Source organism: Marmota flaviventris, chromosome 14 (assembly GCF_047511675.1).
Source record: "Marmota flaviventris isolate mMarFla1 chromosome 14, mMarFla1.hap1, whole genome shotgun sequence".
In the NCBI taxonomy this organism is placed as follows: domain Eukaryota; kingdom Metazoa; phylum Chordata; class Mammalia; order Rodentia; family Sciuridae; genus Marmota; species Marmota flaviventris.
In genome coordinates this window covers 78,299,221-78,360,957 of record NC_092511.1, presented here as the reverse complement: position 1 = coordinate 78,360,957, position 61,737 = coordinate 78,299,221, and the positions used below count along the sequence as shown (strand labels likewise).

The 61,737-nt window shown below is 38.7% G+C and overlaps 1 protein-coding gene across 1 annotated transcript; it reads right to left on the bottom strand.

Moving 5' to 3' along the window:
* Positions 1-1,892: 1,892 nt before the first annotated feature.
* On the bottom strand, positions 1,893-35,110 carry LOC139701818 (zinc finger protein 420-like). Its single transcript, XM_071601809.1, has 3 exons — positions 35,000-35,110; positions 8,286-8,412; positions 1,893-5,929 (listed from the first exon to the last, which is right to left on the bottom strand). The coding sequence occupies exons 1-3, from the start codon at positions 35,000-35,002 to the stop codon at positions 3,819-3,821; spliced, it is 2,241 nt and encodes a 746-aa protein (XP_071457910.1). The 5' UTR covers positions 35,003-35,110; the 3' UTR covers positions 1,893-3,818.
* Positions 35,111-61,737: the final 26,627 nt, after the last annotated feature.

Genomic DNA, 61,737 nt, shown 5'->3' with positions numbered 1-61,737 from the left:
GCAGTCCCAGTGGCTCTGGAGGCTGAGGCAGAAGGATCCTGAATTCAAAACAAGCCTCAGCAACTTACCAGGTCCCTGAGCAACTCAACAAAACTGTGTCTAAATAAAATAAAACATAAGAATGAGCTGGAGATGCAGCTCTGCGGTTAAGCACATCTTGGTTTAATACTCAATCCCCCCCCCAAAGAAACATTTAAATATTTAGTTGATGGTTTTACTTTGACTATAATCCATTTCATTTTGACAACAGGCAAACATGAGGTAGTTGTTAAGGGTATTAGATATATTCTAAAATTCATTGGGTTTGTGGTCACTCAGGTGTACTTAAAAAAAAAAAAAAAACTTTTCCTGAAGATTTAAGGTCTGTGTGGGTAGTTTTTTTGTTTTTTAAGGCACAGTGACACATCCAGTGACTCAGGAGGCTGAGACAGAAGAAGTGCAATTCTGAGGCCAGCCTCAGCAACTTAGCAAGACTCTTTCTCAAAAAAAAAAAAAAGAAAGAAAGAAAAGAAAAAAACCCTGAAGAGTAAATATATTGCTCAGTGGTATAATAGCACTGGATCCAATTCCCAATAGTAAAAAATAAAGTGCTTTTTATTGTAATACTGTTTCACACATAGGTCTTAAAAATTACCACTAATATTCTCTGTCACCCTAGGTAAAATAGAGATAGGTTAATCACACTTATTGCACTTGACCTCCTGTCCCACCTGTTTAGCAGTCTCCCTTTTCTATTCAAGGTGAATGATTATAAGATTCTCACAGATAACTGGGCTCAAAACTTACCATATTGAAACAGTTATTTTCTGGTTCATTTGGGAAACTGAATCTCCTTCATGAAAACAAGGAAAATTAAGGGGAGATGTAAATATAATGTGCTAGTGAGTGTGTGTGTTTTAGGAAGTTAGTGGCTCATGTTATACTACACAATTATAGTGGGGCAAGTAAATGAAACACACCACATGCATCTCAATTTTTAAAAAGGAATGTGAACTTCCCATGTCAACCATACTGTGGTGACTTGCTGATGAATGGGCACATATGCCATGGTGCCTAGGAGAGGAACACATGCCAATGGAAGAAAGAGGAAGCCATCTGCAGTGACTGATCTTTTGTATAAAATGTATGAACTTGATTCATGGGTCCCACTCTGGTTATGGGTTGAAAACAAAAGATGGGTTCATAAACAATTTCATGGAAAAAATAAGTTCTGGATTTGTATGGTCCAATTGCACAGTTGGGTGACTATATTAATGTGTAGTGCATTCAAAGATGAGAAGAAATACTCAATGTTTTCCCCATAATGATGCAAAATATTTGAGGAAAAAGTTTTGTGAATTACTAATTGTATTATATAATAATACATGTATTGAAACTTCCCTTGAACCTGTTACATTTCTTACCTGTAAATTGAAAATTATTTTAAAATGCAGTAACATGGGCTGAGTTTGTAGATCAGTGGTAGAGTGCTTGCCCAGTGAGGCACTGGGTTCAAACCTTACCACCACATAACAATAAATAAATAAAACAAAGGCATTGTGTCCAACTACATCTATAAATACTTTTTTAAAAATTCAGTATCTCCCAAGTCACTCCCAATTTCAGTTTAACTTGCCTTAGGAACCCTTTAAATGACTTGTCAGAACCAAAGCAGTCTTTTATGTGAGATGAAATAGGGTGTAGACAAGCAGAAAAGATACAGCCATAAACCTGGTATGAAGAATGGGTGGTGACTTGTGGCAGAATATGAAAACCAAGATCTCTCTCACACATACTGCTTCTGTTCCTTATGCGTAAAATTTATCATTCCCTTGAAGTACTTATAATCCCAATTAATTTAAATAAGACAAATTTTTGTGGGTGTTCCATTGACCCAAAGAGTAATACAACAATTTTTTTCCCCATTTTTGTGTTTAGCTTTTAATCGGGACTTGTATAGAACCTGCAGTGGCTCATCTGAATAGGGACTTTGTCTTTCTATATGTGGTGGCATGTGCTCCAGTCCTGTTAAACAGGGAAAATTTATGACAGATATGATTTGGAATATCTCAGAAAGACTATGTGCTAAATAAGTTTGGGGAGCCTGTGCCATTTACTATAATTCCTCTGATCCCAAAAGTATAATAACCATTGTAAATTATAGAGTAGAATAAAAGATAGCTAAAGTCAAAAGATATATCATATTATAAATTATTTTGAAGGTTTAAATGCTCCATGAGTATAGCTCTTTTTTTATCCTCATAATTGAACACTTGTTTCTGGTTAAATTTTCTACTGGTTGTCCAAAACCAAATAGGCATTTGATATTGGGCAAAAATATTTTTAAAAATTTTTTGACATGACTCAAGTCTCCTCAGTGGGTAATTATCTAGGGGCTTCATAAGGAAATGCTTGGATTCTTCAGTTTTTTGTTGTTTTCTATCAGACATGCCAGGAGCCAGAATGGGTCAGTGTTCAGCTGAACATGTTGCTTCCTGGGTAACTATTGGGAATCTCTCTGCAATGACCCTCCTTTTCACAAAATATGCACTGGTGGCTCTTGGTTTCGAAGGTAGTCAAAATCCCTGTGTTGAGAAATTGAGAAGTTGTGTTGCTCTCTCAAATTGCAAGGCCCTTAGGAGTAAAGTCATTCTATAGGGAAAAAAAATGGACGGGGGAGTACAAGGGATTGAATTCAGGAGTGCTTAAACACTGGACCACATCCCCAGTGCTTTTTATCTTGAGACAGGGTCTAAGTTGTGTGGGGCCTCATTAATTTGTGGAGGCTGACTTTGAACTTGGGATCCTCCTGCCTCTGCCTCTTAAGTTGTTAGAATTAAAGTAATGTACCACCATGTCCAGAACTTACACAGTAAAATTTTAAAGTACTAATTCAATATAGTAAAATCTGGTGTTTATTTTCATGTACTTATATGTTATCTATAATTGTTTTAATGTCTCCTTAATGATAAAGAGGTGGATAAAGGTCTGATTTATGGGAACACTATTTTCTAAGTGAGTTGATGTTTCTAAAAAGTTAATGGTGGTATTTTACTATGTTTTTACTATCTGCTATGTAGAACCCTTAGTAAAGAGACACTGTGATACCAGTGAGATAGTATCATGATTCAACACATAACACTGTTAACACATTAACATATTGTATACAAAATATTAATCAGGTATTTCAAATACACCACAAACTCTCAAAAATATAGATTAACAACTCTCAGGAACAGGTTTTCTTCTCATGAAATGATCTATGTTAGAACTATTTTTTTCTCCAATTTTCAAAAGTGAGGTACTGAGTATTCTTTGATTTTTAATAAATTCCTATCTGTCCAGAGACAAGTTTTCTACACAATTCTATGATATTTATGAGAATTTCTTTGTTTGCCACATCAGCTAAGGATTTTAATAAACTTTAAGCAAAAGTTAAAGGCAATTCCTCATTTCTTACATACTTAATAAAATGGAATACAGAAGAGGGCTTTCCTATGTTTTTTATATTTCTAGCATGATTTCTTCCTTATAGATATTTTGCTATTATTTAAGGCATGTATTTCAGGGAGATGTCTTTCTACCTTCCCTATAGGTATCTGGTTTCTAATGTTAAATTTGAAATTTGAGTAAAGACTTGGGCACAGTATTCACATTGTTTAGGGGTTTTATGCACTATGAATTCTCCAGTGATTAGTAATGTTTGATCAATTGCTAAAAGATCTGCAACAGAATGTACATTTGTATTACCTCTCCCAGTTATGAATTCTCTGGTATTGAGTACAGTGTGGTTTTTGATTAAAAGCTTTGCCACATTCTTCACATTTGTAGCAATACTTTCAAGTATGAATTCCCTGGTGTTGAAGAAGGCATGCTCTTTGAGTAAAACCTTTGCCACTTGCTTCACAATTGTAGGGCTTCTTTCCAGTATGAATTATCTGGTGTTGAGTAAGGTGTGCTCTCATAGTAAAACATTTCCCACATTCTTCACATTCATAGGGCTTCTCTCCACTATGAATTTTCTGGTGTCGAATAATGTACTGTCTGTGAGAGTAACATTTGCCACATTCTTCACATTTGTACAGTTTCTCTCCACTATGAATTATCTGGTGTTGAGTAAGGTGTGCTCTCATAGTAAAACATTTCCCACATTCTTCACATTTGTAGGGCTTCTCTCCAGTATGAATTATCTGGTGTTGAGTAAGGTGTGCTCTCATAATAAAACATTTCCCACATTCTTCACATTTGTAGGGCTTCTCTCCAGTATGCATCCTCTGGTGTTGAGCAAGATAATATCTATGAGTAAAGCATTTGCCACATACATCACATTTGTAGGGCTCAGTATGAATTTTCTGGTGTTGAGTAAGCCATGCTCTTAGATTAAAGCCTTTCCCACATTCATTACATTTGTAGAGCTCCTCTCCACTGTGAACTCTCTGGTGTAGAATAAGCTTTGCTCTTTGAATAAAACCTTTGCCACATGTTTCACAACTGTAGGGCTTCTCTCCACTATGAATTCTCTTGTGTATTGTAAGCAGATCTCTTTTATTAAAAGCTTTGCCACACTCATTACATTGGTAGGACTTCTCTCCAGTATGAATCCTCTGGTGTTGAGGAAGGTAATTTCTTTTAGTAAAACATTTGCCACATACATCACATTTGTAGGGCTTTATTCCAGTATGAATTCTCTGGTGTTGAGGAAGGCTTCCTCTATGAGTAAAACCTTTCCCACATTCTTCACATTTGAAGGGCTTCTCTCCTGTATGAATTCGCTGGTGTTCAGTAAAGCTTCCTTTATGAGTAAAGCCTTTCCCACATTCATTACATTTGTAGAGCTTCTCTATACTGTGAATTTTCTGGTGTTGAGCAAGGTAACATCTTTGAGCAAAACCTTTTCCACATGTTTCACAATTGTAGGGCTTCTCTCTCCTATGAATTCTCTGGTGTTGATTAAGGCATGATCTTTGAGTAAAACCTTTGCCACATGTTTCACAACTATAGGGTCTCTCTCCACTATGAATTCTATGGTGCATTGTAAGTTGATCTCTTTTATTAAAAGCTTTGCCACACTCATTACATTTGTAGGGCTTCTCTCCAGTATGAATCCTATGGTGATGAGTAAGATAACTTCTTTTAGTAAAACATTTGCCACATACATCACATTTGTAGGGCTTCTCTCCAGTATGAATCCTCTGGTGTTGAGTAAGGCTTCCTCTCTGAGTAAAAGCTTTCCCACATTCTTCACATTTGTAGGGCTTCTCTCCTGTATGAACTCGCTGGTGTTGAGTAAGACTTCCTTTCTGAGTAAAACCTTTGCCACATTCTTTACATTTGTAGAGCTCCTCTCCAGTATGAATTGTATGGTGTTGATTAAGCTGTGAACTTTTATTAAAACCTTTGCCACATTCTTCACATTTGTAGGGATGCTTTCTAGTATGAATTCTCTGGTGTTTGGTAAGAGTAGAAACCTGGTTAGAGGTGTTGCTTGTTTCATTATGTGTGTTCCATACTTTCCAGAACTCTGTATCTGAATTTTGATTAAGTAGTAATGAGTACACAGGGGCCTTCCCACAACAATTAAAAGTGTGTGTTTGGGCACAAGAAGGAATTTTTTGTTCATTGCTGAACAATGGACAGTTTTTAAAGAAACTTTCTAAATGATCATTTTTAGAAATTTGTCCTTCAGTTATATATGGAATACTTTTCTGAGGTATTAAATGTTCTTCAGGTCTGCTGACAGTAAAATTTTCATTATGGACATGCACTACTGATTTGTCTTGTCCTTTATAATAGGATTTCCAATCTTCATTCTCACCTACACTGTCCTGTACTTTCTTTTGTTGTAAATAGTCAAGGTCACAATTTCTATATCTTCTCTTTATCACTTTTTTTAAAAAAAGTTTTATGCAAGACTCAGGTGAAATTTTCTGGGTATAATGAGAGTTCATGGCTGAAAGAATAAAAATAGGAATTATTTTACATATTAGACTGGGAATATACTTAACAAATACAACATGAAATTATAGGTAGTCAGGACACCAGCAGGGTAGCAGAACAGTATATCATAGGCCAACTAGCCTCCATAAATATATAAACTAAATAACAATAGACAGACAAATTTTCTTTCTGAGAATTACCCAAACAAAGTATTCACAATATCTATAATGAATATATTATTAACGAGGCAGTAGAGCAGAGGAAAGGAAAGTGTGTTACTTTTATCCACCAGGCCTTCCTCCTCCACAATATAGCACTGTGCACAAATCAACCTCAATTATACCTAATAGAAAATGTATAATGGGAACATTTCCGGCTTTGAGGAGAACTGTCTGAAAATTACGTCCTGTCTATCAGGAAACAGACTTGAGTATAATAGATAGATTTCGGATGACAATAATACAGATATTCAACAGGGTTTAAGGGCTTATGGTCTCTAACGAGAAATAGGGATAAATCTTTTTAATGAGAAAAATAAACACACACACACACACAGCTAATATCAATATTACATGAATAAAATCACTAAATAACAATCAAGACAAATAACTTGGTTTTAAATTTTTATAATTTTGAATTATTTACTGATTTGTTTCATTGACAAATTAAATTTCATTTGCTAAGTATATTTTAAAATATAAATAAAATATAAAATATAAATAAATGATGAAATGACTAAATATACCTAATTAACAAGTACACTGTTTTAATGTAATTATCATTTTAGTGCTTAAAAAAATTGTATTCATTCTATTAGCATTCATCAAGAATAGAGTATATTAGCTGATGTGGTGGTACAGGCCTGTAATCCCCAATACTTGGGAGGCAGAGGAAGGAGGATCTCAAGTTCAAAGCCACATTCAGCAACTTAGCAATGCCATAAGTGACTTACTGAGATCCTGTATCAAAATTTAAAAAATTTAAAAAAGGGTTGGGCATATTGCTCAGTTGTTACGTACTTCTGTTTTCAATCTTTGGTTTGCTCCTTCCACAGAAAACAATATAGTACATTATACTCACCATGGGTATAATAGAACTCTTGACCTTTTTATATCCCTTACAATAATACTTTGCAGACATTGACCAACACTTCACAAAACACAGTACCTAGTAGCCATTTTACTCTCTGCAGTTCTGATTTCTACATGTGAATCAAATTACAGACACAAAATTATGTTTTGTGTCTGCCTTATTTCACATAATGCAAAGTACTGCATATCATCCCATGTTACTTTTAGTGACAAAATATCTCCTTTTTACTGTTAATTAATGGTGTATTAAAAACATTTTTTATTTATTAAACAAAAGATGGACACATATTGCACTGAGCATGGTACTTGAGATATGTCTTCAACATGCTGATTTAATCCCCTCTGGATACCTATTTATAATTTGCATTTCCAGATCTTGGGGTTATTCTACTTTTAATTTTTTTATGTGTGGTGCTTAGGATTAATCCCAAGGGTACTGTACCACTGAGCTACAACACAAGCCCTTTTAAAATTGTTTGAGACATAGTGTTAAAAATTTGCCATAACAGGCATTAAACAAAATCCACTTGCAAATCCTCTCCATTATCTAAGATTACAAGCATGTATCAGTGTGCTTACCTCTTTTTGAATTCATTAATAACTTCCATGTTTTTTTCCAAAATGATTAATAGTCTACCACTGGCTGTTTTTTATATGGACAAATCAAAAATACTATAGTACAAAAGAGATACTTGGCTTAACCAAAGAAACAAAACAAAACACTAGCAATTGAAAATGATAACTTCTCCACCAACATTTGGAAGTTTGGCTTCCTCCTTGAACTTTTTGGAACTCTCAACTGTGTCCTCTGATTCATGAATTTCTATCTACCTGAGAACATGGCTCAGGGCTCTCTCCTTTGCTCCAGAGCAAGGTGTGCAAATATGGTTTAGAGACAATAAGATGTGTTTATTGAAAAATAAAATGACTATTTTTGGGATTCTTCCTGTGACTACTGATGCCTCCATTCTTGTACTCTAAAGAAAAGAAATTGGACTTTAATGTGTAGGTCACATCATTTGGTATCACAAAATTACTGTAAGTACTACCAATCTAAAGAAAAGGGTATATAACACCTGAAGAAAGGGAGACATTAAGGACTAAAAGTAATGAAAGTAATATTTTCTTCTCTGGAAAAAAACCCTGCCCAATCCTTTTACTTGAAAGCAAAAATCTGAAACTCATTCAAGAAGAGCAGAAGCTCCCCAAAGATATTCTGCATGGGAAGGAATTAAAAATTCTGATTAATGATGAATTCTGAAGGGAAGCGCTGCTCACCCAGGAAGATCAGGTTTCTGTAGGTCTCTAACATTACATCTCTGTATAAATTCTGCTGAGCAGGCTCCAGGCATTTCCATTCCTCTTCAGAGAAATCAATGGCCACGTCCCTGAATGCCAATGATTCCTGAAATAAAGATAGGTAAATTGATAGAACATTGACCAAAATATTATTAACAGGGAGCTTTTAAGTTGAAAGAAGATAAAAATCAGAGTTAGTAGAAGTGGCTTTCAAGTAGGTGAGCAAATTTTAATTATTCAAGAAAATACTTTGTAACAGTGATATTCTCTACTCTATAATTCTGAAGAAAGAGTGTTGAGTCATACACACACACACACACACACACACACACACATATATATATGTACACACATACACACACACATATATATTTATATGTCACCTTTATGAAGTAGAATGTAAAATTAAGGCATCAATACAGAAATATACACTTTAATTGCGACTCTAATATCATAAAACAATTTTTCTATTTCTAAGACAAAAAAGTTATAGGGAGTAAAAAAGATGATTCTCAAATTTTAAATCAAAACCATGAATCAGAGATTTATTAAAATGCAGACTCTTGTCCAGTAATTCTGGGATGAGACCTGGTTTTCTGAATATGTAGCAGTAATTCCAACCTGGTGATCCTAGTGCCAGTGGGCCAAGAAAAACTCCTGCATAACAATGAAGTAAACCAGTGTAGGGAAAAAAAAAAAACCTTGATGAACTGGAGTTCAAATATTTCAAAGGATTTATGTACTTTTCATGTCTTTTTTCAGAAACCCAAAAGAATGTGATAGCAGTAATGATATTCATTTTTATGACATTTTGTCAAACACCCAGTGAAAGACCTAATTTTTACTCAAGTTTATTTGACCTGTAATTCAGAAAAAAAGGAGAGCATTAAAGTCAATTTAAGGTCTGGAATTGTGGCTCAGTGTAGTGCGCTTGCCTAGCATGTGTGAGGCACTGGGTTTGATTCTCAGCAACACATATAAATAAATAAAATACAGATCCATTAACAACTAAAACAAATTCATTAAAAAGTCAATTTAAAGTGTGAATTTTTAGAAAAATTTCAGAGCAGGGTAGTGATTATAAATGAGAAGACTAATGGAAACATGTTAAGAAGAAACAAAAGCAGATTGATGAAATGATATTTAACTTATACATGTTGGAAGACATGTATAAATTATGGGTTTGTTTAGCCATCACAAGGCAAGGAGTTTGCTTTTTGGAAATCAGGAGGTGAAATTCCACCTATGCACACCCTGCCTTGGCTTGGACAGCCCTAGATTTAAACACAGCCACCCAAAGGTAGAGAGGAGGTAGGCGTAATCTGCTAAGCCCCAAAAAAGTTGTTTTTGCGATCTTCATCCCATGTTCCTGAAGAAGTTCATCTCACTGAATTCCTTTGGTGCACCTATCCATATAAACTACTGCTTGGACTCCATCTTTTGTTAGATCAAATCTCCATCACAGCTGAATCATTTTGCCATGCCCCTGCTTTTAGTAAATAAATTTTTTCTCATTTCTGTACTTTCTAATTAATTTTCCAGTCTGGCTCACCACCTGTGTTGGTTACCCATCCATCTGCAGTGCTGGTTGCAGCAGACTATATACGCCACATAGCACACATAGGAGCAGACTATATATGCACACATAAAAATGTTAACTTTATACATGGAAACAACAGACAATTTTTCATGCAAATAAGAATAAGTCATATCTTCCATTTGGTAAAACAAATCAATTTGGGAGGATGCTCTTTTAAAAGACACTATTGAGATACACACTTTTAACAATAGAGAATAAAATAAGAGCCACAGTTACTGGGTCTTTTATACTCCTTATTTTCTCCCTGTTATTCAAATTCATCTTGAGGTACACTTTATAATTTTCAGGCACTTGTTTCTTCATTGAAAATGCAAGGAGGTATGTCTGTAAGCTGAAGGCAAAATAAAATGAAAGCCTATAGGACTGTGGTCTGCTTCAGAACTTTCAGTAACAAAGCCAGTAACCCTGCTAATCAAAAGCCAGAGGCTACGTTCACCAAAGCAAGACACAAATGAAAAGTACTAAGAAAAAAACTGGTTCTGTATCAAAAATAAAAGTTTATGTAGACTGTTTAGAAAAATCCTATCAAGATTCCTTAAAATAATGAAAAAAAAATTTAACTTTATAGGGAAAATCCTGCAAACAGCATTTACACCAAGCAAATAAGGTTAAAACAGCTGTAATATAACAAATGGTACAAAGTGTAAGTCAACATAAAAGAACACATCATCATTGCTGTGATATCAGTGGACAAATCAAAGCAAAATGGTATAATATGGAACTTTATTAGACTTTCCTTGGCATTCTAGAGTTTGGGTCTCTTCAAATCATTCTATACTTTTAGAACTTAGTAAGTTTCTAGATGCAACCAATGTGCATTTAATTGACTCTTTTGTATTTATACATGACAGAGCATCCAGACGGAAAGAAAACAAAGCACAGTTCACTTCTTTGGCAACATCTAAAGACACAAAAACATCCCCAATGGAAATCTAGAATAGCAAGATTTTCTGATGTTCATTTATCAAAAAGGGTTTTTTTTTATTGTTCAATCCTGCATGTCATGTAAGCATGGCATGGCTTGGATGAAAGAGTAAGAAAAAGGTTCCCAATATAGGGAGTATATATGGGCATATATGTTTTAAAGAGTTAGTGTTGGTATTGTAAGAAGAAAAGGAAACAAAATAGCTAAAACAAGTTAAGCACAAACCTGAACGGTATAGAAGTAAAGGTGTGCACATTCCAAATATGAGGTACTTTGGGGGAAAATACAATGCTGCCCCTGGCCTGAGCCACACACCTGGAAAACAACATCCTTCTCCTCTTTCTCTAGGCTTCCTTCTCATGACCGACTGCTACAATTCAATGCCTTATATGGAAAATACCTGCCTCAGAAAACAAAACACAAGGCTCCCAAGGAACTTCTTTTATAGGCTCAAGATAAATTTAACTAGAAATCACTAAGCTGTGACTTTCCTGCTTCCCAATTTTATTCATTCAGTTTTAAAAGAGAAAGGAACCACTACTTAATGAGTAAAAGTATTCACATTCAGTGAAATTTCATCTTGAATTAGAGACTGAATCCAGGGACTATTTACAGATTTACCACTAGCAACATCCTTAGCCTTTTTTATTGTTATTTTAAATTTTTTTTAATTTGTTCTACTTAGTTGTAAATGACAGTAGAATGCATTTCAATTCAACTGAAGCACAACATTTCAATTCTCTGGTTGTACACAATGCAAAGTTGCAACATTTGCACAACCATACATGTAACTGGGGTAATGATGACTGTCTCATTCTCATCTTTTCTACATCCATGACTCCCTCCTCCCCACCATCCCCTTTGCTCGATCCAAAAATCCTCCATTCTTTCCATACTCCCCACGTCCATTATGGATAAGCATCCACTAATCAGAAAACATTCAGCCTTTAATTTTGGGGGGATTGGCTTACTACACTTATCAAGATATTCTCCAACTCCATCCATTTACTTGCAAATGCCATAATTTTATTCTCTTTTAATGCTGAGTAACATTTCATTGTGTGTATGTATGTATGTATGTGTGTGTGTATATATATATATATATATACACACACACACACACACACACACACTCAGTTTCTTCACCCATTCATGTATTGATGGGCATCTAGGATGGTTCCACAGTTAAGCTATTATGAATTCAGGTGCTATAAACATTGGTGTGGCTGTGTCACTATAGTATGCTGACTTGTCCTTTGGTATAGACCGATGAGTGGAAAAACTGGGTCAAATGGTTGTTCCATTCCAAAATTTCTGAGAAATCTCCACAGTACTTTCCAAAGTTGCACCAATTTGCAGTGTCTGAGTGCACCCTTTTCCCCTCATTCTCGCCAAAACTTAATATTGCTTGTATTCTTGATAACTGCCATTCTGACTGGAGTTAGATGAAATCTTAGAGTAGTTCTAATTTGCATTTTTCTAATTACTAAAGATTTGAAAATTTTTTTCATATATACGATGATCATTTGGGTAATTTCTTCTGAGAAGTGTCTGTTCAGTTCCTTAGCCCATTTATTGACTGGGCTATTTGTGTTTTTTTGGTATTTTATTTTGGCATTAAATTTTTTTGAGTTTTTTTATTTTTATTATATCCTGGAGATTAGTGTTCTATCTGATGTGCATCTGATAAACATATTCTCCCACTCTGTAGGCTCTGTCTTCATATCTTTTTTTTCTTTTTTTTAGTTTGAATCTATCCCATTTATTCTTAATTTTATTTCTCGTGTTTTAGGAGTCTTGGGCCTAATCCAATATAATGAATATTTGGGCCTACTTTTTCTTCTATTAGGTGTGGGTCTCTGGTCTAATTCCTTGTCACTGATCCATTTTGAGTTGGTTTTTGTGCATGGCGAGATATAGAGGTTTAAATTCATTTTGCTACATATGGATTTCCAGTTTTCAAAGCATCATTTGTTGAAGACACTATCTTTTCTCCAATGAATGTTTTTGTGCTTTTGACTAGTATGAGATAACTGCATTTATGTGGGTTTATCTCTGTGTCTTCTATTCTGTACCATTGGTCTACATGTCTATTTTGGTGCTAGTACTATGCTGTTTTTGTTACTGTGGCTCTGTAGCGTAGTATAAGGTCTGTGTCACTTTTCTTGCTAAAGATTGCTTTGGCTACTCTGGGTCTCCTATTTTTCCAAATAAGTTTTATGATTGCTTTTTCAGCTCTACGTCATTGGGATTTTAATAGGAATTGCATTAAACCTGTATAACAGTTTTGGTAGTGTGGCCATTTTGACAATAGTAATTCTTCCTATGCAAGAGCATGGGAGATCTTTCCACCTTCTAAAGTCTTTTTCAATTTCCTTCTTTAGCGTCCTGTAGTTTCATTGTACAGGCCTTTCACCTCTTTTTGTTAGGTTGATTCCCAAGTATTTTATCTTCTTAGAGGCTATTTTGAATGGGTAGTATTCCTAATTTCTCTGTCAATAAATTCATTGTTTTCTATAGAAATGCATTTGTATTGTGGGTATTGATTTTATATCCTTGCTACTTTGCTTAATTCATTTATTAGTTGTACAAGTTTTCTGGTGGAATTTTTTGGATATTCTAAATCTAGAATCATGTCCTCAGCAAATAGTGATATTTGACTTCTTCTTCTCCTATGCATATCCCTTTAATTTTTTTCATCTGTCTGATTGCTCTGGCTAGAGTTTTAAGAACTATGTTGAGTAAAAGTGGTGAAAGAGGGCATAACTGTCTTGTTCCAGATTTAGAGGTTTAAATTCATTTTCTCCTATTTTCTCCATTTAGAATGATGGTGGCCTTGGGCTTAGCATAGATAGTTTTTACAGTTTTGAGATATAATCCTACTATTCCTAGTTATTCTAGTGTTTTGAACATAAAGAGATGCTGTATTTTATTAAATGGTTTTTCAGCATATATTGAGATAATCATGATTCTTGTTTTTAGTTCTATTGATGTGATGTATTATTACATCTCATAATTTCCATATGTTGAACACAACCTTGCATCCTTGGGATGAGACCCACTTGATCATGGTACACTATTTTTAAATATGTTTTTGTATGCAATTTGCCAGAATGTTTGTTTATATTCTCAGGGATATTGGTCTAAAGTTTTCCTTCCTTGATGTGTCTTTGTCTGGTTTTGGTATCAGGATGACACTAGCTTCATAGAACGAATTTGGAAAGGTTTGCTCCTTTTTTATTTCATGGAACACTTTGAGGAGTATTGGTATTAGTTCCTCTTGGAAGGTCTTGTAAAACTCAACTGAGAATCTGTTGGGTGCTGGGCTTTTCTTGGTTGGTAGGCTTTTGATGGTAACTCTATTTCCTTGCTTGAAATTAATCTGTTCCTGATTCAGTTTGAGTAGATCATATGTTTCTAGAAATTTGCCAGTGTCATTGAGATTTTCTATTTTATTGGAGTATAAATGTTCAAAATAGTTTCCAAATTATCTTCAATATTTCAATAGTGTCGGTCATGATATTTCTTTTTTCATCACAAATTTTAGTAATTCAAGTTTTTTCTCTTCTATGTGTTGGCATAGCTAAGGTTTTATCAATTTTAGTTTTTCCAACAAATAACTTTTTGTTTTGTCAACTATTTGTTTCTTTTGTTCCAAGTTCATTTATTCCAGCTCTGATTTTAATTGTTTCCTGTTCTCTACTAATTTTGGTGTTGATTTGTTCTCTCTCTCTCTCTCTCTCTCTCTCTCTCTCTCTCTCTCATGAGATGTAATATTAGGTCATTTATTTGTTGACTTTTTATTCTTTTAATAAATAAGCTCAATGCAATGAAGTTTCTTAGCACTGCCTTCATATTGTCCCACAGATTTTGATATGTGGTATCTGAGTACTCATTTACCTCTATGAATCTTTCTCCTCCCTGATGTCTTCTGTTGTCCATGCATTATCCAATAGCATATTACTTAGTCTTTCAGTGTTAGACTAGATTTTATTTTTTTATTTTATCATTGATTTCTAATTTCATTCCATTATAATCTATTAGAATATAGAGTAGTAACTCTATTTTTTAATATTTGCTGCCTATTGCTTTGAGGCATAATATAGGGTCTATTTTAGAGAAGAATACATGTGCTGCTGAGAAGGTGTATTCACTTGATGATGGATGAAGTATATATGTATATATGTATATTAAGTCTAAATCATAGATTGTATTATTAAGTTCTATAGTTTCTTCGTATAGTTTTTATTTGGAAGACCTAACCAATGGTGAGAGATGTGTATGAAAGTCACTCAGTATTATTGTGTTGTGGTCTATTTGCTTCTGGAAATTGAGAAGGGTTTGTTTGATATATGTACATGCTCTATTGTTTGGGGCATAAATATTTTAAATTGTTAGGTCTTGTTGATGTATGGTTCCCTTAACCAGAATGAAATGATACTCCTTATCCCTTCTGATTAATTTTGGTTTAAAGTCCATTTTATCTGATACGAGAATAGAAACCCTTGCTTGTTTACTTGGTCCATGTGAGTGATTTTTTTCTCATCCTTTCACTTCCAGTCTGTGCATATCTTTTCCTAGGAGATTAGTTTCTTGCAGGAAGCTGGATCTTTTGTTTTAATCCAAACTGTCAGTCTACATCTTTTAATTGGTGATCTTTTCTTTGCATCCTGGTCTAACACCAGCTTCTCATAACTAAGGAAGTTAATACATAGAAAAGAAGCACAGAACATGGAAAGTGGCAGAAGATGTAGCTGATTGAAAATATTTCCCCATCCTTTGTGTTCTTCTACATCAGCTTAGGAGAGTGTCACTCTGCCAGAGCCATGCATGGTAGTGCACACCTGTAATCCCATCAGCTTCCGAAGCTAAGGCAGGAGGATCATGAATTTATATCCAGGTTCAGCAATTTACTGAGGCCCTAAGCAGCTCAGTGAGCTCCTGTCTCTAGATAAAATATAAAAAAGGACTGGGGATGTGGCTCAGTGGTTAAGCACCCCTGGGTTAAATTCCTGGTACACTCCCCACAAAAAAAAAAAAAAAAAGTTACCCTACCCATTGTGACCTAGGTGGTCCTTCTTATTTTAACTAAAACAATCCAAGCATTATCAAACAATTAACTGAACAGTATGTTTTTAGTGGCCAGAAATATTTGATAATTAATATTGGCTTAAATTTCCCTCCTGCCTATAGCCCCATGGAGTCTGACCCACAACAATGGTGCCATAGATGTCCATAGAAAGAGGGACCAGATGGAGTCTGACACACACTCTTTTCATGTTTCCTCCTAAATACATGCTGGCTTTATGGTAAAGGATTCTTTGATCTTTTTTTTTTTTTTCTTTTTAAATTTCATAGTATCAGGGATTGAACCAAGGGGCACTCCACAACTGAGCTACATCCCCAACCCATTCTATTGTTTTGAACTTTCATAGTATAAGTTCTCCAGACCGACCTTGAACTTGTAACAGTCTTGCCTTCATGTCTGAGTACCTGGGATTTTTGTCATCCAGCAGAATGCCCAGCTGGATCTGAATTTTATATTCTTCATCAGTGCCACACACTCCCACCTGCCAGGTGTTTTATTGGCTTCTCCCTATGAATGTAACAGCATCCATTCCATGCTTTGAACATAACACTTCCTGCTCTATCACTGTGGCTTATCTTAAAGCTGACTTGTCTTTATTTTTCCTGTCTCTTTTCCCTCTATCCTTCATAATCATGAAAAATATTAGATTAACCTTCTTCCTGTCTTTAGTCAGGGCTTAAGCCATGTTATATATAATCTTCCTTCAGCAGAGGAACCACGAAATCCAGAGTTTACAGGTGGCACAAGAATTACTAATAACTAACTCTCTCAAGGCTACAAATGAATTATGAATCCTGACAGGGCACAGCTGGAGGGTAGTCTGAGGCTCCAATGACCTTCATAAATTCACCATTTTAAAGGACCTCTGTACACCTGGCAATTAGAATCACAGTTTCTAGACAGGAGTCCTGAGTTTCTCTTTTGCTAGCAAAGCAATAAAATTTCCTTTTCCTATATCAAAACCTTGTTCTCATTATTGAATCGGGATTGAGAACAAACACCATGCTTTCAGTATCAAATTTGGTATGATGAAGAAAACCGAGAGTGCCCTGCTCCAGCCCTCTTGGCAGTTCTTGCACTCTGAGCAACCCCACTTCCACACTGATGAGCTCACTGACAGCTGATCCTGGAGAATTAGGAGACAGGTGAGTTGCCTCAGGTTGTTCTGGAGGAGCTCTACTTGTAAGTAAAGGGAGGGTTTGAGGGACCTTCCTAGTGGCTGCCAAGGCTCCTTGGCTTCTGGGACCTCCTGCCTTCTCTCACTAAATGGTGTAGGTTTCTCCATCATGAGTCTACTCTGGTAAAAGGAAATTGAATACAGTGACGTGACAATGTGGACATCTGGTAACCTCCTACAGTATGCACACCAAAATTTTTGATTCCACACATCTGGCCCTCTACAGGGGAACGTCTGGTCCCTCTTTCTGAGGACATGTATGGCACCATTGTTGTCAGAGTTGTGGCTATATGGCAGTAGGGAACATAGGATATATTTCCCCATCTGGTCTGTTTTAAAGGCTCCCTTCTGTTGGCCAAGGTTTGGGGGAATCCCCTCTGGTTTCTCTGTGTTTTTGATTGAATGCTGCTAACCCTTTAAGACATGGGCAAGGCTACATTGATCTCACTTGTAGATTCTTGGGAATAATTCTGGCTGAGAGTGCCACAAATTGTTATAATCTGCCTAGGAAAAAAACTGATGTTTTACTGTAAAAAAAAAAAAAGTCACTTATTGACTTTCTGAATTATTATATAATCTTGCTACTGGGATTAATCTCTCAGAGGTAGGTAAATGGAAGAAATTCTCCATGTGCAGGTAATCATGAAATTGCATGAAGAGTCTGACTGGCCCTGAAACTAAGTTGATGGTGTAAAAAAGACACTGTCTTTAGTGTGCAAGGATACAAAGACATCAGAAAACAAAAGTTTGCCCAGCACTGTTTCTCAGCCCAGTCCCAGAGAGCTGGAAATCATCCAACTGTGGGTCAAAGCAACCAGGTCTATGTTGGGAAAAAAAAAAAAAAAAACAGAAAACTCTGAGGTTCAGAGAAGTAAAAGAAGAGGACTTGACCTCTGTCTTGCCTTACATCTCCATTACACAAGCTGGGTGAAGAGACACAAGAGGACATGAGAAAAAGTCCTTATCTGGAATTCCAGATTAGCCAATAACCTGAATTTCCATGCCATATTGAGAACAGGCTTTATTCAGGTGTCACAGACCAGAGACAGTTATGTGTTTTCCTGAAAATGTCATGGTTCTGCTATAGTTGGGCCCCTATTTTTAGACTAATAACTAAATGTCTTTATGAAACTCTAAAAAGAACAGAAGCCAAAAATATAACTTGTACACCAGAAAGCCAAGCTGCCTTTGAGAGGTGAAAATAGAGCATCATGACAGCCCCTACCCAAGCCTGCCTGACTCACAAAGACATTAAGACTATATATGATTGAGAAACAAGGCACAGCACTGGGAATTCTCATACAGTTACTGGACATAAATTGTGGCTAGAAGCTTACTTGTCACAACATTTTAACCACACAAAAAAAGAAGGGTCCTCCTGCCTTCAGGTGTGAATACCACTTATGATTTACTAAATGAGGTTGAGAAACTCACTCCACATCAACCCTTATTCTGTGACTTCCTCATGGAGTCCTGGTACTGCTGAAATACAACGATGGGTTTAAGCTGACTGCTGAGAGGATAGGGAGATTGCAGGTCATCCCATTAGTATTAGAAATGTCAACCTCAAGAGAAACCATGCCACCTTAAATCAAGCAACCATGTTAGCAGAAGATAGTAATGGGCCAATACAGCATGACTGCTCAGAGAGCTAAGAAGACTCTTCAGCAAGTGGCATTTGCTTCAGTAGCCTATGATTGAACTAGATAGGGCATCTTCAAGGATAGAAGCAAGTTCATGGACAATGGTCAGTGGATAGCTGGACACTCTGTCATCAAGGAACAATACATATTTAAAGTTGAGGCTTTGCTGCTAAAACATCAGCCCGGAATGCAAAACTAATTTCTCTGAAAAGAGCTCTCAACAACCAAAGGTAAGAAAGTAAGCATTTACGCTGACTCAAAATATGCTCTCCTGAGAGTGTAGGCACCTGGAGCTATCTGGAAAGAAAGAGGAGTGCTTGCTGCTAAGAATGACATTTATAAAGGCCTTGAAATGACTGGCATTGATATAGGCTGTGGCCACACCAAAGCAGGTGGCAATCATGCACTATAATAATGGTCACCAGAATATTGACATCTAGGTGGCCAGGAGAAATCAGGCTGCTGATAGAGCAACCAAAAGGGCAAGAAAGAACAGACTCTTTATCAGGGCCCTGAAACTCAGCTTCAATCAGACCAATGCAAACCTTTTCATAGATGAGCAGAAGAATAGGGGCAAAGAAAGTTTTGACTTTGGGGATAACACTGCCAAGTGTAGTGAGACTCCTGTGGGCTCATCCTTCTGCCTGAAGCATTGGCCTGCTCTTGATAAAACACTTCCATGAGAGTGTTCACTGTGGGAAGGGTGCCTTGGCAAATTTCTCCAAGCCCCAGTGGTGAGGGTCATGCCTCCATTGGACTATTCAGCAAGAAATATAGAACAGTGTCTTTTGTACTCAAACAATCCAAAGACTGAGGTATTTGACCATAATGTCTCAATATGTAAAAATATAATATTACTATGATTGACAAGTAGAGTTTACCCAACGTCCTGCGTCAAAGGAACCTGCAGATATTTGCTAGCATTGGTAGATATCATCTCTGTGTGAGTCACACTTATTCTACCAGAACAGAAAAGACTCCAGAAAAACACAAATCCTCTGGAAGGAGCTGATCCTAAGACATGGGCTTCCCTCCTCAATGCAAAGTGACAATAACTATCTTTCACTGCAGAAGTGGCCCAACAAGTGAGCAAAACATTGCATATTCAATGGAAGTTACATGCTTTCTGGAGACCCCAATGTACAGGGAAAACAGAAATCACATCTTAAAAAGGACAGGCCAAGAAGCCAGCCTGCAGTGGGAATAGGTGTCTACGGAGTAGGAAGTAAGTAGAATTAATTAGACATTATTACCCTAGGTGCCTATATGATCACATGACTGGTGTGACTCTACATATTTACAATCAGAAGAATGAGAGGTTATACTTCATTTTTGTATGCGTCAAAGTGCATCATACTGTCATGAATAAACAATTAGAACAAATAATTTTTTTAAAAAAAGATGGAATCTAAATTATGATGAGACCCACCTGCAGTGGGAATAGGTATCTGTCAAAATGCTCTCCTCCAAAGGATACTGATATTAGCAGGATTAAATTGTTATATATGACTACAGAATGCATTACAATTGACATATAGAGAACAATTTTTCATATTTCTGGTCATACATAAAGTAGAGTTACACCATTTGTGTCTTCATACATGTACTTAGGGTAATGATGTCCATCTCATTCCACCATCTTTCCTATCCCCATTGCCCCTCCCACCTATTTGCTCTATCTAGTGTTCGTCTAATCCTCCAATGCTCGCCACCCCCCTAAACCCCATTGTGAGAAATATTTGACATTTGTTTTTTAGGGATTGACTAACTTTACTTAGCATTATATTCTCCAACTACATCCACCTACCTGCAAATGCCATGATTTTATTCTCTTTTAATGCTGACTAATATTCCATTGTGTGTGTGTGTGTGTGTGTGTGTGTGTGTGTGTATATATATCACATTTTCTTTATTCATTCATCTACTGAAGGGCATCTTGCTTGCTTCCACAGTTTAGCTATTGTGAATTGTGCTACTACTATAAACATTGATGTGGCTGGGTCCCTGTAGTATGCTGTTTTTAAACCCTTTGGGTATAGACCGAGGAGAGGGATAGCTGGGTCAAATGGTGGTTCCATTCCTAGTTTTCCAAAGAATCTCCATACCGCTTTCCAGATTAGTTGCAACAATTTGCAGTCCCACCAGCAATGTATGAGTGTGCCTTTTCCCCCACATCCTCACCAACACTTATTGTTGTTTGTTTTCATAATAGCTGCCATTCTGACTGGAGATAAAATTTTAGAGGAGTTTTGATTTGCATTTCTCTAACTGCTAGAGATGATGAATATTTTTTCATATATTTATTTATTATTGTATATCATCTTCTGAGAAGTATCTATTCAGTTCCTCAGCCCATTTATTGATTGAGTTATTTGTTTTTTTTTTTTTTGTTTTTTTTTTGTTTTGTTTGTTTTTGTTGTGTGTGGTGTGTGTTAAGATTTTTGAGTTCTTTATATATCCTAGAGATTAGTGCTCTATCTGATGTACCTGTGGTAAAAATTTTCTCCCATTCTCTAGGCTCTCTATCACCTCACTGATTGTTTATTTTTCTTGAGAAGCAGCTTTTTAGTTTGAATCCACCCAATTTATTGATTCTTGATTTTAATTCTTATGCTCCAGAGTCTTAATAAGAAAGTTAGGGCCAAATCCAACATGATGGAGATTTGGCCCTCTTTTTCTTCTATTAGGCATGTGTCTCTGGTTTAATTCATAGGTCCTTGATGCACTTTGAGTTTTGTGCATGATGAGAGATAGGGGCTTAATTTCATTTTGTTGCATTTGGATTTCCAGTTTTCCCAGCATCATTTGTTGAAAGGCTATCTTTTCTCCAATGTATGTTTTTGGCGCCTTTGTCTAATATAAAATAACTGTAGTTATATGGGTTTGTTTATATGTCCTCTGGTCTGTACCACTGGTCTACAAGTCTATTTTGGTGCCAATACCAAGGAAATGTGCATTAGAGAACCCTTTTTGTATCATGGTGAGAAGACAGAAAATATGGAAATAGTAACCCCACCCACAACAGAAACCAAGTTAAAATAGTATGTACAACAATCAGTCAAAAAAACTGCTGTGCCAGAGTGCTTCTTCCAGGTCACCACCAAGGCGAAAATTGCCTCTCCTTCCCTTCTAGTAAAAATTCAAAAGATAATTTACAAAAGGCAATAATTTTTAATTCTAGAAACCCCTCCTCACCCCTCTGTCTGCACAGGAAGAACCTTAGAGATGTAGACACCCAATTTTCCATAAAAAGTGACTGTGGGGAAAATGAACATAACCCTTGCTGCTCTGCCACTGTGACTTATTCTTTAAATTACTGTTTTCTTCCTTCCTTTTCTCCCTCTCTCCATTCCTAACCATAGGAGGAGCAAGAGTAACCTTCTTCCTGTCCTTGGCCAATTATCTCTCCTTTACCTCTTGCACCACGGGAATAAAAAAAAAAAAAAAAATCAAGACTTCAAGGCTGGCAACAGAAAATTTAAGAAATGGCCATCTTTCAAGGATAACAAGTAAATTATAACTCCTGATAGGGCACAGCTAGAGGGTAGCCTTATCACTAAGGACCCATTATTCCCCACGGCAGTTAGAATTCCAGCCTCTGGGTCAGGAGTCCTCTTTCTCTTTCACTAACACAGCAAGAAACTTATTTTTCCTTTTCTCAAATCCTTGTCCTCATGATGGATTGGCAATAAAAACAAGGACAGAAAGCAAGTGCTTCTCTTAACTTAGGGATGCTTCCTTTCCTAGTTTATCAATGCATCTTTAAAATACACTTATCTGTGGGGCTAGGGGTGAGGCTCAGTGGTAGAGCACTCGTCTGGCATGTGCAAGGCACTGGGTTCAATCCTCAGCAGCACATAAAAGTAAACAAATAAAAATAAATGTATTGTGTCCAACTACAACTTTAAAAATATATTTAAAAATATAATAAACTTACTTGTTACCCAAATCTAAATTTTGTACATATGATCGTATACAAACAGCCTCACTAAAAATTATACCCTCAGAAAGGTCATTAAATTCTCTTAGAAACACATCTACCTTTGGATCCCCAGTTTCCCAGTGCTCTGTAGCTCTCTCAGGTGAAAATACTCTTTCCATGCTTGATGGAAACAAAATGTGACAACAGCAGCAGAGGTGCCTTAGAAATAACAGGAACCTCAAAAACATCATTTACAGGTTCAAAAGTTTGCCTTAGTTTACAACTTTTTGTATGTTTGGGGCTGAAATCCACCTTTCTTGCCTCCTAGGAAATATTTTTCTGTGTTTCAAAAGCATATTCACTAATTTTAGACTTGTTTTTTTCATATCATTTTTTTCCTATGGAAAAAAAACAAGCTTAAAATTAGTGAATATGATTTTACAAACTAAAAAAATCAGGTTGATCATACTGCTGAGTTGAACACAAATATGTCTGACGCTAAGGTCAAGACAGGATATTGGCTGGGGTTATGGCTCAGTTGGTTGCGTGCTTGCCTTGCATACACAAGGCCCTGGGTTCAGTCCCCAGCACTACACACACACACACACACACACACACACAAAAGTGAAAAAATATTCCACAAAATCTTCCTCCTTTAAGGACTCAATAATCATCCTCACCATGAGGCACTGTTTTGTACCCTCATATCTGCATTAAAGTTGAGTTCTGCCCAGAAAACACCAGTAAAAATTTACTGAGATAATCTTCCTAATTCTTTTAAATATTTTAATCTCCTTTTACAACTCTGAGGATTCAAAGAACAAGAATTGTCTTTGCCTTTCCTTTCACTACCAGGAGCTAAATGGCTGAACAAAAATGTGTCTGCAAAGAATTGAACCTAGAGTTGGGGGAAGACGGTCCCAATGACTAAATCCATGATTTTCATAGACAAAACCTATGCCAGAATATTCCTGAATTTCCAAGATATCCAACTGCTCCCACAAAAGCCTCCATCTCCCAAACTCAAGCTTTTCTGTAGCACAAGAGAAAAGAGAGGCTGGTAATCTGTAGGAATTCTAAGAGACAAAGCACCTATGGGTAGCTGTGTCAGCCACATGCAGTGCTTAAATGCAGGATAGGAAAAGATATTGCAGTGACTATGCACCTATCACCTGTCAATTTTCCTGATGCAAGACACAACAAAAACACATTCAAATATGGTTAAGTATGCCTAGGGTGGCTATATGGAAAAGAGGTACAAAGATGTTTAACATCTGAGAGTTCGGTGATTATTCTCTACTTCCTGTCATATGGATGTTCATTTGTAAATTGCAATGACATTTTACAAAACTGGGTGAGAAGATGAATTTCAATACTTTGTTATTTGCAGTGTGGATGGATGAACATATAGTGAGTAGTGAATAGGATGGAGGAATGCAGTATTTGAAAAGAACATGCTCGCCATAGACTTGGAAAGCCTGGTACAGAATGGGTGGCCTCGGGGTAGGAAAGAGCGACAAGGAATGCTACAGACCACAGCTACTACAAAGATAAGCCCCTTACATGGGTCAGGATTCCCCCTGATGACCCTGCCTGCCTTCGTCACCCACTCTGGGTCAGTGTGAGGTATGGGGAAGGAGCTGCACAGAGAGGACTCAGATTACTCAATGGTAACCAATAGGGCACAGGACAAAACCACCAGAGCCCTGGCTGCCAGTCCAGCCTCACCATGAGGAGTCAAAGGACAAAATACTAAGCTGTCCTAGCACTGAAATGGAATTCAGATTTAATCCTTGACCTCAGAAAAGCCCAGGTCCCCAGAGCCAGGAGTGGCTGCTTCCAACCAACCCTAATCCCCTATAGATTTAACCATTTCCTGGCTTCTAGTATTTCTGGCAATCTCTCTACAAATCCTCCAGCACCTGAAGGTCAGAGTGACAAAGCCACCCACATATCAGAGAACATGAAGATGGACTCAGAGCTTGGCTGGAGCCAGAGACAAAACCTTCCACATGTGAAGTCCACCTCCTGTTACCTGTCTGTGCCTCTGATTGGTAACTGTCATCCCATCCACCCTGAGTGGTCAAAGCTTCAGACTTGGGGTCCTCTAGCCCTGAGTGGCAGGTGAAGAACAGTGGCTGCAGAACACAAGACTGACAGATTCCTGGCTACAACCCTTTTTAAACACAGCTTCTTACCTTGAAGAATAGCTGACTTTGTAAAAGGGACATTGAAGTTCACCTGGAATGTAAGGTGACATCAACTTACCAATACAATAATAATATCAATAATAATATATATTCACAAATGTAAAGAATGCAGTGAGAACTAATTTTAATTTTCACATTTTATAATCTTCATGTTCTAGTTCTCTGTGTGTGTGTGTGTGTGTGTGTGTGTGTGAGAGAGAGAGAGAGAGAGAGAGAGAGAGAGAGAGAGAGAGAAAGGATTATCTCTAAAAACTGGAACAAGCCAGGGATGCCTTCTTTTACCACTTCCATTGAACATAATTCTTGAAATCCTAGCCAGAAGCAATTAGACAAAAGAAAGAAAGTAAAAAGTTATGACTATGAAAAGAAGAGCTCAAACTATCCCTATTGGCCAAAGACATAATTCTATACTTAGAAGCCCCAAAACACTCCAGAAAACTTCTAGAACTCAGAAATGAATTCAGCAAAGTAGACTGAAGGAGAAATTAGGACAACTATCCCATTCACAATAACCTCAAAAAAGATAAAATACTTGGGAATCAATCTAACAAAAGAGGTGAAAGACCTCTACCATAAAAGCTACAGAACCCTGAAGAAAGAAACTGAAGAAGATCTTAGAAGATGGAAAGATCTTCCATGTTCCTGGATAGGCAGAATTAATGTTGTCACTATGACCATAAAGTTGGGCTGGGGTTGTGGCTCAATGGTAGAGTGCTTGCCTAGCCTGTGTGAGGCACTGGGTTTAATTCTCAGCACCACATATAAATAAATGAATAAAGTAAAGGTCCATTAACATCTAAAATAATATTTTAAAAAATGACCATAAAATGTTAAACAGATCTAATGCAATTTCTATTAAAATCCCAAGGACATTCTTTATAGAACTAGAAAAAGTAATGAAATTCATTTGGAGGGCTGGAGTTTGTAGCTCAGTGGTAGAGCTCTTGCCTAGCACGTGTAAGGTACTGGGTTTGAACTTCAACATCAAATAAATAAATGAAATAAAGATATTGTTTATCTAGAATTAAAAATGTAAAACAAAAGAAATACATTTGGAGAAATAAAGAGACCCAGAATAGCCAAAGCAATCCTTAGCAAGAAGAGTGAAGCAGGAAGCATCACAATACCAGACCTTAAACTATACTTCAGAGCTATAGTAACAAAAATGTCATAGTACTGGTACCAAAATAAACATGTACCAACAGTACAGAATAGATGATGCACAAATACAGTTATCTCATACTAGACAAAGGTGCCAAAAGCATTCTTTTAGAAAAGATAGCCTCTCCAATAAATGGTGCTGGGGAAACTGGAAATCCATATATAGCAAAATGAAATTAAACCCCTATCTCTCAATCTGTATAAAACTCAACTCAAAGTAGATCAAGGACCTAGGAATTAGACCAGAGATGCTTGATATAAGAGAAGAAAAAGTAGGTCCAAATCTTCATCATGCTGGCTTAGGACCTGACTTCATTAACAAGGCTCCTAAAGTGCAAGGCATAAAATCAAGAATCAATAAATGAGGGCTGAGGATATAGCTCAGTTGGCAGAGTGCTTGCCTCCCATGCACAAGATTCAATCCGCAGCACCACACACACACAAGAAGAATCAATAAATGGGATGGATTCAAACTAAAAAGCTTCTTCTCAGCAAAGGAAACAATCAATAACACAAAGAGAGAGCCTACAGATTGGAGAAAATCTTTACCACATGAACTTCAGACAGAGCATTAATCTCCAGAATGTAGATACTCAAAAAACTTAACACCAGAAAGCCAAATAACCCAATCAGTAAATGGACTAAGGAACTGAATAGACAGTTTCCAGAAGAAATACAACCACTCAACAATTATATGGAAAAATGTTCAACATCTCTAGAAATTAGAGAAATGCAAATCAAAACTGCTCTATGATATCACCTAACTCTAGTCAGAATGGCAATCATCAAGAATACAAGCAACAGTAAGTGTTGGTGGGGATGTGGGGGGAAAGGTACACTCCTATATTGCTGGTGGGAATGCAAATTAGTGCAACACTATGGAAAGCAGTATGGAGATTCCTTAGAAAAGTTGGAATGGAACCACTCCTTGATCCAGCTATCCTACCCTTGGTTTATAACAAAAGGACTTAAAATAAGGATACCAGAGTGACATGACCATGTTAATGTTTATAGCAGCTCAAATCACAATAGCTAAACTACAGAACCAACCTAGATGCCCCTCAATAGATGAATGGATAAAGAAACTGTGCTATATACATACACAATGGTATATTACTCAGTCTTAAAGAAGAACAAAATTATGGCATTTGCAGGTAAATGGATGGAGCTAGAGAATATCATGCTAAGTGAAATAAGCCAAACCTAAAAAACCAAAGGCCAAATGTTTTCTCTGATATGCAGATGCTGATCCATAATGGCGGTGGGGTACTATGGAAAGACAGAAGAACTTGGGAGTGGGCAGAGGGGAGTGAGAGGAGGGGATGGAGGTGGAGTGGGAAGGATTGTAGAATTAGAGTGACGTTATTACCCTATGTACATTATTACCCATGATGCAGGAATGGTGTATCTGTGCATCATGTACAACCAGAGAAATGAGACGTTGTACCCATTTGTGTACAATGAGTTGAAATGCATTCTGCTGTCATGTAAATAATTAGAATAAAAAACTCCTCCTAAATTAGAAAAAAAGAGAAGTAGCTATCATTACCTGACACTAATGTATAAAACTAATATTGCATTAATAAGAATTCATAACACAAACAAAATACATAGCTAAATTCATGTGTATGTAAATTTTCTATTGCCAAGAGCAACAGAAAGGAAATATGAATCCAAACATGAAGAATCACATTAGATTTCAATGCATGGTCAGCCCAGTCTAAAGGTAGGTGCAGGAACTGGCAGCATAGTTCACTGGTAGAGTGTGCATGCAGAATGTGCAAGGTCTGGGTTCAAACTCCAGCACCACAATAAAAGGCAGGTATTACTGGAGGATAATGTTGGAAATTCAGCAGAATAGGAGGCTCCTGACTCTCCCTCCCTCCATCTATGGATACACTGAGTAAATATCTACTCATGTTTCAAGTCCTTAGACAAAGTCAGGTCATAAGTAAATTGAGAGACCTAGGAGAGGAAGATTGGGACTCTACATATCCTACCTCTAAAGTTTTCTGTGGTTTGCATCCTAATTTGTCTAGGGCTGAGAGAGGAGGGGACTACAAACTCACAAGTATCAAGACCACAGGAAAAAGTGATTTTTTATGGACATACAAGTACTTCCATGGGCTTCATCAACTGGGACCAGGGAATACAATGGGTTAAATCTCAAAGGTGTCAGTTTATCCATAGAAGGGCTCTGGGTCTGCCAGTTCACTCTGCCAACTGCTGCTGCAGATGAATGAGCTCCTATCTAGCCAGAATCAACTTCAACACCTTTTCTTCCTGGGTCTCCATCCCAACCACCTGAGTTCTACAAATGTAACTGAGCATGTGCAAATCTCCACAGATCACAAACAAGTGGTTTTACACTGGTGGGCAAGTACTCCCTTGGGCACAATCCCTACCAGGAGTGAAGAAAAGAAGATAAAAAGCACACATATACACACAAAGTCACAGCACACTCTTCCAGTGGCAACTTGACAGGCTGGGTTCTAACTTTCATCAGGGACTTATTGCACAAATAGTAGACTTCCTGCAGCCTGAACAGTGCAATTAAAGTGGCCACTGTCAAAACTTGCCAAATAATTCTAGGTACATATCTAAAGGGATTGGAATCAGTATGTCAAAGAAATGACTGTGCTCTCATTTTCACTATAGTGCTATTCACAGTACTTAATAAAAGAAACAACTGAAATGCCTTTTAGGTGGAGGGCGGGGATCTGGCAGAACATTCAGCTACTCCCCTGAGAGGCTTCACCCTCGCACCTCCAACTACTCTCTGGGAGCACAAGACCCAGGGAATGGTGTTCACTAGACACTCCAAGAGGATTTAGACATGGAGTTGTGACAATCTGTGTCAGGCAGTTCTGAAACCCAGGGCCAGGAAAAGATGGGAGGGTCGGGTGAGTACATCTCAAACACTGACATCTGCAGAGGGGAATCACAACTCAAAAATCGTGATAAGTTTTTGTGCCAAGGAAATACAAAGGGAAAGGCACACACAATTTTTCCCCCCAATGGTCAAAAAATTCTCTGTTTTCCTCTCATGAAAAATACTCAAAACGAAAAACCAGATCTTTAAAAAGTACCATTCAGTACTTGGAAAAAAATATTAGAAAAATACTCTGTCTATGCAGTATGAGAAACAAATAGTTCACAACCTGGATAAATCTATAAACGTAGGCATTTATAAAGAGCCAGGCTGCAGGACAGGCTCCTCTGGGGTGGATGTGCTGCTTCCCACACATTCGGGAGGCCCAAGAGGAGACACCAGCCATCCTCCCGCAGGAACACCACGCACAGAGGTGGACCCTTCCTGAGGATGGTCCCTAGTCTCACCGCACAGCTGGGGTGAGGCTGGGCTACTGGCAGGCTACTGGACAGACAGGGCCAAGGCGACCACGCAGTGACCCGAGAGGGGGCTGGGTCCCTACCTCGATGGACTTGGCAGGAGGAGAAAGCCCCGCAGTCAAAGAGGAACACCTAGGTTGGCACCATGTGGCTGCCACACCAGGACCTGCATGGAACCTGCCCTCTAACCTCGGCAAACGACCCATGGATATATTTACATTGGTGCCTTTTATACAAATGATATCCCAGGTCATCAATCTCTGCTACGATTTGCATTAGATTTAAGAGTGGGAGAATCCCAGCAGCCAACATCCTGCACAGGGAGATAACAAAAAAATCCTGCATCTTAAAGCACCAGAGGCTCTGTGTACACCTCCCTTCGCTAAATGACAGTTCCTCTCAGGGGTTTGAGTACACCATCTTTGGGACAGCACTGAACTCTGACTTAAAAGCTCACATCTATCAAGAAAAAGTCAAATACCTTGGTTACCATCTGACTGAGCAACAGAACAGACAAAAACAACTGGGCCCCTAAAGAAACAGGAAATCTGCTCAATTTCAGTCCCTTCAACCTGCCATTAGACTAGAGAATTCTTGGGGCTGCTGCATTCAGCCATATATGGATCCCCAACTTTTAATTATTGCAAAACCCCTCTACAAAGCCACAAAGGGGGGAGAATAGGATCCTCTAATATGGGGGCCAACTATGCAAAAGGCCTTTGAGAACATTAAACAAGCACTCCCAGTGCATCTGGACAAGGGCTCCCTGACCTCACAAAGCTTTACTTTCTTTATGTCCATGAACAGTCTGGAGTGGCTATGGGAGTCTTGACTCAGGTGCTGGGGACATGGACATCTATCCAAACAGCTGGACTCTGTAGCCCAAGGCTGGCCACCTTGTTTATGGGCCCTTGCAGCCACAGATCTTCTGGTGTTGGAAGCTGATAAACTGAATATGGGACAAAATTTGGATTTCAGGATTCCTCATTTACTTTTGACATTGTTAGAGTACAAAGGACAATACTGATTTACTAATGAGAGAACAGTCAATACCAGGATATGTTATGTAAAAACCCATGTGTCCATGTTAAAGTCATCCAGACTCTAAACCCAGCAACTTTGCTGCCCCTCAAACCTGGACAACCTGATCACAATTATATTGAAGTCATGGAATAATGTTTTCCAGCAAACCACACCTGGCAGACCAGCCCTCAGGAACCCTGATGTGGAGTACTTCACAGATGGAAGCAGTTTTATAAAAGATGAGGTATATTTTGCTTGATATGCAATGGTCACTCTGGACTCCACTGTTGAGGCATAACCTCTGCCTCAGGGAACTTCAGCACAAAAAGCAAAACTTATTGCTTTAACTCAAGCACCTCAGTTGACAGCAGGAGTCTGTGTGGATAGATACATAGATTCAAAATATGCATTTGCTGCCCTTCATGTTCATAGGGCCTTATGTAAGGAAAAGGGGCTAATTAACTCAGGGATTTTTTAAAAAGTATAATATATGGGCAAGAAATTCTTCAACTTTTGGATGCACTGTGGGCTCTCAAGAAGGTTATGATTATATATTGCCAAGGTCATCAAAAGGGAAACACTGTGGTTGCTCAGGGCAACCAGAGGGCTGACAGAGAAGCCAGGTTAGCTGTCTGCAAGAAACAAGAAGAAAATCCAGTCCCAGGTTTAAATGCTCCACTCTGCCTGACTGATCATCTAACAGAATGGGGGCCAACATATTCCCAGCATGAAAGTAAGTGGTTTAAGGCTGAAAAAGAAAATTTTCTCCCAGGTGGATGGTGGAGATTTTCTGATGGCCAGCATAGCCATCCCAGAGATTCTAGCCCCAGCCTTTATCAGAAAGTTCCACAGGAGAACCCGTTGGACATACAGCATTTGAGACAGTTCTGAGTCAACATTTCTATGTCCCCTGGCTCACAAACATCACCCCAGATGATCTGTAAATAATGTGCTTACAACAATCCATGTCAGGGGGCAAGCTCCCACCAGGAATCCAAACTATAGGAGGAGCACCTTTTGAAGACTTAGAAGTAGACTTCACTGAACTATCACACTCACGGGGCTATAAATAACTTTTGGGTTTTGTGTGTGCCTACTCTGACTAGGTGGAAGCCTTTCCCACCACCACTGAAAAGGCTAGGGAGATACTAGGATGCTTCTCTGGGAAATTATTCCCAGATTTGGTGTCCCAATAACTATTGGCTCAGACAATGGGACAGCTTTTGGGCAGAAGTGATACAATTACTGACCAAAAGTTTAAACATCAGATAGAAGTTACATACTGCCTATACGCCACAGACTTCTGGTAAAGTTCAAAGGATGAACAGGACTTTAAGGCTCAATTGGGTAAGCTGTGTGAGGAGACTCACTTACATTGTGATGAACTTCTCCCTATTACACTGTTGAGGATTAGATCCACTCCCACTAAGAGGACTGGATTCTCTCCTTATAAGATAATGAACATGAGGCCCACCTATTATTAGGGGACTATTGGGAGACTTAAGAAAGATAGGAGAATTAACCCTGAGACTACAGCTTCAGGCCTTAGTGAAAACTTTACAGGTTCTCAACCAATGTGTTAGAGAAAGACTGCTAGTAAGATTGGAAAAGCTTGAGGATCAGAAGGACAACAGCCCTGCTCCAGTCACTCTGGAAGCTGACTGGTCTATGCACGGCTGAAGCTTGAGGAGATTACAGCCCTGTTTCAGCCACACAGGAGGGACTGGCTGATGAATGCATGGTGAAAGATAAACTTCCCACCAGGACTAATGAACTCTTTCAACCTCTAAGATAGTTCTTATACTGTAATGCATTGCCACTCCTTGCTTCTAGACATATACATAGTTCTCTGTTTGGTTTTTGCTACTGGTTTGATAACAGTAACTCCTACTGACTGGACTCTGGGTAACAAAATTTCACTTATACTTTTTTATCTTGCTTATATAAGTTTTCTACGGTTTGTCTGGTGTTATTAGTTTGGCTTTGTTAATTTATACTGTCTAACCTATGCTATCCAAAATGTTACTCTATCATTTAGCTTGGTTTTCTTTGATAACCTTAAGGGATTCTGCCCTACTCCTATTCTAACAGTGGAAATCATGTAAACCATGTGTCAAGCCAATCTACTATAACCAAGAGGTGGTAAAACATATATTTAGGACCTGTCTTACCAGAGGAATGCTATAGATGAATAACTGGAAAGAAAAAAGAGGTTCACTGGGAAGGAACTTGATTTAGGAGGTCACCAATCTTGGGATGAAGGTAACTGGCCACCCCAGAGCACTACTGCCACTTCTCATACCCCTACCTGGGCACAAAATGGCAGTTGAGGCAATAGAACTCTTTTTTACATGCTAAACAGAATTATTCACTTACAAGCTGTGCTAGAAGTCATTATTAATCAGACTGCCACAGCCTTTGACCTCCTAGCCACACAACAGACCCAGATGCGAGTAGCAAACTATTAAAACCACTTGGCATTAGATTACCTACTGGCTGAGGAAAGAAAAATATGTGGAGAGTTCAACAGCTCAGATTGTCGCATCCATGTGGATGACAACAGATAAGCAATTAAGGATAAAGGCAACAATACAAGAAAACTAGAACACATGCAAGTTCATACCTATAAGGGTATTAAAGTTTGGGTCCCAAACATGCTTTTGGGAGATGGTTTTCAACTCTTGGTAGATTTAAAACCTTAACTGGTATAATGGGTATTCAGCTATTAACCTGTTTATTGCTCCCACGTTTGGCTCCACTGTGCATTAAAACTATTGGGTCCACTGCAGAAGTTGCTGTTGAAAGGATGACAACAACTAAGGTTTTGGCATTATATAAGGCTTTAAGCCAAGATAATGGTAATGATGCTCTTAAATTTAAAGGATTAAATTATGGGGAGCATCATTAAAGGGGGGAATTGTAGTGGAACCCCTTTCTCCACAGAAAATTCTTAACTGGGCTTCTCTAGAAATCTTCACCATGGATAATTTTAGGACTGTCAGCAAAAGAGTCTCTACAAAAGAGTTCAATGTAGATAAACTTCCTATTCTCCTATTGCCCAGTCTTACTTGGCCACTGACTGGGAAGAAATCAGCACTCCAGGTGCTAGACACCCCTTATTAGTTTTTTTTAAAACATGTATCCAGTATAGTAGTTTGTATAAATGTGTAAACAAGGCCTCTGGCCTGAGCTGGGGCTTCACAGAGATATCTACATTTCTAAGATAAGAGAAGTTATCAATTGGGCTCCATGTAACAGCTGGCAGGGAGAGAAAAGAAAGAGAAGAAGCTCTCCCCTTCTCAGGTGTTGTCCTTGAAGGGTTAACTTGCCCAGAACAGTGAAAGAGAAAGCTGCTTTTATGTGAACTTCTGCAGACTGTGAACTTCTGAGCCCCTCCACTTACATGATGGGTATAAAATTCTATCTGAACCCAGGGTTCAGGGGACTCATTGTTATATCAAACGCTGTGCCCTCTGAACCTGGGTGCAACCAAACAAAAGTGTTTCTGGCTATCTTCTGTGCCTTGCCTCCTCTGACCCTACAACATTCACAATAACTAATAAAAGAAACACTGAAATGCCTTTTAGATTTAAAAAGAAAAAAAAAATGGGAAACAGAACATTCAGCTACTCCCCTGAGAGGCTCCACCCTCGCACCTCCAACTCCTCTCTGGGAGCACAAGACCCAGGGAATGGTGTACACTAGACACTCCAAGAGGATTTAGACATGGAGTTCTGACACCTTGTGTCAGGCAGTTCTGAAACCCAAGGCCAGGAAAAGATGGGAGAGTGGGGTGAGGACATATCACACACTGACGTCTGCAGAGAGGAATCTCAACTCAAAAAATTGTGGTAAATTTTTGTACAGAGGAAACACAAAGCGTAAAGCACACACATTTCTTTCCCCAAATGGTCAAGCAATTCTCTGCTTTCCTCTCATGAAAAATGCTCAAAACAGAAAACAAAATTTTTAAAAAGTGTCATTCAGCACTTGGAGGATAAAATTAGGGGGGAAAAAATGATGTGTCCATTTGAAATGTAGCATGGGAGACAAATAGTTCACAGCCTGGAGAGGAGAATTCGGCATTGCAATAAGGACAGGGAGCTGGAAACCTAGGAATTTATCTATAACTTAGGCATTTATGAAGAGCCAGGCTGAAGGACAGGCTCCTCTGGGTTGGACGTGCTGCTTCCCGCACATTCGGGAGGTCCAGGAGGAGGGGGAGCTGGGGTCCCCGCAGATCCCAGCCATCCTCACGCAGGAACACCACGCACAGACGTGGACCCTTCCTGAGGATGGTCCCTGGTCTCACTGCACAGCTGGGGCGAGGCCGGGCTGCTGGCTGGCTGGTGCCCAGACAGGGCTTCAGTCAGGGCCGAGGCGACCATGCAGTGACCCGAGAGGGGGCTGGGTTCCCGCCGCGGCGGACATTTGCTCGGCTAGGACGGCCAGGGCGGCTGAGAGCTATGCTGCCCCGAGGAGGACTAGGGGCTGCAGACTGGAGAGGACAGGGTGTCCCACCCACTGTTTCAGGTTCCCGCCGCGCCAGTCCCACGCATTGGCCCGGGCTCCACACGCGCCCCCTCACTCACCATTTCCTGGCGGTCGGGAGCGCAGCGCTCTCTGGTGGGTCCCCTGCACTTCCTGGTAAAGCCACGCGGACAGAAGGACGTAGATCGTGCGTGAAGACCTGTCGGGATAGCAGTGGGCTCCGGAAACCAGAGGTCCCAGACGGCAGAAGCCCGCCCCCTCCTAACGGGCTCTGTGCTGGATTGGACAGATCTCATGATCATGCCTCTGAATGGACAGGACTTCAGGGCCCGCCCCCTGGAACGGAGCTTTGAGCCAACTCTCTGACTCCAGATTGCATCCAACCAAGGATGAATGAGAACAGAATGGCAAGTCCTTGGCGACTTTTGATTTTATTTTGTCTTTTCACTCCAGTACAGGGTTTATCCCAAGGACAGTCTGTCACTGGGTAACGTCCCCAATCCTTTTATCTTTTTTTTTTTCCTTTTTTTAAATTTTGAGACAAGGACTTTCTAAGTTTCCAGGGTGGCCCCTAACTTGGAATCCTGGGAATTTCAGGCATGCCCCACATGTCTGTTTTCTTTTTCTTTCGGGGTTATGGACATTGAACCCAGACTTTCAACCTGCAGCTATTCTAAGGCATGGCTTCTGTTGAATAGCAGGATTTGGAACTATTCGGGAAGAATTTGCATTTAACCTTTTCTGATATCAACCTTGATCCTATTGAAGCCAGATTTAAAATTAGGTAGTCAGTGTAGTTTAGGTAAATCGGGTCTAATATCGAGTGAAATCTAAAATGGAGGCCATGTTGAGAATGAATTCCAGGAAAAGTTGAGCAACTCTCAGAATGTTAATGAATCGAGGAAATAGCCTCCAACAGATTTGAAGATAGCCCATCCCAAAGAAATGTTAATGAACAGCAAACTTAAAGAAGCTGACTGGGAAGTGCCAGGATTACTGCTTTGGCCCACCTGTGTCCCAACCCTTCAGGCCTTCCCACTGCCATTCCATCACTGAATACTATAAAGTGGAGAGACAACCGCACTTCCACGGATTCCACCTCTTGGGTCCCCTTCTTTTCTGCTGTCCTTTAATAAACTTCTAATTTCTACTCTGACCTTGCCTCAGCGTTCTTCTCTGGTGTTATTCTTCAACACTGGGGAAGCAAGGACTCGTCACCGGTCAACAGTGGGAACACTATCAATGTATTATTTACATATATGTATTATTTATGAATGTAAATAACATTATATCAACTGCTTTCTAGTCTTATCAGGAGGTAGCTTGAGCTTTGAATGTGATAGTAGGAGCAAGTGTGACTCCATTTTGTTTTATGACTTCATCCTGTAAAATAATCATGCCAAGTAGAAAGTTCATGACTAGGGCAAAATGTTCTTTTCCTCTTACTATAGAAATCTGTGAGAACACGGAACTACTTAATGGGGTATTGTTTCTGTAACTAGGGTAACGGGGCTCTGTTTCTGTAACTGGGGTGACTGGGCTAACTGTGATTGGTTAGGCTTCCCTCCACTTGACTGCACTGTCTCGCTTCTGTAACCGGCTTGCTTGCATTGGCTAGACCCCCGTACACCCCTTTTGCGGTTTTCAGGCTTATAAGGGGCACCCTTGCAATTGTTCGGGGCTGATCAGGGGAACATCTTTATGTTCTGATCAGTCACCACTAGTGTGCTTCAATAAATTCTTGATTCGATTATACTTGAGTGGTCTGGAAGTCAGTTTATGAAACCCCGGGACAAAGCTTTAACTATAACATGAACTGGGAAACAATACCCTAAGGCAGCAATGTCCAACACAAACAGATTGTGAATCAGTGTTTTTGAAGATTTTCTTACATTCAAATTAAAAATTGAAAAGACGTGTTTGTGGTGGTTCATGCCTGTAATCCCAGTGTCTTGGGAGGCTCAGGCAGGAGTATTACAGGTTCAAAGCCAGCCTCAGCAACCAAGTGAGGGCCTAAGCAACATATGCAGAATATCATCTTATTGGTCCTAATATGTGACCAATATAAAATTATTAATGAAGCGTATACATATTTGTAGGTATATCTTCAAAATTCACTGTATTTTAAGTCCCAAACACATCTCAACTCACAGCAGACACACTCCAGCTTGCAGATTTATAGTTCCCTTGACTTCAGGGAGAAGAAGGCGCTGACATCCTCCTTTTCATGCTGAAGGAAAAGAATACACTTTTTTACCAATATTCCTGCTTGAGGCCAAATCCCAGGCAAGACACTACCTTCAGAAAGAGCAAGAAGCTCTGACTAGGAGTTAGTGGTCAGTGTCCAAAGTAAACCACCCTTTCTCCCACTATTTCTCACATGATGCTGGGCACAAAGCCATTTCCCTTTCAGATATCACACAGCAAACAAAGGAAAATGGATATCTTCCTCAACAGTTAGGCTTTATTTCAAGAAGATTAAAGGAAATCTTATTTTGCAAATTGGACCTAATGGCCAGGCTGTTTCCTCCTGTGGTACGGGAACCGTGAGAGTTTTAGCACCAATCACATGCATATATATCTGCTATATTTCTGTAAACTTCAATACTATCTATCAAGAAATCCAACTTTTAAATTAGGAAAGAAGAAAATCAACAAAGGGCACCTCTTGTTTGCTACATAACTGCTAAGCCACATGCGATTGAATCTTGGCAGCCTGTCTATTGTGAATGTATTAGTTATTGATCACTGGATAAAAATACTCTAAAATGTATTACCTCATGATAATCCTCCATTGGGCTGTTCATCCATTTAGGATGGACTCAGCTGGGGTCTGAATGCTGCATATGGTTAGCTGATTGTTGATAAGTTTGCTGAACTTCAGAAGATGTGCTGGCTGTCAACTGGAGCATCTTGATCATCCTCCTCAAGATATCTCATCCTCCAGAAGACCAATGTTGGATTCTTCTCATAGACATGACAGGGTTATGAAACAAAAAGCAAAAGCATTCAAGGAATTTTGATTCTAGATATCCAAGTAATACATGATTTTGATGATCACATCTTTATATGGACCATAATAATAATAAGGAAAGCCCAGATTCAAGGTTTGGGAAAGAGAGTCTGTGTTTTCACAGGAGAATGAGTTTAAAAAAAATCTTCAAGGTTGTGGAAACATTAAGGCTGAAGAATTGCCTATATTTTGACCCTCAATGTCATTCTACATTTTCTTTTAAATGATGTTCATAAAACTGCCTTATAACCATTAAACAATTGGGCTGGGATTTAGAATCCACCTTGCCTGTTTCCAAAGTCAAAATGCCTCCACTAAACCATATCACTCATCCTTTTCTTAGTATCTTAAGTGTTGGATTGTGATACTTACTCAGAACCTCAGCACTAGATCAACACCTAGTGCTCTTCTCCAGTGGGACTAATAACCTCAAGTTAATGCCTCTGGAGCTTCTGGGAAGTAACGGAAAATTTTTAAGAAATGAGTAAGAGGTGAATTTAGAAAACTAAAACAAGATATTATTTATTTATTTATATATATATATATATATATATATATATATATATATATATATATATATATATAAAATTTGGGGGGGTGGGTACCAGGGATTAAACTCAGGGGCACTCGAACTGTAAGCCACATCCCCATTCCTATTTTTTTTTTTTTTGTATTTTATTTAGAGACAGGGTCTCACTGAGTTGTTTAGTGCTTCAATTTTTGCTGGGATGACTTTGAACTTGAGATCCTCCTGTCTCAACATCCTGAGCCACTGGGATTACAGGCATATGACTCTGCACTGGAAAAAAACAACAATATATTTTATTTTCTCAGGGCAAGAGAAATTTGAAAACAGTACCTACAATGTACCTACAGGCATGGTGATAGAAAGCATGATTTGGTAACAGAAAAATAAGTTTCATTTGTATCACTGCAATGCTAAAAATGGACAACTTGAATCACCAAATAAGAAAGTATAAGATGTCGTAGAGTAAGACAGTGTTTTTAAGCCATAGATCAAAGATTCATTACATGTCCCATGTAAAAATATCACTTGCAAACATATCTACAAAGGAGCATGAAGGCCAATGCAGCTTGCTTCAGCTCAGAGAATTTGAACTAGTCTCCAACCAGGAGGGAAATGCAGGAAGGAGGCCCCTATGCATGGATGGAACACACTCTCAGACTTAAGAGAAAGGAATCAATCTAAATACATTTGTAGGGAATTATCTCAAATATGAGCTATGGTGGAAATATAAAAGAATAAAAACAATGGATAACACACACATATAGATATACAAATTTGAATAAAATAAATACTGACAGAATCTGGAAGTATGTAGGGATTACAGATAAAGAAAGATTTTTTAAAAAGACAAGGATATTTTAACAGAAAAAATAAATCCATAACCATGAGGCATTAAGTAACATGAGAGAGTCCACAGGTATCCCCAAAGAATGGATCCTTGAGACTCTGTGCCCCTTCTGGAAAGCCAATGATTTTTTATATTTATTTCATAACCTGAAACATTGCTGAACTTGTTAGTTCAGCAGTGTTCTGCTGGAGCCTTTTTTTTTTTTTTTTGGTAGTGGTGCTAGGGATTGAACCCAGGGCCTTCTACGTGGGAGGCAAGCATTCTAACCAACTAAGCTATATCCCCAGCCCATGCTGGAGCCTTTTGAACCTTCTAAGTATGCAATCATATCATGAACAGTGATAATTTGACTTCTTCCATTTTTATTTTATCCCCTCTATTTCCTCCTCTTGTCTAACTGCTCTGGCTAGAATTTCTAATGCTATATTAAATAGGAATGGTGAGAATGGATGTCTTTGACTTGTTCGAGATTTTTTTAAAAATGCTTCCTGTTTTTTCTGTTCATCATATTGACAGCCTTGGGTTTTTCATCTATAGCCTTCATGATATTGAGGTAAGATCCTCTACTCCTATTTTCTCTAGTGTTTTTAAACATGAGTGGGTGCTGGACTTGGTCAAATGCTTTTTCTGCATCTATTGAGATGACTGTGGGCCCTTTGTCCTTATTTCTTTTTATGTGATGAATTACATTCATTGACTTGCATGTGCTAAACCATATTTGCATTCCTGGATTGCTTCCATTTTGGTCATGAGGTACAATCTTCTTAATATTGAATAGGATTGAGCAAAACATTTCTGATGATAAGTAGATGATAGAAGAAAATAGGGAAGAAATTTAAAAAATTTTTAAGAATCAAACAAAAGTCGTGATAAAACAAACCAGAGCCTACAGGACAATATGAAGGCTTTTCTAAGAGGAAAGTTTATAGTGTTGAGTACCTACATCCCACATAAAGAACCTAATGATGCATGTCATGGCCCTTATGAAACAAAAACAAACCAGCTCCAAATCCAGTTGAATCTGACTTTTCAATATTTTATTAATAATTTTGCATCTAATTTCATTATGTATGTTGGTCTGTCCTTTTCTTTCCTTGATGTGTCCTTATCTGGTTTTAGAACCAGGATGATACCAGTTTCCTGAATTAATTTGATGTATTCCACCCCTTTCTATTTCCTGGGTGTTATGATTTAGGTGTGGTGTCCCCCAAAAGTTCATGTGTGATATAAAGCAAGATGGCCCAGAGAAGAAATTTTGGGGTTATGAGAGCCTTAACCCAATCAGTGAATTAATACCCTGATAGATATTAACTGAGTGGCAACTAAAGTGGAAGGGTGTGGCTGGAGGAGGTGGGAATTGGGGCGTGCCTTTGGCTTATATATTTGCATCTTGCAAGTGGAGACACCTCTCTCTCTCTCTCTCTCTCTCTCTCTCTCTCTCTCTCTCTCTCTCTCTCTCTCTCCTTTCTGACCACCATGTAAGCTGCTTCCCTCTGCCACATTCCTCTGCCATGATGTCCTGCTTCACCTTGAGCCCCAAGGAATGGAGTCAGCTGTCCATAGGCTTAGACTTCTAAAACTGTGAGCTCCTGAGGAAACCTTTCCTCCTCTACATTTATGCTGATCAGGTCTTTTATTCACAGCAAAAAAGCTGACTAAAATACTGGAATAATTTGAGGAGTGTTGGCATGATTTCTTCTTTGAAGGTTTGCTGGAATTCAGTTAACAAGCTCTCTGGTCCTTGGCTTTTCTTGTTGGGACACTTTTTATCACTGCTTTCTACCCATTGCTCCTTATTATTTTGTTAAGATTTCCTATAAACCCTTGATTCAATTTCAGCAGGTTATATGAGCTAGAGATATATCCATTTCTACTAAGTGTTCCAATTTATTAGACTATGTTTCCAAAATAGTCCCTAATGATCCTCTGGATTTTTATCATGTCTGTGGTAGCTTTTTATTTTTCATCTCAAATTTTATTATTTTTTTCTTTCTTTGTTTTGATTTGTTTGGCAGAGAATTTACCTATTTTTTTTATCTTTTCAAAGAACCATATATCTACCTTCTACTGTCCCAGAGGTGCTGGAATGCTTTAATGATGAAGCACAGAAGATACCACACACCCAAGGGGTTTCTAGGAAGCAGGGTTTTTTGACCTGCAGCAGAGCAGAGGGGCTACTGCCTAACATCTCTGAATGCCAGGTCTGAAGAGTATTTGAGATTTATACTCAGTGGGTGGTTAAATGGGGGGGTGGTAACATAACCATATACATAATTCCTTGAAAGGATAAATAAATAAATATATATGTGTGTGTATATATATATATATATATATATATATATATATATATATATGTGTGTGTGTGTGTGTGTGTGTGTGTGTGTACATATGTGGGGTGTGTGTGTGTGTGTGTGTATAGTGTTGGTACCAGGAATTGAGCCAAGGTGCACTACACTGCTGAGCCACGTCCCCAGCATATTTTCTGTTTTATTTTGAGACAGGATCTTGCTAAGTTGGTTATGGCCTCTCTAAGTTGCTGAGGTTGGCTTTGAACTTGTGATCCTCCTGCTCACCCTCCTGAGAAGAACCGACTCTTAATTCCATTGATGCTTTGTATTGTTTTATTATCTATTTTATAGACTTTGGTCTTGATTTTAATTATTTCCTTCTACTGGTTTTGGAATTGATTTGTTCTTCTTTTACAAAGACCTTGAGATGTATTGTTCCATAGTTTATTTGGGATCTTTTTGATTTTCAAAGCTATAAACTTCCATTGTAGAATTGCCTTCTAGTGTCCCAGAGGTGCTGGAGTGCTTTAATAGGACAGAAGATACCAGATGCCCAAGGAATTTTTAGAAAACAGGTTTCTTTAACTTGCAGCACACCAGAGGTGCTAATGCCTAAAAATCTTGTATGATATAATTTGTCACAGTTTTTCCCACATAGTTTATTGAGGCATAATTGATAAATAATAAATTTCACACCTTTCTGTTGTGCCCTAAGGGCACCTTCAGTGCAACCAGGATAATAAATGTATCCATTCCCAACAGTAGTTTTCTTCTACCCCTTTAGTACCTTCTTGTTTGCAAGAAACTGCTGCTTTTCTCCCTATAAATAAAGTTTGAATACATTACATAACCATTCTATATGTTCTTGTCCATCTTCTAGAATTTTTGGAATTGTATATTTTGTGTGTCTCAGTTCTTTTCTTTTTAGTGCTGAGTATTTCTTTGCATTTATTAAAGTTGTTTACCCATTCACTTGGTCCTATTGGATGTACATGCAGAATTCAGCTCTCATCAGCACAGTAGCTGCCAACATTCTCCCATGGTCTTTGTGTAGAACTGTACTTGCACCTCTCTTCCTGTTGCCCAGGAATGGAATGTGTGGACCATGATGTGGGGGTGCACTTAAAGAACCTGCCAAGCTGTTTGCCAAAGTGGAACCCCTTTACATTCCTGCCCAAGTGTAGACAGTTCCTGCTGCTCCACATTTGCTCCAGTACTGTGTATTTCTAGTACCACACAATATAACATAAAATTTGCCATTATAACTCTCAAGTGCATAATTCTATGACATTAGGTACACTTACAATGTTGGGCAGCCATTTCTTTTTTTTTTTTTTTTCAGTTGTCAATGTACCTTTATTTTCTTTATTGATATGTGGTGCTGAGAATTGAAACCAATGCCTCACACATTCTAGGCAAGCACTCTGCTACTGAGCCACACCCCAGTCCTGTGCAGCCACTTCTACCTCTCATTTCCAGAACTTCCTAATCATGCCCATATTTACACTATTGTTGTACTATTGTTAGAATTGTTTTAAAAATAAGAAACAATAATTTTATGATTACCCTGTGGTGGCTCTTTCCAGTGGTCTTCATTGTCTCATATAGAACCAGTTTCCTCTTGACACCATTGCTCTGCATGAGTAAGACAGTCATTGCACACAGTGCAGTGCTGCAGACGGTCAGTCCTTGACCACAATGCCAATCCAATAATCAGGACATGATTTTGAAAGAAAGGAAAAAGTTTTATTACCCTGCAGGCAAAGGAGAAACACAGGAATCCTGTCCCAGAGACTCTGATTCTGTTCATTGGAGGAAACAGGACTTTTAAAGAGGTGATTCAAAGGCTATATTGCAGGTGTGCATTATCAGGGGTCAAAATTCACTCATAGATCTGGGAGCTGGCCATTTCCTAGGCCTTTTTGGGCTGCTCCTGAAGTCTGACTTTCCTGATTCCTGTGGTGTGTGTGAGCTCAAGGACAGATAACTGCCTAGGATGGGAAGAAGGCTGACCTTGCTTTCCCCAAGGTTACAGAAGAGAAAATAAAGGGAAACAAATCATGTCAGATTTATGATGAGTCACAAGGACAGAGCAGAGGGGTTGTGTTCACAGCATGGAGTAGGCCTCTTACAATCCAGAATTCTGTTTAGTATAAATGCATACCAAAAACTCATAGGTGTCAATTATAATATTAACAGTTTATGAATTGTGACTTTTTACCCATTCAAAATTGTACTTACTTACATTTGTGTATATAAGAGTACAATTACAAACCTAAGACAAGTGATTACTCACTCATGCCATAGTGTTTGTGAGTGTGGAATGAATGAAAGAATGGGGTGGAACAGCTAAGGTATTCCCCAGGCTCTGTGGACTGTGGAAAGCAGCACAGCTTCTGACCACTAGGTGACTCTGGGCCCCGATGCAATTTTCCCAGCACAGTCTGTGAACCTGTGATGTTTTTGCAGTTGTGTTCCTTATATGCCTCCTGTGTGGTTGGGTGTGTTGGTATGTCATTGCACATCTGTCCATTCCCTACCCCATTTTGAAAAACTGGAGTTCTACTGTTAGACCAAGACGCAAAGAAAAGACCACTGACTCCAATTAAAATCAAATTAAAGCAAGCTTATTATTTCGACCAGCCAGGTTGCTTCTCCCACCCAAAACCTCGGGAACAAGACAGCAGCAACAGCTTTCCTGCAGCCCAGCTTTATAGCCCAGAAAGTTACACAAAGGGGGATACAGATAACAAAACTCTGACGAGCATAACACTAATGCTAGTTTACATTTTTGCTGGCCCCAACATCAGAATTTATGAAGGTCATTAGGGCCTCAGAGAGGGTCGTTATCTGGCCAGGGAAAGCCAAGATTTATGAGGCATCACCAAAGTTTCAGAGAGGGCTGCTATCTGGTCAGGGACAGCCAGGCATGGGTGAGTTCAAGGTATGGGCAGGCATTCCAAGCTAGTTCAGAATTTGCAGTAATTTACAGTAAAGCCAAAATTAGCTTTTATATCTTTGTGGTGAGATGGCTCCCAATTTAAAGAGTGAATAATCAGGCTGGGTCTATCACTACTCCAATTTGAAAAGGCTCTTCCATGAGATGATATTGGTTATGTACAGAGTATTAAAAAAGACTGCTTTCTTGGGAAATGAAGGCAATAGCAATGTTATGTTCATTCCCAAGATGTTTTGTTATAATCTGGGAGGATTCTAAAGCATGATTGGAAACCACTCTGCTGAACAGTAGAAGTCTTTCTGCTGACAGAGCCTGGACTTCCTCCCTCCATTCCTTGCCTGCTTGCCACAGCCTGCCACACATGGCTTCTCCTGCCTTCTCAGTCCCCAAATACCAATAGACCCCCAATGCTTATCTTATGTCCCCATGTGATTGTTGTCTCCCGTGACTTCAGCAAGACTTTCTGGGAGAGGGAAGCATTTTATTTTGGGTTGTGTGTGTGTGTTTGTGGTTTTTTGTTTTGTTTTGTTTTTGTTTTTGTTTTTTGTTTTGTTTTGTTTTGTTTTTGCAATAAACTGGCTCCCTCAGCGTATGAAAGGAGTAAAAGCAAGAGTGATTAGATTGCAGAGAAGAGTGAGACAGGTGCTGAATGTGGAGCCCAGGGGACTGCACACCTACAGGGACCCCTTCCCTTGGTGTGCTTGTGAATTGTGTCCCTGCAGGGAGGCTGAATTCAGGACCTGCTCCATTTATTGGCATCATGACCTTAGCCTCAATTTATCATCTATAAAATGGATGTAAGTCCCTCCAGCCACCTCTGGAAGCTGATGTTAGATGCAAGACACCTAAGATCAGTGGACTTTTTTTTCCCCTTTTACCTCTAGAGCTGTAATTTCCAATAGGGGTGATTTTGCCCCTTGTGGAAACATTTCAGAATATCTGGAGAAATTTTGGGGTGTCAAAACAGCTGGGGGAAATTTGCTCTCAGCCTTAAGTGGATAGAGGCCTCAGAGCTGCTAACCATCTTGCAGTGTACAGTACACCCCCCATGGCAGGAATGGCCTATCCCAAGTTTCACAGTGCTGAGGTGGAGAAGTCTTGTTCTGGAGTCCACAAGACAGTGCACACTGGACCCTATAAAGGTCTACATCTGGTATGGTGTATTTACATTAAATCACTTAGTGTGAATATGTTTTTAGTATTAAAGACATATCTTTATGAGTTTGTATGTCTAGAAAAAGTGAAAGAATGTACGGAGAAATACTTTGATAAAAGACAATTTTTGTTTTCTTTGTAACTTTCTGCCTTTTGTGTCTTTTAAATGGTGATCCAACTTTATTTTACAATTAGAGAAACAAAAGCAAATGGTCAAACCATTTACTTGATATGAGGAGTTGGGTTGGATTGGAACCGATCGTGATCTGCCTCTCCTAGGTTGCCTGGTCCTTTCCAACACCAAGTACAAGTCACTGTAGCAGAGCATCAGCTTGGATGGGTCTAACACCTTGACCCTGGCAGCATGCTGGGCTATCGGTCTCAAGGTCAATTGACTGTGGATTCCATATGGTCTTTCCATATGGAACTTCTGGAGGAAGACAGAGGCCTCTTTATGAGAATAATTTGAACCCAATGTTTCAGGGTGTGGTGGAGAGCCACCCAGTGCTCTTCCTGGCCTATCTTGCAGTTCCCTCCACAGCCACATTGCAGGCACAGTCTACTTGGCCCTCACTAGCAGGGGAGATGTCTCTTAACTCTCCTCCTGCCTGTTCCTTTAACACATCCTTTAAAACCCATATGTGTTGCCACTTTTTCCCTGAGCTAGAAGTGAGCCCTGGAAATGGGCCCTACTTGAGAGCGTATCCCTGCTATCTGTGCATGTATTTTCCTTGTATCAGCACACAGTGTGGTGATGCTCAGGATAGGTGGAAGTGTGGTAGCCAGAACCACTACTGCTTATTCCAGAATGCCACCATTAATGGGAGAAAAACTAGAGGCCCTGGGCTAATGAACAGTGCAGCATGAGCTGGGTGTGGTGGTGCACAGGTGTAGTCCCAGTGGCTCTGGAAGCAGGAGAATTGCATGTTCAAAGCCAGCATCTTCAACCTAGCCAGGCCTTAATGAATGCAGTGAGACCCTGTCTTTAAAATTAAAAAAAAGGTGGGGGGTGGGTGGTAAAGCACCCCTAGGTTCAATCTCTGGTACAAAAAAGAAAATAAATAAAGTGTGGCATTTGAGCAAGAGAATGGTGGCCAGTGACCACCTCTGCAAGGGCTTGTTCTGCACTGAAGTCTGGGTGGGTAGCATCCACTGGTATTTACAGGGACCACGTGAGAGGTTCAAGGGCCAAGGTGAAGAGCAGAGAGGAAGGCAGTCTTACCCATATCCAGTACCCTCTGCCAGAAGGGCCTGGTCCTACCCTTTATGAACTATGAGCTTTAAATCCAGCCCAAGGGCCAGAGAAATGGTGATTTTAATGTATTTCCCCAATGGGCTCTCTGGGTGCAGCTGCAGTAGTAGAAGGAACAATCTGCAGAGCCAGCTTGCCTTTACCTGGCCTGGCTACCCTTGAACCATGACAATCTCTGTGCCAAGCCTCTTTCTTCAGTGTAAATTGCCAGGATTTTCCATATTTATGAAAAAATGCACCAAAACCACACTGCTACACAAAATATGGTTCCAAAGCCACTGTCCCTCACCAACTTCCAGCTGCACCCACTATGCCTGTCCTCTCTGGTGACATCTCATTCACACTGACCTTACCTTTGTTCCTGAGCACACCAGGTGTGTTTTGAGGCAAGACAGCTTGTCATCTCTTGACACAGCACCCCTGCCTGACAGACACCTGGGAACACCACTCACAGCAGTGTTGTTAGGATTCCAACCTCAGCCTCAGGTTAACTTAAGAGTCTTCCTTCCCAACCTGGGGCACATTCTTATTGCACATACAGGCATCTAACAGGGCAGGACAGACCATATAAGCAAAAGAAAGTCCTGGGTTCTCACTGACCTTAAACATTCATATTTAATTTTTTGTACAGAAAATGTTTTTAACTAATTTCTGTTGGCTATATTCCATTGGCCAAACCCACCTTTAGAAGCAGAGAATGGGAGCTTGCCCTGCCCAAGGTGAGGGGTGGTGGTGCTGCCATTCCCATGCACTGGAGTGGCTGTGTTGTAGTTAAGAACTGGGACCATCAACGCCATCTGCCCTGAGGAAGTGCTTTTCTATCTAGCTTGATTGTTCTCTCTTTAATTTGTTCTCCTCTTATAAACTTCTATGAAATGTTAACTTAGACATATTCTTTAATAAAAATATTGTTGGCTACTCCCTCCAATCTCCATGTCTATCACTCTGAAATGTATTTGAATCCAAGCACTGACCACAATATTATATTATCTTGTCTATAGTTTGTCTCACTGTGCAAAGTATGAGCTCCCTAAAGATTTTCCTCTCTGTAGTGTCCTGCAAGATGGTGAGTGGATGAGTGAATGAATAAATGTCTCTAGGTCTGGGGCAGATTTGAGAGATAAGGATATAAATTCCATGTCTTTCAAATTGGGAAGTCCATTTTGAAAATGCCAGAGTGCCCATTCCAAATATCCTTGAAGAAGCTGCAGTCAGGTTCAAGGTGAGTTTCTAGCCACAGTGTTGTGTACGGTGCAGGTGACAGCTGTGACACGTATGCTCTGCCTTTCTCTTCCATTTTTGCTTGGCCACTGAGTTTGGATGGCTATGTTGGGAAATTGGCAACTTGGAGACTAGAAAGTTGCCTTACTCTTGGAGGACAGTGCTGTGATTAGGACTGGGAATATGCTTCATCTTTGAGACTTGCTTTTTTGCTCTGAGTAACGGATGAAGTTCTCCCTCCCAATAGTTGTAAGAAAATTGCCAGTGTCTTCCTTCTTGACTGGTGCCAGGTGTTTGGGTCCAGAAGTGCAGGAGAAAAGATGAGAACTAGGAAATTTAACATAGGCAAGGTCTTAGTGGAGATAGTCCTGTATCCTCCAGAATATCCAGCTGCTCCTGCAAGAGCCTCCATCCCCTAAATTCAAGCTGCTCTGTAGGAGGAGAGGAGACCACAGAGGCTGACATGAGAGAAAAAGCACCTGAGGGTAACTGAAGGTCTTAAATGCAAGATGAGGGAAAGATATTACTGTTACTGAGGACTTATCACCCTGTCAAGTTTCCTAAGGGGAGACATAACAAAAACAAATTCTAATATGTTAACTATGCCGAGGTAGGATAAGTGGAGAAGAGGTACAAAGATGTTTAGCATTTGAGTGTCAAATTATTATTCTTGGTTTTCCAGTAAAATGTACAGAATGCATACATAAATAATTTTTTCATTATTTAAGATTATTTTGAGACAGGGTCTTTTTTAAGATGCAGAGGATCTCACAATTCTGCTGAGACTGCATTCAAACTTGTGATTGTCCTGCCTCAGCCTCTTAAGTACTTAGGGTACAGGCCTGTGCCACCACAACTGGCTTATCACCCAGCTTTCATCAGGAAGGGATGTTATAGGGGAAAGTGGTGGCAAAATTTCAAGGTCAGCTTCAGCAATTTAGCAAGATACTACCTTAAAAGTAAAAAATAAAATTGACTAGGGATACATCTCAGTGTCAAGCAACCATAGGTTCAAATTCCATTAACAAAAGAAAAGAATATGTTGCCATTTAAAATAACATGAATGGACTCTCTGACAGATTGCAACAAGAAAACAGGTGTGTGCCCACCCCACAGCTACAGATGGCGGGGTGCCGCCGAGAAGCGGCCAGCAAGCAGAGAGAAACGTTGCTGCAGATTCTGTGGAATCCTGCTGGCTGAGCTCGCACTGAGCCCTGGGCTGAGTTCGGGATTTCAGACGGGGAAGGAAGCGGTACAGTTCTACCCCCCACAACGGAAACTCCACCAAGGAAACCAGCGGCCACCATCTTGGAGAGCTGAAGTAACCACCGCCACTCTCCGACAGATTGCAATAATAAAACAGGTGCATGTTACTCAGCTCATCTCCCATACAGCGGGGAATTCGCATAAAATCTCTCCTAGGCTTTCCGGGGGAGGGATTATCAGAGGGAGCCTGCATAAAGACACAGGGAAAACTAGAGACACCTGACCTTCAACTCCCCCTCCCATCAGCGGTGAAAACGAAACCTGTCTTGCCAGTGCTGGGGGAGGGGCAAGCGGAAAAAATCAAAACAATAGAGTGCTGGGGTTCCCAATAGCCACCCTCCACACCCAACAAACGGCATGCCCAGAGTACAGTTTGAACTGCCAAGAGGCATCACTCAGAGGAAATCTGGTCTAGCAGGAGAAACCAGGACTAACAGGAGAAACCAGGGGACTAGAGGCCAGGCCCTCACGACCAGGCGGCTGGAGACTGCACGCCTGCCGACGACAGCCCACCGGCTGCCCACATGACCGGGCGGCTAGAGATCGCCCGCCCACCGGCGACAGCCGGCCCGCTGACCACGTGACTGGGCGGCTAGAAATCGCCCGCGACAGCCGGCCCGCTGCCCATCGCAACTGGGCAGCTGGAGACCACCCGCCCGCCAGCGACCGGGAGCTGAAACCAACCAGAGACAGTCCAGTCCCACCCCCCCATTTGGACACCCCGGCAAGGAGCCTGGGGCCAGCCATAGCAGAGAGGTGATGTCACTGGAGATAGGCCTTCGGAATTCCTTCCCAGCAGAATCCACTTTAGCAGGCATACTCTACCAACACAAAGGAGAGATAACAGAGATATACAAAACCAAAACACATCTATAGAAGAGAGCAGAAACACAGCAATCAAATAGAGCTGGAAAGTAACGTGAACATCATGAAAAAACAAGGGAAAAAAGGAGTACAAACAATGCAGGACAACTTAAATCTACAGGAGGACCTAGAAGCATCAGAAACATGGATAGGGAAAGAACTCAAGGCATACCTAACTCAGATGGAAAGGAATATTAGAGAAGACATGAGACAGCAAGTCCAAGCAATAAAAGTATATTTTGAAAATGAATTAAACAAACAAATTCAAATAGCAAAGAACGTGCTTTACCAGGAGATAGAGATCTTAAAAAAAAATCAAACAGTAATCCTAGAAATGCAGGAAACTATAAACCAAATTAAAAACTCAAACGAGAATATTACAAATAGACTACATCAAGTAGAAGTCAGAACATCAGATAATGAAGACAAAGTTTATCAACTTGAAAAGAATATAATCAACACAGAAAAGATGCTTAAATCCCATGAGCAATCTATTCAAGAGATATGGGATGTCATAAAAAAACCAAATTTGAGAGTCATCGGGATAGAAGAAGGCATAGAGAATCAAACCAAAGGAATGGACAACCTATTAAATGAAATAATTCTAGAAAACTTCCCAGAGATGAAAGATGGAATGGATTGCCAAATCCTGGAAGCCTACAGGACCCCAAACATTCAAAACCGTAATAGACCAACTCCAAGACATATAATTATGAAAATAGCCAACATACAGAACAAGGAGAGAATATTAAAAGCTACGAGAGAAAGGAGGCAGATTACATTCAGGGGTAAACCAATTAGGTTAACGACTGATTTTTCATCACAGACTTTGAAAGCGAGAAGATCCTGGAACAATGTAATTCAAATGCTGAAAAATAATGGATTCCAACCAAGAATACTATATCCAGCAAAATTAAGCTTCAGATTTGACAATGAAATTAAAATCTTCCATGATAAACAAAAGCTAAAAGAATTCACAGCCAGAAAACCAGCACTGCAAAGCATTTTGAGCAAAATACTATAAGAAGAGGAATTGAAAAATAGTACCCAAAACCAACAACGAGAGGTATGTCAGTAAAGGGGGAGGAAAATAACCACAAAGTAAAAACTAGCCAAACTAAAATAAATAAATAAATAAACATGACTGGAAGTACAAATCATATTTCAACTGTAACCTTAAATGTTAATGGCCTAAACTCACCAATCAAGAGACATAGGCTAGTAACCTGGATCAAAAAAACAAATCCAACAATATGCTGCCTTCAGGAGACTCATATGATAGGAAAAGACATACACAGGCTGAAGGTAAAAGGTTGGGAAAAATCATACCACTCACATGGCCCTCGGAAGCAAGCAGGAGTGGTCATACTCATATCGAATAAAATCAACTTCAAACCTAAGTTAATCAAAAGGGATAAAGAAGGACACTATATACTGTTAAAAGGAACCATCCACCAACAAGACATAACAATTATCAATTTGTATGCACCAAACAATGGTGCTGCAATGTTCATAAAACAAACTCTCCTCAAGTTCAAGAGTCAAATAGACTACAACACAATAATTATGGGTGACTTCAACACACCGTTCTCGCCATTAGACAGATCCTCTAGACAAAAGCTGAATAAAGAAACTATAGAACTCAATAGCACAATCAATAACCTAGACTTAACCGACATATATAGAATATATCAACCATCATCAAGTGGATACACGTTCTTCTCAGCAGCACATGGATCCTACTCAAAGATAGACCATATATTATGCCATAGGGCAACTCTTAGTAAATATAAAGGCATGGAGATAATACCATGCACCATATCTGATCATAATGGAATGAAACTGGAAATCAATGATAAAAGAAGGAAGGAAAAATCCTACATCATATGGAAAATGAACAATATGTTACTGAATGATCAATGGGTTACAGAAGACATAAAGGAGGAGATAAAAAACATTCTTAGAGACAAATGACAATACAGACACAACATTCCGGAATCTATGGGACACAATGAAAGCAGTTTTAAGAGGGAAATTCATTTCTTGGAGTTCTTTCCTCAAAACAAGAAAAAACCAACAAATAAATGAACTCACACTACACCTCAAAAACCTAGAAAAGGAAGAGCAAAACAACAGCAAATGTAGTAGAAGACAAGAAATAATTAAAATTAGAGCAGAAATCAATGAAATTGAAACAAAAAAAAACATTGAAAAAACTAAAAGTTAGTTCTTTGAAAAAATAAATAAGATCGACAGGCCCTTAGCCATGCTACCAAAGAGAAGAAGAGAGAGAACTCAAATTACTAACATACGGGATGAAAAAGGCAATATCACAACAGACACTACAGAAATACAGAAGATAATTAGACAGTATTTTGAAACCCTATATTCCAATAAAATAGAAGATAGTGAAGATATCGATAAATTTCTTAAGTTATACGATCTGCCCAGATTGAGTCAGGAAGACACACACAATTTAAACAGACCAATAACAAAGGAAGAAATAGAAGAAGCCATCAAAAAACTACCAACCAAAAAAAGCCCTGGACCGGATGGGTATACAGCGGAGTTCTACAAAACCTTCAAAGAAGAATTAATACCAATACTTTTCAAGCTATTTCAAGAAATAGAAAAAGAAGGAGTTCTTCCAAATTCATTCTATGAGGCCAACATCACCCTGATCCCCAAACCAGACAGACACTTCAAAGAAAGAAAACTACAGACCAATATCTCTAATGAACTTGGATGCAAAAATTTTCAATAAAATCCTGGCAAATCGAATACAAAAGCATATCCAAAAAATTGTGCATCATGATCAAGTAGGATTCATCCCTGGGATGCAAGGCTGGTTTAATATACAGAAATCAATAAATGTAATCCACCACATCAATAGACTTAAAGACAAGAAACATATGATCATCTCGATAGATGCAGAAAAAGCATTTGACAAAGTACAGCATCCCTTTATGTTCAAAACACTAGAAAAACTAGGGAGAACAGGAACTTACCTCAACATGGTAAAAGCTATATATGCTAAACCTCAGGCTAGCATCATCCTAAATGGAGAAAAACTGAAGGCATTCCCTCTAAAATCTGGAACAAGACAGGGATGCCCTCTATCACCACTTCTATTCAATTTAGTTCTTGAAATACTAGCCAGAGCAATTAGACAGACAAAAGAAATTAAAGGCATAAAAATAGGAAAAGAAGAACTTTAATTATCGCTATTTGCGGATGACATGATAATATATTTAACAGACCCAAAAGGGTCTACAAAGAAACTGCTAGAGTTAATAAATGAATTCAGCAAAGTGGCAGGATATAAAATCAACACGCATAAATCAAAGGCATTCCTGTATATCAGCAACAAAACTTCTGAAATGGAAACGAGGAAAACCACTCCATTCACAATATCCTCAAAGAAAATAAGATACTTGGGAATCAACCTAACAAAAGAGGTGAAAGATTTATACAATGAAAACTACAGAACCCTAAAGAGAGTCCTAGAAGAAGATCTTAGAAGATGGAAAAATGTACCCTGTTCATGGATAGGCAGAACTAACATCATCAAAATGGCAATATTACCCAAAGTTCTCTACAGGTTTAAAGCGATGCCAATCAAAATCCCAACGGCATTTCTTGTAGAAATAGATAAAGCAATCACGAAATTTATATGGAAAAACAAAAGACCCAGAATAGCAAAAGCAATTCTAAGCAGGAAGTGTGAATCTGGAGGTATAGCGATACCAGAGTTCAAACTGTACTACAAAGCAATAGTAACAAAAACAGCATGGTACTGGTACCAAAACAGGCAGGTGGACCAATGGTACAGAATAGAGGACACAGAAACCAATCCACAAAAGTACAACTTTCTTATATTTGATAAAGGGACTAAAAGCATGCAATGGAGGAAGGATAGCATCTTCAACAAATGGTGCTGGGAAAATTGGAAATCCATTTGCAACAAAATGAAACTGAATCCCTTTCTCTCGCCATGCACAAAAGTTAACTCGAAATGGATCAAGGAGCTAGATATCAAATCAGAGACACTGCGTCTGATAGAAGAAAAAGTTGGCTACGATCTACATACTGTGGGGTCGGGCTCCAAATTCCTTAATAGGACGCCCATAGCCCAAGAGTTAATAACAAGAATAAACAAATGGGACTTACTTAAACTAAAAAGTTTTTTCTCAGCAAGAGAAACAATAAGAGAGGTAAATAGAGAGCCTACATCCTGGGAACAAATTTTTACCCCTCACACTTCAGATAGAGCTCTAATATCCAGAATATACAAAGAACTCAAAAAATTAAACAATAAGATAACAAATAACCCAATCAACAAATGGGCCAAGGACCTGAACAGACACTTCACAGAGGAGGACATACAATCAATCAATAAGTACATGAAAAAATGCTCACCATCTCTAGCAGTCAGAGAAATGCAAATCAAAACCACCCTAAGATACCATCTCACTCCAGTAAGATTGGCAGCCATTATGAAGTCAAACAACAACAAGTGCTGGCGAGGATGTGGGGAAAAGAGTACACTTGTACACTGCTGGTGGGACTGCAAATTGGTGAGGCCAATTTGGAAAGCAGTATGGAGATTCCTGGGAAAGCTGGGAATGGATCCACCATTTGTCCCAGCTATCACCCTTCTCGGACTATTCCCTGAGGATCTTAAAAGAGTGTACTATAGGGATACTGCCACATCAATGATCATAGCGGCACAATTCACAATAGCTAGACTGTGTAACCAACCTAGATGCCCTTCAATAGATGAATGGATAAAAAAAATGTGGCATCTATACACAATGGAGTATTACGCAGCAATAAAAAATGACAAAATCATAGAATTTGCAGGGAAATGGATGGCATTAGAACAGATTATGCTAAGCGAAGCTAGCCAATCCTTAAAAACAAATGCCAAATGTCTTCTTTGATATAAAGAGAGCAACTAAGAACAGAACAGGGAGGATGAGCATGAGGAAAAGATTAACATTAAACAAAGACGAGTGGGGGGAGAGAAAGAGAGAGAGAAGGGAAAGCATATGGAAATGGTAGGAGACCCTCAATGTTACACAAAATTACATATAAGAGGTTGTGAGGGGAAAGGGGGGGGAAACAAGGGAGAGAATTGAACAATAGCAGATGAGGTAGAGAGGGAAGATGGGAGGGGAGGGGTAGGGGGATAGTAGGGGATAGGAAAGGTAGCAGAATACAACAGTCACTAATATGCCATTATATAAAAACATGAGTGTGTAACCAATATGATTCTGCAATTTATATTTGGGGTAAAAATGGGAGTTCATAACCCAATTAAGTCAAATGTATGAAAGATGATATACATGAGCTTTGTAATGTTTCGAACAACCAATAAAAATAAATAAATAAAATAACATGAATGATGCTGGAGGACCTCATGGTAAGTGATATGATCCAGACATGAAATATATTGCATACTCTATGTGTGGAATCTGGAAGAAAAATGTTAAATCCATAGAGAACTGTGGATACCAGAAGACCATAGTTAATAATAATGCTTTGAATAGTATAAATTCTAAAAAAAAGTAGAATTTTAGATATTCTTACTGCAGAATGAAGTCGTTATGTGAAATGATAGATTTTATTAACATATATCCACTGTACATATTATTGAGATTTGGTGTGGTTTTATTTATTTATTTTTCATAATTGTAGATGGACAGAATGGTTTTTGTTTATTTTCATGTAGATGGACGGAATGGTTTTTGTTTGTTTATTTTCATCTGGTGTTAAGGATCAAACCCAGTGCCTTACACATGCTAGGCAACTGTTCTACCCCTGAACTACAGCCCCAACCCTCACTGTGATATTTTCATAATACATGCACATGACATGTGCTGATAATGTCCCACCACCCTTCTTCCACGTTTTTGTTGTTGTTGTTTTTTGGGGGGGGCTACTCAGGAACACTCAACCACTGAGCCACATTCCCAGCCTTTTTTTTTTTTTTTTTTTTTTTGTATTTTATTTAGAGACAGGGTCTCACTGAATTGCTTAGTGCCTCACTATTGCTGAGGCTGGCTTTGAACTCAAGATCTTCCTGCCTAAGCTTCCCAAGCTGCTGGGATTACAGATGTGCACCACCACACCCAGCTCCTTCTTCCACTCTGGATACCCCAGAACCCTGTCCCACCCAGTCATTTCTCTACTTTCACATTAATTTTATTTTAGCTGCCATATGTAATAGACAGCCATATGTAATAGAAAGTGGAAATGAATGAAACTGTGTGATTTTATTTGCCACATGGGCATGAGATCAGCCCAAAGTAAAAATGCTACAAACACATACTTTTCTTTCTGTACTGTCTTTTGTCACTTAGTATCACATCCTCCAGTTCCATCTATTTTGACAAAAACTACAAGATCTCATTTTTGTATATGGCTGAAAAATAATACACCATTGTGAGTATCTAACATACTTTCTGATCATATTTTAAATTGCTTACCTATGGAAGTAATTTTTCTTTGCATGTATTACTAAATATACTGTTACACAACCTAAATTTATACAACAAAAGAAAGAAACAAAGAATAAAGTGAATTAGAAAACTATGCTCCTTGTTCTGATTTTATCCAACTGAAAAGTAATCTAAAGCATGAAAAATCATGTACCTATTTTACTTTAAAATTGATGATAAATAAAACAATAATATGCTAATTCTCTTTTTACCTCTCACTAAACAATATTTAGTAGATTATGTTACACAGAAATACTGGTCTTCTACAAAGAAATAAAACAGTAAGGTGATAGTAGATGTGTGATTCATAATCTTTCTGAAAACTTATACTTTCAGTGTTCCTAATATGTGGCCCCAAACCCTCAACTTCTCTTCATCCACCAATGAAATCTTTAGTTGTATGTCTGTTTCAGAGAGACAGTGACAGAAGTGGTCCTGAACCTTAACATGTCTTTGCTGGTTTCTGCCACAAGCTAGGCAAGGAGTTCTACTCATGGTGCTCCTCAAATTACCACTGACACTGACATTTCTTACCCATAAAATGGAGACAGTAATACACATTTGCAAGTCCAGACCTCATCCTCGGCCAACCCGTAGTAATATGAAAGTGAAGAATGCAATACACTTTATAAGAAACTGACTCAGGGAAGAACAAAACTAAATGGCTGAGAATCAACTCAAAGATGATTCAAGCTGATCATCTGGGAAATTGGAAATGAATGAAACTGTGTGATTTTATTTGCCACATGGGCATGAGATCAGCACAAAGTAAAAATGCTACAAACACATATTGACAGACAAAAGAGATGACATTCAGGAAATCCTGGCTTCAGAGAAGCAGTAACAATCAGATTTCTGGTGGCAAGTCACTTCTGCAACTCCAATGTGACCATCACCTACCTGTAGCTATTACAATGTTACAGGTGCCTATTCTTTCACTCAGTATTGCCTTTACTGAGGGTCACTCTTCAGCAGGAAACTAGTTTTTTGTTATCACCATTGATGCCATTGTCTTATGACAGCACTGTGAAAAGGACACAGCCCACTAGGACACACATACACTGTCCCCACAGCATGGCCGAATCAGGGTGCAATTGAATCACATCACATTCCACCAGCTTTGAAAGGCTGAACTGCTACAAGAAGTGGTATTTCTTACTGCGATATTATGAAGGGCACTGCTCCTTTCCTGGTGGGGTCATAGTGATTTGTGATATATCATACTTCCAAAATATATGTAGCAGAGTTTAACCTGCTTGTGTAACTCACTCCTCTTCGTGTAAATATTATCCTGATAAGGCTGTTAGTTTTTAAGTTTAAAACTTAAAAAAGTTTTTTTTAAAAAAATATTCTTTTAATAGGATATTTAATAAAAAGTTAAACTTTAAAAAGTTTTAACAGGACTAGAAGTTAAGTAGAATTGATTGCTATGTGGGATTCCTGGAACCAGAAGCTAACACAAAAAAACTAGCAACAGTAAAAAACACACCCATTACCACAAGGGCCATCTAACCTCAGACCAGATGTATTATTGTTGGTTGAATGGTAACATGGAGACAGAGTTACCAAATACCTCCTCAATGATCTGCATGGAACTCTATAAAGAGATTGGCTGACATTCAGTACAACATATAAACCTGACCACCTTGACTGGCCCCATAGGGGACAATCCTTGAAAAAAGTTTACATCCAGACATGTATATATAATTATATGTATAGATGCCCCATCCAGGAGTGACACCAGATTACAGAATAAGATCCCCGGATAAATATTACTAACCAATGTTTAAATATTCATGCTGGCGCACAATGATCAGTGGTATTAATATGAGAGACCACAGAGTTCCAACATTGGTAACATCCTCTGCTATTTCAGCTCCTCTGCTGTTCTACTCTACACACACACACACACACACACACACACACACACACACGGAAAGGGGAGGGTAAAGGACTTCTCCAATGTGGTCACAGATGTGGGCTGATCTGGATTGGTCTTCTCTGGGCCACCTCCTCTTCCAAGTGGGTGCCTCCTGATCAACGGCCACAGGGTCTGCTGTTGGGCTGCATCAATACCAAAAAATATTCCCACTCTGGTCATTTTTGTGGCTACACCCTTGGAAGTTTTGGACACATCAAGAAAACATCTTGGGGACTGGGACTGCAGTTCAGTGGCACGGTACTTGCCTGGCATGTGTGAAGCACTGGGTTTGATCCTCAGCACCACAGAAAAATAAAATAAAACAAAAAAGAAGTATTATGTCCAACAGCAATTAAAAATTTTTAAAAAAGAAAATATCTTTTGGTCTCTTGAGCATCTCTCTTTAGGTGATTTGAATAAGGGACTGTCTCTAGAATGTGTTGTTGTTTACCATATTTCTAAGTTCTGTTGAGTTCTAGTGCAAAAAAAAATGAGGCCTCTTCTTCAAAGTTTAATTAATTGGGCCTCTTAGTATAGTTAGACCTCTGCCCAGTGCCCTTTGGGGTACTGACTTTTTATCTCCTTATCTATAGAAAAGTATGCAAACACAGAGGGCATTTCAACCCCTTTGGAAGTCATCAGTCAACAATGCAGCCAAGAACATTGATTTAGGGAGACACATTTGGCTTCAGAATTTCTATTTTCTTACCATTATGTCACCCTAGAGAAGTCATTATGCTTTTCAGCCTTTCCCAACTCACACAATAGGGATCACATTGGCACCTACTTCCTGGGGAGATTATAAAGTGTGAGATAGAACCCATGCATTTCACATTTTGGTGTCAAACAGAAAATTCCAAAAGTTGGAGAGGTAAGAATAGCAATGGGTGATTAACCAAGGAATAACCTAGCAGGCCTCAGCTCCAGCTGTGATTTTGGGGACGCCACTTCTCCTCTGGGAATAACTTTGCATTCGACGTCAGCAAGATGCTTGTTGAAATTCAATATAAGATCAGCCTTGAACAATGAACCTTGCAGTGTTATCCCATAATATTTAGAATTAGATTGGTGTGTGGCATAGATGACACAATGGATAACAACACTAGGCAGTTAGTGACTCAATTCTTAACAATAGTGTGCAATCAAATTGAAGGGAGACTGCAGGCTAGGTAGCTTAAGATAGCATCAATTTATTTTTAACATTCCTGAAGCATGAAAGGAGTCCAGCAATAGCTCTCTTTCTAGAGACTCACATTATTCTGAAGGACTTCTAGGGAACTCAATTTTTGTTTTTTTCCATAAAATCAGAGGGCAGTGTGTTCTCAATGGAGAAATAAGGCCAACATTTCTTGCCGCAGTCTGGCTGTAGAAATTGCTTTGGTTAGTCTCTCTGGAATCCAAATCGGCTGCTGTTCTCCCTGTGGAAACACACAAACAGAACCCTGACTCCAGACAATCACTGGGTCAGGACCTTTCCATTGTCCTGTTAGAATATCCTTCCAAAGTACCTTAGGCTTATGTACATTTTTTGGATACATATGCCTTTCCGCAGCACTAAGTCCTGATGAATCCAAATTTTAAAAGTTTAGAGTAAAAAGGGTTATTTTAAGTTTATCTTTGGGGGATATATACCCCTTTCCAATTCCCTCTTTTTGCTTTAATAAGTACATTTTAATAGTTTGATGAGCTCTTTTAACTATGCTTTGTCCCTGTGGATTGTATGGGATTCCTGTTAAGTAAAACATTAACTGATTTTTCTTCAGGGATGATGTTCCAAAATATCCTATATGTATCCTTTGGAAATTTAAAGATCCTTTTAAATTCAAGTCTTCCAAAAGCATTTTGCCTTAGTTTTTAGAATTACTTTAGTCCTTTTAATTTTTTGATGTGGTTTTAAACCAATTTCCTTCTAGTTTAACATTTTCTAAATTGGCTCTTGTCTGTAAATTTTAACACCTTCATCTGAGACTTCTAATATCTGCACCACCAGAAATTAAAGTTGATGGGCTTTTTGAAAAAATTACTAATAATCTCCTTGTTCTTCTATTTTATCCAATATTTGACTTTAAACTTCTCTCTTCTACCTTTTTCTACCTTGAATATTTGTATCTAATAGTTGTCTTAGCCTTTTATATTTTCTTTCTGAAATACCTTCACTTGACATTTTTAACCATTTTCTATCTTATTTTTATCTTTTAGTTTTTGTTGTTGTTGTTGTTCTTTAAGGTTTGTACATTCACCCTTAGTTGTTTTTTTTCCTAGTTTTCTTTTATTTTCTATTTTGTGGGTTTAAAATTTTTGTCTTTCTACATCTTCTCTATCTTTCTACATCTTTTTTATCTTTTTTTTCACCTTCTTGTACTTCTGTCTTTAAAGTTTTTCACTTTAAATTTTTAATCTTCTTTATCTAAATATCTTTTATTCTATTATCTTCCCATTTTCATGTTTTTTTTTAAGTAATGCTTTTAAGATTAACTAGGCTTTGAATGACACAATCTTTTCTCAGTCATGAAGGCATCTTAACCACCTTCAATTTAACCTTTTAAAGCCTTTTGCAACTTACTTAGACATTTTACAACTTTTTACTTTACCATACAAAGATTATCTCATCTAGAAACATTAATATTTTTTTTTCGCCATGAAGGTATCTTGACCACCTTCAATTTAACCTTTTAAAGATTTCCAATTATCATCTATACTGTACTTTTAAATGTACTTTTTCACCACCTACAGCTTCACTCTTTTAAACAAGGCTTAGATTTTGTTTAAATCGCTTTAATGTTAGTTTACATGGTCAACCAAAGGATTTTTTTTTTTACTCCATTAAGAAGCTTTGTCTCAATCTGCCATGTACAAATACCTTTTTCTTCTTTCTTCCTTTCTCAAGCTTTTAAAGTAAGTCTAGTTTCCTCAAAATCTTTTTAAATGGCATTTTACAACTTTTTACTTTACCACACAGAGATTATCTCATCTAGAAACATTTCTTTTTTTTAACCTTTATATTAAAATATATTTCCACAT

What these genes read in the sequence shown, in the direction of transcription:
- LOC139701818 (XM_071601809.1), bottom strand. An exon ending in CAGAAACCTGATCTTCCTGG is followed by an intron (nt 5,930 to 8,285) that starts GTGAGCAGCGCT and finishes TTATTCTTTCAG; the next exon opens with CCATGAACTCTCATTATACC.